Raw genomic sequence first — 51,069 nt, 5'->3', positions numbered from 1 at the left:
CCTATGTGCTAATCCAGAGTATAATCTATCTCCATTCTAAATTTCAGCCCAATCCGTCCAGTAGTTTTAGCGTGAAGGAGTAACAAACATACACACACACACACACACAAACACACATACAAACTTTCGCCTTTATAATATTAGTGTGAAGTGTGATTAACAAACACCCTGTAGATCGTTTCAACGAATAGTTCCTATGGCGTTATATGTTGGCTCTCCTGTCTGTCCAAGTCATTGGCACCATATTTGCATAGGAAGACGCAGATTTTGTTTATTTTCATTTGATTTTCATTTCATTCATTCAGGAAAATCAAATGAAAATAAACAAAACCTGCGTCTTCCTATGCAAATATGGTGCCAATGACTTAGACAGACAGGGGAGCCAACATAACGCCATAGGAACTATACCTTGAAACGATCTATACCTTAAAACACAATCCAGTGCCAGTAATCTTAAGGCGCATGAGACGGGTCTGCCCGCGAAATTCAAATTTAATTTGGTTTTTCGCTATTTGTAAACTAATACGACGGACGGACGGACAGACAGACAGACAACAAAGTGATCCTATAAGGGTTCTGTTTTTCCTTTTGAGGTACGGAACCCTAATTACGGTTTAGTAGTATTGTAAGGAGATTCTTGTACTCCAGTACGGCCGATGTTCCTCAAAAGGTGATGTCCGTGCGTTGACTCAGATTCGGTGCTCGGCTGAGTAAACTGAAAACAAGATAATAATAGGAACATCAATTATTGAGTACGGCTACTCTTACTAAATTATTATTGACTAGCGACCCGCCCCGGCTTCGCACGGGTGGACATTTATTTTTTCTATTTTCCGGGATAAAATATAGCCTATACGGATTCGGAAGAATCCCTCTAAGTAATAGTAAAAGAAATTTTGAAATCGGTCCAGTAGTTTTTGAGCCTATTCAATACAAACATACAAAAATACAAAAATACAAAGGTTTCCTCTTTATAATATTAGTATTGACTAGTTGACGCCCGCGACTTCGTCCGCGTGGATTCCGGTTTTTAAAATCCCGAACTCTTTAATTTTCCGGGATAAAAATTTGCCTGTGTCAATTACAGGGACGCAAGTACCTCGGTAGGTACCTTTCATACAAATCGGTTAAGCGGATGGGTTTTTGTGAATCCCGTGGGAACTCTTTGATTATCCGGGATAAAAGGTAGCTTACTCGTATATCCGTCCCCGGGATATAAGCTAACCCTGACCAAATTTCGTCAGAATCGGTTAAACTGTTGGGCCGTGAAAACGTAGACAGACAGACACACTTTCGCCTTTATAATATTAGTGTTGATATTGTACAGAAGCAGGCGTTACTTTGCGGAAGTCCATGATAACATAGAATCAAAAGCTAATTTGCTATAACCAGCTGAAAAAGGCAAATCTATATGATACAACATGCAGCATGCGACATGCACCACCCGCCCTCCCACTGCTAAGCATGCAGGAAAAGCCAGCCACCAAGCAAGCCCCAAGTACCACCATACAAATCCACCAGAATACACTCGATATACGTTTCACTCCGACACCGGAGCATTCTCAAATGTAGACCTTTCTATGGAATAGCAAAAAAAATTTTTGGAGACATCCACTTTTTTGAAGGTTGGTGGATGGTTTTTGCCGGTTTAACATCCGTTAGGTCAATTTTTTTGTTAACCCCCGACCCAAAAAGAGGGGTGTTATAAGTTTGACGTGTGTATCTGTGTATCTGTGTGTCTGTGTGTCTGTGTGTCTGTGTATCTGTGTTAAAAGTTATCAGCTATTTTCTAGTTTTCTTGTAGAAAAGAAGGTTAGATAACCCTTTGGTTTATAATATTCAAGTGTCAATTGACAAATGTCAAGCTGTCAAGATGGACGTTGCCTAAATATACATAATTATTTATTTGAAAATGATTTGTCGAGGGTGTTGAAAATTTTTAATTTACACTTGTATAAAATATAGCCTATGTCACCCGGACCTTTACGACGAATCAATTGACACCTTATTCATTAAAATCGGCCCAGTAGTTTAAGCGGTACGGTGGAAAACACAGAATCTGGATACATACATAAGAATGCTAAAATCATAACCCTTCCTTTTGGCTTTGCCGCAGTCGGGTAAAAAAAACAGTCACCTCATGATTGTGGTGGGTGGTTTCTATCTGATGGCCGTCCGGCATACGTGTTGACTCCGGCAACGCGCCATCGGGAGACATATTTTCCAACATGGCGTGAATGGCCAACCTGAAATAAGTTAACTTCTATTAAGAAAATCACACTAATATTATAAAGCCGAAAGTGTGTGTGTGTGTATGTTTGTTACTCCTTCACGCAAAAACTACGAGACGGATTTGGCTGAAATTTGGAATGAAGATAGGTAATATCCTGGATTAGCACATAGGCTACTTTTTATCCCGGAAAATCAAAGAGTTTCCACGGGATTTCGAAAAACCTAAATCCACGCGAGCGAAGCCGCAGGCATCGGCTAGTCACACTTATAATATTATAAAGGAGAAAGTTTGTATGTGTGTGTGTGTGTGTGTGTATGTTTGTTACTCCTTCACGCAAAAACTACCAGACGGATTTGGCTGAAATTTGGAATGGAGATAGATTATACCCTGGATTAGCACATAGGCTACTTTTTATCCCGGAAAATCAAAGAGTTTCCACGGGATTTCGAAAAACCTAAACCCACGTGAGCGAAGCCGCAGGCATCGGCTAGTATTACAATAAAACTTAAAGCTAGCCTTGTCTAATTACTTTTTTTTTAAAGAATATTAGCCATGCTAATCATGACTAATACACTCCCCTTTCCCCTCCAATTAAGCGTAAAGCTTGTGCCAGGAGTGGGTACGACAATAGTGCAACGGGTGGGGTTTGAACCGCCGACCTTCGGAATTCAGTCCGCTCCTCAACCGTTGAGCTATCGAGGCTTAATTAATATACAAATCATGCCCGCGTAAATGGTGCCAAGAATACTGGCTGCATTTCCGCGCTGGACAGCCAGGCTGATCCGTTGTGCAAAAAATGAGCCAGCCCTTCTGTCACCCGATGAGGCTATTAAACGCGGTGAAATGTCTCGTAGCATTATTTTAACAGATTTTTACAACTTGTGTAAAGGCAAAACTGATTGCGGATCATGATTCTAGGCCAACGGAAACTACGGTATAGGTTTTCTTTCTTTATTAGATAGACGGACAACAAAGTGATCCTATAAGACTTCCTTTTTTCCTATTGAGGTACGGAACCCTAAAAATGGCGGTTGCCTAAGATATCATACTATACATATAAGATACTACAGAAAAGGACTTCGTCTGTGTTGGTGTTAGCTGGCGGGCGTGCTCTGCCTTTTTAGAGTGTTTTTTTTTTTGTAAAACTGACTGGAAAGCGCTCTAAGGGGGTGCCGTGCGTGTGTCGGCGAGCGCCGGCACAGACGGGGTCCATACTTGTATAGTTTCCCAACTTGTTACAAATAACTGCAAACTTGACATTGGCTAATCTTTGTAAAGCCAGACGAGACAAAAAAAACTATCTACTATCTACAAAACCGCAATAGCTCAACGGTTAAAGGAGCGGACTGGAATCCTAAAGGTCGGCGGTTCAAACCCCACCCGTAGCAGTATTGTCGTATCCACTCCTAGCACGAGCTTTACGCTTAGTTGGAGGGGAAAGGAGAATGTTAGTCATGATTAAAAATGGCTAATATTCTTTAAAAAAAAATCTATAGTATAGCTACAACTACATACCCAATATATTCGAAGCCTAGTTGCTTCATCCGGTTCTTCTCGGCCAGAGTGAGTGGGTTTTTGAAGTAGTCGTAACTATCCAGCATGTTGACGGGGGATTGCTTATATCGTCCGCGTTTAGATATACGGGGGCGGTTTAATCCTTTCCTGAAATTTTGGCACAGTACTTCATTATCATCATCAGCCTGTGGACGTCCACTGTTGGACATAGGCCTTCCCACAACACCATGTAGAGCGCCACAACACCCTTATAGCACAGGTAGGTAGGTCTTATATAGCACAAATAAAGGAATAAATCCGAAAACCATGAATTTGTGGTTACATCATTAAAAAACCGGCCAAGTGCGAGTCAGACTCGCGCACTGAGGGTTCCGTACTCGAGTATTTTTTATATTTTGCACGATAACTCAAAAACTGTTATACGTAAAAATAAATAAAAATCTGTTTTAGAATGTACAAGTAAAGATCTTGAAACACATTCTAATTAGTTTTTAGGATTACTTGGTATAGATACCTTCAATATAAAATAACCGACAGTTTCTAAATCCCGTCAAAATCGGTTCAGCCGTTCCGAAGATTAGCCCGTTCAAACAGACAGACAGACAATAATTTTAAAAACGCGTGATTCAGTCATGGTATCGTTCAAATAACCATATGAGCTTAATATGAGGTAGTTGTTTCGAAATTACAGACAGACACTCCAATTTTATTTATTAGAGAAGAAGAAGACTAATCATATCACAGTAATATTATAAAGGAGAAAGTTTGTATGTGTGTGTGTGTGTGTGTGTGTGTTTGTTACTCCTTCACGCAAAAACTACTGGACGGATTGGGCTGAAATTTAGAATGGCAATAGATTATAGCCTGGATTAGCACATAGGCTACTTTTTATCCCGGAAAATCAAAGAGTTCCCGCGGGAATTTTAAACAACCTACATCCACGCGAACGAAGTCGCGGGTATCAGCTAGTAGATTAATATGGCGCAAGCTTACAGTGGTCTGCTTCTGTAGACGTGTGTTTGGTTGTTATGAGCGCCCATCTCGTGAACCACTCGGTCGTACAGTTTGAGAGTGTACACGTATGCGATGCGATCTAACACCGCTTCTAGCTGCTTGTGTAGTTCTGTCACCTGAAACGACAGTAGCGATTATTTGAATAACAATCGATTATTATTCGACAAGAATCGAATAACCTTTGAACAATCGAAAAACAATCAGTTCTTTTTTAGCCGTCTGACTTGTTAGAATATGTATCTTAATAGACAATGCCTACTTTATTACTCTGTGGAACAAGCACTATTGTCTACACTCTATTCTTTGATCTATGGTTCTCTTTTCCCAACATGGACGCCTTCTGTCGGAAGCACGGATTTTGTATCTTTTTATAACTAACTAGCTGATGACCGCAGCTTCGCCCGCGTGGATTGGTCAGATCCCCTGCAGCATCAGGATTGAGGAGTTGGACTCCAATTTTTTTATGAAACAATGTCGCAAAGTTCCTCTATCGATTAAAAAAGAAATGACGCAAATCGGTTCAGAAATCTCGGAGATTTCGGTGTACATAGGTAGAAAAACACAACTCCCTTTTTGAAAGTCGGTTAAAAAGTAGCCTATGTTACTCCCTGGTCAATTCTCTACTTGTCTGTGAAAATCCCGTCAAAATCGGTTCAGCCGTTCCGAAGATTAGCCTTTTCAAACAGACAGACAGACAGACAGACAAAAATTTTAAAAACGTGTAATTCAGTTATAGTATCGTTCAAATAACCATATGACCTTAATATGCGGTAGTTATTTCGAAATTACAGACAGACACTCCAATTTTATTTATTAAGTACATATAGATAAGAATCGAATAACATTTAAACAATCGAAAAACATTCAGTTCTTTTTTACCCGTCTGCGTCAAAGCCGAGATGAAGGGTTATGATTTTAGCAGTCTATGTATGTATGTATGTATGTATGTTTGTATGTATGTGTGTTTGTATCCAGATTCTGTGTGTTCCACCGTAGCGCCTAAACTACTGAGCCGATTTTTATGAATGAGGTGTCAATTGATTCGCTGTAAAGGTCCGGGTGACATAGGCTATATTTTATACAAAAAAAATTGACCTAGCGGATGCTACATCAAAAAAGTGCTATAAGACCTACCTATCTGCCAAGTTTCATGATTCTAGGTCAACCAGAAGTACCCTATAGGTTTTCTTGACAGACACGACGGACAGACAGAAGACAGACAATACAGTGATCCTATAAGGGTTCCATTTTTCCTTTTGAGGTACGGAACCCTAAAAATAAAACGAAAACAATGATTTTTAACCCCCAACCCAAAAAGAGGGGTGTTATAAGTTTGACGTGTGTATCTGTGTATCGGTGTATCTGTGTATCTATCTGTGGCATCGTAGCTCCTAAACTAATGAACCGATTTTAATTTAGTTTATTTTGTTTGAAAGGTGGCTGGATCGAGAGTGTTCTTAGCTATAATTAAAAAAAATCGGTTCAGCCGTTTGAAAGTTATTAGTTCTTTTCTAGTTACTGTAACCTTCACTTAAAAAGCTTGGATTTGACTCGCTCCAGCAATACACGGCGCTGCAAATGCTTGTATACAGTATGGCATATTATTGTAAATTGTACATTTGAAAAGAGCAACCGCCGAGTTTCTTGCTGGTTCTTCTCGGTAGGAACAGCATTCCGAACCAGTGGTAGATTATTTTGACGATTCAAAAGCACTTGTAAAAGTTTAATTGAATAAAAATAATTTGAATTTGAATTTGAATTTGAATTTGAACTTGTCGGGGGTGTTATAAATTTTTAATTTACACTTGTAGTTCCTTACCTCATCGTTCAATATATTCAAGTACTCAGGCGTCCGTCGGAATCTGTCCAGGACTGACTTCAGACTTTCTCCATACAACGTCAAACATTCTTGTTCTATGTCGTACTTTCTGCATTGTGCTATTGGTAGAGCTAAATAAAAGAACAAGAGGGGTCTCTCCGTCACTCGCTCCATACAAACGTAGTTCGTCTCTCATTGGAACACTAACCAATCATACTCAATGGAATTTTGGAGAAACGTTCCGGAAACTAATATCTATGCCTGTGGTTTTCCAGATTTCCGTTAAAATATTCGGTTTCAAAGTTACGCGGTCTTAAAAATTCACATACAAATCTTTGAGCCCCTGTAATTTTAAAACTACATATTTAAAAAAAAAATCTAATACACCACAGGCACAGATATTTGGTTTTAGAATATGTCTGCAAAGAATGCACTATGGTTGCTTAATATTCAAATGAAATTGGGACTACGATTGTATGGAGTAAGTGACGGAGAGAGCTCTTTTAAAGTAGAAACAGTACCACTTAGTCGTCGTTTTCCTCATTACTTAGGGTCGTGACTCCTTTTATTAACTACTAGAGCATGCCCGCGGCTTTGTCCGCGTGGATTTCGGTTTTTTTTTAAACCCCGTAGGAACTCTTTGATTTTCCGGGATAAAAAGTAGCCTATGTCCTTCCCAGGATGTATCCCAAGTCTGTACCAAATTTCATTAAAATCGGTTCAGCGGTTGGGCCGTGAAAACGTAGCAGACAGACAGACAGACACACTTTCTCATTTATAATATTAGTATGTATTAGTGTGATGATACTAGTGTGATTTTAAACACCGCGAGTGCCCTCCGAGGCATGGAGGACATGAACAAGGCAAAATTTCGATCTCCAAAGTCGGTCACCCATCCAGTTGCCGACTTGGCTCAAGGTTACCAATCTCAAAATTATCTGAAGTACTCACATAGTAAAATGTAAATATGATATAAGTTATATTTATTTTTGAACATATTATTCGTCGTGAAAACAAGAGTAACAAAGCAGAATCGAGTGGGTAGGTACCTACCTACCTAGTCAATATAGAGTCGTAAAATTATAGCATAAAAATGAAATTTAAATCAAATCATAAGAAATGTTAACACTATGTTAACAATATAATACTTACACACTTTCACACAGACACACACACTCACGCACACACACACACGCACACACATACACACTCACACACTTACACGCGAATACACAATACCTTGTATTGAATACGAAAATAATATAAAAAATTGAAATATTTTATTTAAATTAAGAAAAGTAGGCTATCCTTGCCAACGATCCCCCGTCGATTTCCTACGTATGATATTATTGTTCTTATCTCTATCTGCCCTGGTTCGTGCATTCTCGGTTCCTAGATCGGTACATTTTTGATAACCAAATTTCAAATTGCTGTGATTGGCTGAATTTACCATGTTCTTGCTGCGACAGTGAGTTTGAGCCACTAGCGGAACAATGTTAGCCGGTCAGAAATGATTGCAATTAGTCAACCTGTTTGACGTCCGTGTTCTGTTTTCGATTACAAAAAAGAAAAAATTGTTGTTGCAATCATCAATTTTAGCAAATAGTGAAAGAGAGTCGGCCAATCAGAGGTCACAACTACCGTCACACTTTCTGTCACACTATGGCAGTAGGCATGCCGAGTAATGAAAACAATTTTTCATTCTGTCTAGGTCGAAGTAGGGTTGCCACCTGGCTCTTTTTGATTTACAGGCTACCACCATCAAAAATACGGGGTTTAGATTTGAAGAAATTTGAAAATTTGAAGTATTTGAAGAAATAGGCGGTGGTTCTCTCTGAAATGCATGGAAAGCCTATTTAGATATTTCAGTTTATTTGTAAGTTTTGTATTTTTTCTCTGTATGTTGCCGTGTCTTGATTGGTGAACTGTGTTTGCAATGTGGTTTTAAATAAAAGATTTATTTATTTAAATAGCTTTTAAAAACTCTTAGTGTTGTAAAGCAAAATGTTATACATTTCATGCATACAATCTTCTCATTTCAACTTAAAATTACATTTAATTTGTAATTCCACCTTCACAGTATCAATACTATGGCCGTAGCCAGGAATCTATTGCGGGAGAGGTTTTATTAGAGCCGGAACTGAATCCTGTCATGAGGAAAAAAACATTCGCTCAACTTTATGGGCTAATTACCTGGTTAGTGGAATTTCGCCTTTCAATTTGACAGTGAGATAAAATACAACAATAAAAAAGCGCGAGCGCAGTGAGCGTAAGTGTTTTTGGTTCAATACAGAAAAAATTAAAGTGAAAGGGAAACGAGTTTAGCCATAGCAAGATTTTATTTTTAAAGCTTCCTATCCATACTAATATTACGAATACGACAGTATATCTATTTGCCTATCTATTTGTTACACTTTCACGGCCCATCTTCTTTACCAAAATTTTTGTACTTACTATTCAGAGGTAACTTGCATCCCAGACATTTTTTTTAGGCGGCTTTTTAGCCCGGAAAATCCCCCACGGAATTTTTAAAAATCTAAATTCATGCAAACGAAATTGCGGGGTTTACACCAAGTAATAGAAATTCAAAGCGCGAGTGAAGTGAGCGCGAAATGTTTGATATATTTCCAAAAAAAAATTGGTAAGCAAATGCAAGAAATAGTGTAAGTATTATTTTAGGCTTAGGTTTTTGACGGCTTCCCAGGCGCAGTCGCCATTTCAAAATTTCTGGTCTGGTGGGAGGCTTCGGTCATGGCTAGTTATATGGTTAGTATGGCCCTAACGGCCAAGAAATTAGACTGCATCATCACTTACCACTAGAAAAGATTAAAGTCACGGGCTAACTTGTATAAAAAAAGGCTTACATCCACAAACCAAGCCCCGCCGCCTTGGTTACGACCATGATCAATATCGAGTGGGTTTCGGCTACGCATTGCCGCAAAAGGAAAATATTCTTTCTACTGGACATAACGTCAGTGTTTGATTTCACCAGCCAGCTCCTGCTGAATTTGTAAAAAACCGGCCAAGTGCGAGTCAGACCCACGCACCGAGGGTTCCGTATTCGGGTATTTTTTCCGACATTTTACTCGAGAAATCAAAAACTGTTATGCATTAAAAAAATATGCATAAAAATAAATAAAAATCTGTTTTAGAATGAACAGGTAAAGCCCTTTCATATGATAACCCACTTGATATATGTAGTTATCTTACTTTGAAAATTGAAAATACTAATATTTGTTCATGAACACATGACAGACGGATAGAAGGACAAATGGACAGACGGACAGACGGAAAGACTGACAGACTGACAGACAACGAAGTGATCCTATAAGAGTTCTTTTTTGCTTTTGAGTTACGGAACCCTAAAAATATTTAGTTTTATTTGCCCCGTATTTTATTTTCATAATTACAGGTTTCTGTATCCTGAAATACGGGGTAACCAGTAAAATACGGGGCCTCTGGCAACCCTATTCGGAAAACACTGTCACATTCAAGTTAATGTCAAATATTTTGTTTTCAATTACAGAAAGCTGCATCAATCATTATTACAATATTTTCTTTGTTGTGATTGGCTGAATTTTTGAGTTTCAGCCAATAAACAGACTGTTTGCCAATTAAACGTCATAACAATATAAATGCCAGAAAGTTTAACCAAATAAAACAAACTTAATGAGAACCTAGTGAGAATGCAAACGGCACACAATTTATAATACATATTATGTTAGTCGTATATAATAGATATTATAGTAGTCGTTCACTTTGGTAATAGTCAGATTGTCATCAGTAAAATTGATATTGGTTGATGTATCGTAAATTATTGTTTCGGTGACAAATATTTTTATTATCTATTTATCTTTGAACAGAATGGAATAGAATGAAATGGAATGGAATACAATGATAAATTTTTATTCCTGTAAACTTTTAGGTAAACTTCAAAGTGTTTTTGGCTGGTCAGAAAAATTTACCACTGGTTCGGAATGCCGTTCCTACGTTTTCTAGGGTTTCGTACCTCAAAATGAAAAACGGAACTCTTATAGGATCACTTTGTTGTCTATCTGTCTGTCTGTCGTGTGTGTCAAGAAAACCTCTAGGGTACTTCCCGTTGACTCAAAACCATGAAATTTGGCAGGTAACTTAACTGCGTAATTTTGGGTAGTTTATTTAATCGATAAAGAAAGTTTGCGACATTGTTCAATAAAAAATTTGGATTCCAACTCCTCAACCCTGATGTTGCAGGGGACCTGACTACTAAAGCTAATGGGATTTAAAAAGTGTCGATTATTAATTGATATTGAAGGTATCTATACCAAGTAAACACTTTGTCGTTGACCTCAACCCTGATGCTGTAAGAAATTGCATTCCTAAATCCTGGTGATCCCTCGGGATTAGAAAAGGATCATCCGTTTAAATATTCTTACGTGATACAGAAACAAGTTGCATCCCGGGGACGGGCTATTACGGAGAGGCAACTTTTGTTCTGGGAAATGAAAGGATCGGGATTTTTAAAAACCTAAATCCACGCGAGCGAAGCTGCGGGCATTAGCTAGTTGTAAATATATTTAGAAGCTACTATAAGATAATAGATAAGGTACTTATTTCCTTATATTTTTATTGTATGGCAGCGCGCGGTTTTAAATTATAAATTGCACGTCCTGTCCTTTTCTGTAATACATTTTTTTCTCAATATCTACCGCTTTATCTCATAGCAAGAGTCCGTAAGACATAATACAGTGAAAATAGGCAAAATATACAATTTTTGCAGTTTCCACGTCAGTACCTGTCGAATTTTTCTAACAGTGTAAGCAGCAGAGCTGAGTTTACCATCAAGTGTTGATATGTGGGTGTTCCATAGAAGCTTTGCATCTAACATTATACCGAGAAACACGGGGTTCTCCTTTATTTTCAACATATGATTATTTATCAATGAATTTATGTCATTTAAGGTCCTGGTATTGGGCAGTGTGAATTCAACACACTTAGATTTCTTTGCATTTGGAAGTAAATTGTTAGCAATAAATCAGAGAGTGACCTGTGATATGGCATTACATATAGTATACATTGTCAAAAATTATAATATTAAAGCTGTGCGTATTGCGTGAGGAATAGGTTGCAAGAGAGTTGCAACTTGCAGGGTTTGATGCATGCGCTATTGCCAGCAAACATGAGACATATTTTTATCTACAGGCAACGTCTGAGTAGGTAACGCATACGTCTAACGCAAGTTGAAATGTACCAGTGTATTTAGTTAGACCTATCGACAAGTTTGGAGTTGGGTGCAGTCTAAATGTGGCCCGTGTGTTTAGACTGTCAGTTTCTGTCAGTTTCACGTGTCGTCCCCCGCACTTCACCACCCCGCTTGCACAAATCGAGACAGCACGAAATTTTCAAGATTTCTGGGTGTAATTTCTGGTTTTCGTAGTTCCCACATAATTATAACAATATAAAATATATAACGATAATTTTTTTACTACATAATATTCATTAAATTTTCTAGGTCTGTGGTTTTTCCAAATTTCATTAAATTGCTTCGTTGTCTAGAAAAACGAGCAGAAAGTTGGGCCTTTTTTTAAAGAAAAATACAAATCTTTGAGCCCTTGTAATTTTAAAACTACATATTTTTAGAAAAATCTAAAACACCACAGACACAGATATTAGTTTCTAGACTATGTCTGCAAAATTTCATGGACTTTGGTTGCTTAATATTCAAATGAAATGGGAACTACGATTGTATGGAGTAAGTGACGGAGACAGCCCTGTTATGTATGACATATTTACTATTAACTATGACTCAATTAGTAAAGAAGAGCACTGTCGCCTAAGATACAGGTTCTACCGAGTTTATGGACAGTGGATCAACAATATAATTTGTGCTAGTTTTTGTCAGTTTTGTTAGGTTATACTAAATTATTTTAAATTATATTTTAGTTGTTTTAGTTGTAATTTTGTCTAGAATAAGCTGTTGTGACTTTTGTAAAATTTTGGCTGCAATAAACAATTTATTTATTTTATTTATTTATGTTATTAACTGACTTGATCCGGATTCGCACGGGTGGGCTTACTTACCTATAGACTAGGTACCTACCTACCTATAGCACGCGACAGGTTGAGATGGCAATCGGGGCATGAGGCGGGGGACGCCCCGCACACCCGCACGTCACCCGCGCTCACCCGCACCTATTAAGAGGGGTCTCTCCGTCACTCGCTCTATAAAACGTAGTTCGTCTCTCATGCATTGGAATACTAACCAATCATACTCAATGGAATTTTGTAGAAACGTTCCGGGAACTAATATCTATGTCTGTGGTTTTCCAGATTTCCGTTAAAATATTCGGTTTCAAAGTTACGCAGTCTTAAAAATTCATATACAAATCTTTGAGCCCCTGTAATTTTAAAACTACATATTTTTAGAAAAATCTAAAAAAAACACAGACAGATATTAGTTTCTAGAATGCGTCTGCAAAATTTCATGGACTTTGGTTGCTTAATATTCAAATGAAATTGGGACTACGATTGTATGGAGTAAGTGTAAGTAAGTGAGTAAGAGAGAGCCCTGTTAATCTCTCGCTATAAATTAATATAAAATTTTAGTATATCTATCGCTATGTATTGCCCGGCAGTTCATGGTTAGTAAGTGGTTGGGTTTTAGTGATGTTTAACTTTATCCTGTTCTCTGGAGATATAACCCTAAACATGGATTTAACAAAACCGGCCAAGTGCGAGTCAGACTCGCGCACTGAGGGTTCCGTACTCGGGGTTCTTTCCAAAATTTTCACGATAAATCATAAACTATTATACATAAAAATAAATAAAATCTGTTTAAGAATGTACAAGTAAAGCCCTTTCATATGATACCCCACTTGGTATAGTTATCTTACTTTGAAAATTGAAACACATTTTAATTTTATTTAAATGATGTAACCACAAATTCGCGGTTTTCAGATTTATTCCTGTACTTGTGCTATAAGACCTACCTATCTGCCTTTCATGATTCTAGGTCAACGGGAAGTACCCTATAGGTTTCTTGACAGACACGACGGACGGACAGACGGACAACAAAGTGATCCTATAAGGGTTCCGTTTTTCCTTTTGAGGTAAGGAACCCTAAAAAACAACAAAATCATTTTATTATTATTTATATTCATCTTCGTAAACACCTCTTTTGACATACGGTATCGGCGTACGCGCATACACAGAATAATCGTTTCTATTTCTATCACCTTTAGGATTTTTAAATCTAATTTTGGGTTTAAAAGGTCCATCATTCAAATTTTTTCTTTTAAACTCTGTTGTGAATTTAGTGGTTTTAACAAAATCATAAGTTTTTTTCCACCTATTCTCCTTTTCCTTCGAATTCAACCTATTAATTTCAAATTTACCATTGTTATTATCAAAATTGTTATCATAATTTTTGTATTTGGAAATTGCTAACTTCTTTTCAGATGTAATTTTATGAATTTTATCATATTGATCAACTTTTTTGTACCAATTTCGGGTTTTTTCAATTTCCCGTTCATCTCTAATGCCCAAATCACTTTTTTCTCGTCTTAAATCGCTATTGGATATTCCACTTGCATGTAGTTTCTTATCATGGATTTCCATAGAGTCTACAGGCAGTTTCCTTTCAGTTATATGCTCTTCATAAGATTCTGTAAAAGATGCAGTTTTAATAAAACTATCACTCGAGAAATCACTCGAGTTAGTAAATCAAAATTGATTATCAAAATATATTTGACTAGCTGATACCCGCGACTTCGTTCGCGTGGATGTAGGTTTTTAAAATTCCCGTGGGAACTCTTTGATTTCCGGGATAAAAAGTAGCCTATGTGCTAATCCAGGGTATAATCTATCTCCATTCTCAGACCAATCCGTCCAGTAGTTTTTGCGTGAAGGAGTAACAAACATCAAACACACACACACATACAAACTTTCTCCTTTATAATATTAGTGTGATTGAATTTTCAAGGTGCAAGACACGGGTCTGCTCGCGAAATTCAAATTTAATTTGGTTTTTCGCAATTTGTAAACTAATACGACAAAGAAGGCTTATGGCATTCTAATTCTGACAATGGCAGTATCATCTTCACAGGATTACAAAAAAACCTTTACTTGAAAGTGTTGAGTTTAAGAAATAAGTCGATACTATAGCTAATTTCTTAAACTGGACCCTTTTATACTTAAAATAATATTAATAGGGATCAAAATAGAACCTCCACCTATTCTGAACATAACCTTTCTTCTTAAATCTTGCAACTTATTTTTGATGTTCGGTTTTCTCGGATTTCGTCTGCGAAAATAAAAGTTTAAATAACACAAGTGTAAATAAAAAATTTATAACACCACCGACAAGTGAAGGTTACAGTAACTAGAAAAGAGCTGATAACTTTCACACGGCTGAACCGATTTTCTTGGATTATAGTAGCTCTACATCAAGCCAATACAATACACTCTCGATCAAGCCACCTTTCAAACAAAAAAAACTAAATTAAATTCGGTTCATTAGTTTAGGAGCTACGATGCCACAGACAGATACACAGATACACACGTCAAACTTATAACACCCCTCTTTTTTGGTCGGGGGTTAAAAACATTAAAAAACCAATATAAGTCTATGAGCTCACTCTATTATAATAATGTACCAAGAGTAGGTCATTCATTTTAACTTTATCTTCTCGATGCGTTAAATACATACATTTTTTTACGTTCCAAATATTTTTTATATTCATCAATAGCTTTAGGGTTCTTTATAAAATACAACCTAGTTCCAGAGTGAACCGGGTTCTGTATCAAATCATATAGTTTTTGAGCGTCGTAGTTTGTTTTTATTAACCACAGTATTTCTTGAAGTTTTTGTTCTTTCTCCATATCGGTAAGTTCTTTAGCTACAATATAAAATAAATACCTATAATAGGTTTTTTTTTAAAATTCAGATACAAGTTAGCCCTTGACTGCAATCTCACCTGGTGGTAAGTGATGATACCGTCTAAGATATGGAAGCGAGCTAACCTGGAAGGGATATGGCAGTTTTCATACTCCTTTGGTTTCTAAAGGCATCGTACTGGAACGTTAAATCGCTTGGCGGCACGGCTTTGCCGGTAAGGTGGTAACTAGCCACGGCCGAAGCCTCCTACCAGACCTCTATCGGTTGTCAATGATGATGATGATCATAAAGTATTCTATGATATAAGTACAAAAATATTACCATTTCGAAGCATTTTCTTGTATTCTTCATTATTACTTTCCAAGTTATCATTTAAACTGTTTAAAGATTGTATTATATTAATTAATTCGTTTCTATTATTTGTATTTTTGTTTATAGCTTCATTTGAATGTAGAAAATTTGCTTCAGTATAAAATAGTGTACTTGCTGAAAACACTGAAAGAAATAAACCAAAAAAACTATTTAAGTTTAAAAACTAAAACCAGACTAGGTATTTTCAGGTAATGTGGGCTCTTCTCACACTTGGGCGCGTTTGGAACCCTCGTAGCTTTAGTTTTAAGTTACGTAATTAATTATCACCACTATAGAAAAACAATTTCGACCATCAAAAGGAGTTTGTACTCTTTTTGATGTTTGTACCTACTTTGAATAAATGATTTTGAATTTGACTTTGACTTTGATTAGTTGGCTAGTTTACAAACATCAAAAGGAGTTTCTCCTTTTGATGTTTGTACCTACTTTGAATAAATGATTTTGAATTTGACTTTGACTTTGATTAGTTGGCTAGTTTAAATGGGTAGGTCCATCAGTGTGGCTTCGGCCGTGGCTAGTTACCACCGTACCGGCAAAGCCATGCTACCAAGCTGTTTAGCGCTCCGGTACGATGTCGTGTAGAAACCAAAGGGGTATAACCAGACCGCTTCCATCTTAGACTGCATTATCACTTCCCACCAGGTGAGATTACAGTCAAGAGCTAACTTGTATCTGAATGAATAAAAAGTTAGCAACTAGGTATATATTTTGTCAAGAAGACCACTACAAAAGAATGGTTTATATTTTTAACCCCCGACCCAAAAAGAGGGGTGTTATAAGTTTGACGTGTGTATCTGTGATTTGTGTATCTGTGTATCTGTCTGTGGCATCGTAGCTCCTAAACTAATGAACCGATTTTAATTTAGTTTTTTTTGTTTGAAAGGTGGCTTGATCGAGAGTGTTCTTAGCTATAATTGAAGAAAATCGGTTCAGCCGTTTGAAAGTTATCAGCTCTTTTCTAGTTACTGTAACCTTCACAAGGTCGGGGGTGTTATAAATTTAATTTACACTTGTTGATTACTTAGTAATAAAGTTTCTTCTACATTTGTATATAACATTAAGTGATATAAAATTACTAACTTACGTAATGTGAATAAACAATATGGAAACATATTTTTAGGTATACGAGGTAATTTATTTTACTTTGCTACTTCACAAGTTTTCTATTGCTTATTGCATTTCGTAATAAAATAAAACTATGTTTTACTGAAAATGTGAAATACTTACTAAAAATTATATAAAAAACAAGAGGATGCCCGCGGCTTCGCCCGCGTGGATTTCGGTTTTTTTAAATCCCGTAGGAACCATTTGATTGTCCGGGATAAAAAGTAGCCTATGTCCTTTCCCGGGATGTATCCTGTCTGTACCAAATTTCATTAAAATCGGTTCAGTGGTTGGGACGTGAAAACGTAGCAGACAGACAGACACACTTTCGCATTTATAATATGGATAGTATGGATTAAGATTTCGGTTCCTTGTAGTATAGATTTAGGTACTAGCCATGACTACTTTAGTGCCACGAGCATATCATACTGCACGTTGCATACAGATTTGTCTGTTTTGCCCTCTTTTAGGGTTCCGTATCTCAAAAGGAAATACGGAAGCCTTATTTGTTGTCTGTCTGTCTGTCCGTCTGTCGTGTCTGTCAAGAAAACCTATAGGGTACTTCCCTTGACCTAGAATCATGAAATTTGTCAGGTAGGTAGGTCTTATAGCACAAGTAAAGGAAAAATCCGAAAACCCTGAATTGGTCGTTATATCACACACAAAAAAAATTAAAATGCGTTCACGAAAAATTTAATTCACTAAATCACATGTAGATGGCGTAGTCCGTTATTAACTTGCAGTGCTCTACATAAAAGTGTTAGGTACACTTTGTATGATGGAATATAATACAAATAGAATAGATTTTTATTCAAATAAACTTTTACAAATGCTTTTGAATCGTCAAAATAATTTACCACTGGTTCGGAATGCTGTTCCTACCGAGAAGAACCAGCAAGATCGTGTTCGTTGGCCATTTTTAGGGTTCCGTACCTCAAAAAAAAAACAGAACCCTTATAGGATCACTTTGTTGTCTGTCTGTCTGTCTGTCCGTCATGTCTGTCAAGAAACCTATAGGGTATTTCCCGTTGACGTAGAATCATGAAATTTGGTAGGTAGATAGGATTGTTGTTTGATTGTTGATTGTTCCACAGTTGATGATTGTTGTAGAAGTTTATATACCAAGGAAAGTAAAAAATAAAACGGAAATAATAAAATACTTTTAATATTAATGTTTATATTTTGAGCAATATTTTTCGTAAAATAATGTAAAATTTATATTTAGGTACTTAAATAATTACTTATATTTTAATTAAGTAGGTACTTAAGTAAAAATAATATTTACATGGCGATACCTAGCTATTTTATTTAATAAGGTTTGCATTATTAAAATCTTCGACCATTAAGAACAAGAAATGCTAAATCATATAAAATCTAATTGTGAATTGAATTACCTAATTTTAAACAGGTCTAGTTTTATAATAGCTAAATTTAGAAAAAAAATATTAAATAAGTTTCAATCTAACGCCGACTAAAACAGAATGTACACCAATGAAATAAAGACCTTATTGCTTGATGTTAAGATTTTAAACACAAGAACAACAGAGACTCGTGCTATCTCGCTCATGTTCCGCGCGAACAAAACATGGCGCGTAGGCAACAACCAATAGCGGACGGACGCGCGCTATGATTGGCCTAGATATTTTCGCACCATTCAAAAATAAGATTTCTGCGCAGGTACATTGGCGTAACTTATAAAAGTTGTAGTACTATACCCAAACGCAGACAAATCCAGCGATCCCTGTCGTCCAGCGATATTTTTTACCAGAAAACAATTATACACACTACACATAGATACATGCAACTTTTTTTTGATTATTTTCAAGTCCACCACACTCTACCATCATTTTGGTAGCCCGATGGTACCACTGCATCATAATCTCCACTATAATAACCACCATTTTGATTATAAACCGGTTTTTCTGTAGTATAACCATTATTGTAACCACTTGGTTGATTATAAACCGGTTTTTCTACCGTATAACCGTTATTGTAACCACCTTGTTGGCTGTATACAGGTTTTTCTGTTGTGTAACCAACATTGTAACCACCTTGTGGGTTGTACACCGGTTTTTCTGTTATGTAACCATTATTGTAACCACTTGGTTGATTATAAACAGGTTTCTCTGTAACGTAACCATTATTATAACTCCCTTGTTGATTATAAACCGGTTTTTCTGTAGTATAACCATTATTGGACTGACCTCTGTTATATTGACCATTATTTTGATTATTCGATTGATAGACATTGGTGTTTCCACTTTGAACATAATAATTGTTGTTCTGATCGTCTCTCTTTATATTTTGGTTATTTCTGTTGTTGTTGGACCCCTGATTGTTAGACTGAGGTTGGTTGTTATAATCTGGATTCCTGTTCGGTTCCCCTTGGCGACGATTCCAACTGTTGTCTTGGTTGTTGTTCCAATTTTGTTGATTGTTGGTTGGTTGTTGTTTATTATTGGATTGTTGTTGGTTATTCCACTGGTTGGTTGATTGTTGGTTATTATTCCACTGCTGGTTGTTATTCTGTAAGAAAGAAAAATAAAAACTTGTTTTAAAATATCAAAAAAAAAAAAAAAATTGTCGTTATTCTTCGAACAGTGATGAGTCTTATAAACGGTTAAATCCGCATTCGATTCCCAGTAGGTGCCATTTCGGAATATTAAATTTCTAAGTTGTTGAAACTTACATTTTGTTGTCCATTATTATTCGATTGTTGTTTATTCGTATTCCACTGTGGAGTTTTGTTTCCATTGTTGTTATTGGTCTGCTGATTGTTCGACTGTTGATTGTTGTTGGATTGTTGATTGTTGTTGGAGTTCTGGTTGTTGTTGTTGGACTGTTGATTGTTGTTGCCAGATTGTCCGCCGAAAACAACAGCGGCTATGAAGGCTCTGGGTACTTTGGCGTATAGTGCCGGAGTTTGGGCTGCGCCGCAGGATCTTCCAACAGATGTGACGGCGACCACTCGCCACGAGCAGCCATCTTGGATTTGTGCTGGGCCTCCTGAATCACCCTGAAAACAAAAACAATCAAATTAGCCATGGGTGGAGGTGCCTTTTTATTCAGATACAAGTTTCATTTCAAGTTAGCCCTTGACTGCAATCTCACCTGGTGGTAAGTGATGATGCACTCTAAGATGGAAGTGGGCTAACCTGGAAGGAGTATGGCAGTATTTATTAAACTATGGGTTGGCACCCTTCTGGTACTGAACCCTGAAAATAAGCTAGTTACCACCCTATCGGCAAAGCCGTGCCGCCAAGCGATTTAACGTTCCTATACGATGTAGAAACCAAAGGGGTATGGGTTTAATACCCCTTCCCCCATACCCCTTCCAGGTAGCCCGCTTCCACCTTAGACTGTATTATCACTTACCACCAGGTGAGATTGCAATCAAGGGCTAACTTAAGTATGCATAACTATGTAACTTGGGAAGGCAAACAGCCTGATTGATTGATTGAATGAAAGAAAACATTGTGAAGAAATCCGCATGCCTGAGGGTTCTCTATAATCTTCTCGGTGGTGTATAAAGTGTGCCGATCCACACTTGGCCAGTGTTGTGGACTATGACCTAAACACTTCTCCTTTAGAAATCAGAAGTAATCATGGAAGTATGGATTTACCTGACAAGTATCCTTGCCTCCTTTCTTCTCGCCTGCGCATATCTGGCTATCGCTAGAAGGTCCTTCTGGTAACCTTCTAGAAGTTCCCAGAACGTTGTAGCATTCCGCCATGTCCCATATAGGCAGGGACACACTACGAAGTTCTTGGGATTGGTCGCCACCTACAATTATACAACATGGGGTTATTCAAGAGGTGATTCCTGAAATTCCTGAAAGGCCGGAAACTCTGGTGCTGCAAATGTTCATTGGCGGCGGTAATCACTTAACATCAGGTGACCCGCCTGCTCATTTGCTGCTATTTTAAAAAATATATTTGGAAAGACAAAAAAAAGTATTTTTGTTAAGTTTTCAGTTATAAACCAAAATTTTCTTTCAGAGACATGAGAGAGGATAAGAATTTTGTCTGGTGGTAGGCTTTGGTCGTGGCTTGTTACCACCCTACCGGCAATGCCGCCAATGTCAAACCCATACGGGGTTTTGAGCAGGTGGGTCACCTGATGTTAAGTGATTACCGCCGCCCATGAACATTTGCAGAACCACAGGTACGGTCGATAGGTTGCCTATTGGTTTAATAAAAAATCCCATAACTCTTCCAAGCTAACCCGCTTCCATCTTAGGCTGCATCATCACTTACCATCAGGTGAGATTCCATTTAAGGGCTAACTTGTAATCTGTATAGAAAAGAATAGGATTTGCACCTTTAATTTTATGTTCACAGGCTGTTTAAATTAAGGAAGCAAGCGTTGCATATTATGTGTAAATTAAAAATTTATAACACCCCTGACAAGTGAGGGTTACAGTAGCTAGAAAAGAGCTGATAACTTTCAAACGGCTGAACCGATTTTCTTGGATTATAGCTAAGGACACTCTCGATCCAGCCACCTTTCAAACAAAGAAAACTAAATTAAAATCGGTTTATTGGTTTAAGAGCTACGATGCCATAGACAGATACACGCGTCAAACTTATAACACCCCTCTTTTTGGGTGGGAGTTAAAAGTTCACATGATTTTTCACATGCTATCCTTGAAGTGTCTAGATGAAATGCTTACCAAATTCAGTTCTTCCCCACCCGGTCGCTATGATCGACTGGCCAGGTGCAGGTGGTATTCCTAAGCAGGCGGGTTTTATTACGCTGGAAAACCTGCAAAACAACGAAATTCCTAGTGATTTTAAAGGGTTAAGAGTCAAAGTCAGTCAAGAACAGGTCTTTGCAGGAATTTCAATTTTATTTAAAGCTACGAGGGTTCCAAACGCGCCCAAAAAAACTTTCGTTTCTCGTTACTTAAGAGGGGTCTCTCCGTCACTCGGTCCATACAAACGTGGTTCGTCTCTCATTGGAATACTAACCAATCATACTCAATGGAATTTTGTAGAAACGTTCCGGGAACTAATATCTATGTCTGTGGTTTTCCAGATTTCCGTTAAAATATTCGGTTTCAAAGTTCCGCGGTCTTAAAAATTCAAAAACAAGAAAAATCTAAAACACCACAACCAAACAACCATGGTTCATGTTTAAGACATATTCTAGAAACTAATATCTGTGTCTGTGGTGTTTTAGATTTTTCTAAAAATATATGTAGTTTTAAAACTACAGGGGCTCAAAGATTTGTATGTGAATTTTTAAGACTAACTTTGAAACCGAATATTTTAACAGAAATCTGGAAAACCACAGGCATAAATATTTGTTCCCGGAACGTTTCTACAAAATTCCATTAATTATGATTGGTTAGTATTGCAATGAGAGACGGACTACGTTTGTATGGAGCGAGTGACGGAGAGACCCCTCTGGAAAAGTTACGTACGTAACAGTGTTGGCCATCTTGACGAGCGCAATGTCGTAGTAGGACTTGGGCAGCTTGTACTTGGGGTGTCGGATGACGGCGGCCACCCTCACCACCACCGCGCCGGGGTCGTCCAGGTATGAGGAGCCCAGCTGCACCACTTGTGGGGGGCCTCTGGAATACAACGGAATACAGTACTATATAATACTAGCCGATGCCCGCGACTTCGTCCGCGTGGATTTAGGTTTTTCGAAATCCCGTGGGAACTCTTTGGTTTTCCGGGATAAAAAGTAGCCTATGTGCTAATCCAGGATATTATTTATCTCCATTCTGAATTTCAGCCAAATCCGTCCAGTAGATTTTGCGTGAAGGAGTAACAAACATACACACACACACACACACACACACACATACAAACTTTCGCCTTTATAATATTAGTGTGATAATAATAAATAATATAGCCTTTATTTACTGAAACATTTTTGCAATCATTACATTTTATGTTAATAAGTACTAGATTTTCCATCTTAAGTATATAAAATGTAGTACATAAACAAGACTTATCCTATTAATAATACTAATTTACATTTATATTTTTTTTTATACATCACTAGTTTTTTTTTTTTTTTAATTACTAATTTTCTTATTATATATTTACATTTTTAAACGAGTACACATTATTACTACTTCATATTACTACTTGTTTTCATATTTTAATAGGTAAGTTTCTTTTTCTCCTTTCACATTTCGTTTCAGTACGCCCATTTTGGACGAAGGTCTCCTCCAGTCAATAAAGTACTATAGCGCTTGGCAAAAAACTTGGACCTGATGCTGTGTAGTGGCAGAAAGTTGGCGAATCCGGAAAGAGAAAGTCGAAGTATCAACCAATCGCGTGCACTCGGGCCGACTGATCAACCAATCACATGCACCCGCCCATTCATCAGCCAATCACCTGGCTTCTCTCGGGGTGAGAGGCAGTTTTTTTCTTTCTCTCATCTGGCTTTACACTGGCCAATGTCAAGTTTGTAGTTATTTACAAGTTAGGGAAACTATATGTATAAGTAAGGACTTCGTCTGAGCCGGCGCCCGCCGACATACACGCGCCGCCCCTTTAGAACGCTTCCCAGTCAGTTCCATCACCAATAAACACCAGCAGAACACAAAAACCGCCCACTTCTCACAAAAAAAAAAAACACTCCAAAAAAGCACCGCACGCGCGCCAGCAAACGCCACCACAGACGAAGTCCCAGAGGCAGTTTGGAGGATTTTCGTTGCTTTCGTCATCTGTGAAAACTATTTTAGATTTCAGCCGCCAACCAGTTATCGCTTCGATAAGGGTTCCCTATTCTCTCGAGCCTAGAAATGAGATATGTGCACTTACATGACAACACTATTGTCCCTGTCCTGGTAGGCGCAGTGCGCCGCGGTCAGCACGAACTGGTTGCTGATCAGCGAGCCGCCACACTTCCACGAGTAGCCGCCGGTCTGCAGCACAAATATTGTACTCTTTATACCCGACTACGGCAAAGCCAAAAGGAAGGGTTATGATTTTAGCAGTCTATACTAGCTGATGCCCGCGACTTCGTTCCCGTGGATATAGGTTTGTAAAAATCCCGTGGGAACTCATTGGTTTTCCGGGATGAAAAGTAACCTATGTGTTAATCCAGGGTATAATCTATCTCCATTCCAAATTTCAGCCAAATCCGTTTAGTAGTTTTTGCGTGAAAGAAAAGGTTAGTTCAAAAAATGGGATTTTTGCATTTTTCAGCTGATGAATGATGATGCTTCGCAGTACGTGAATTTTATTCCAGCCCAGTAGAAGTAGGGTAGTTAGAGGGATTAGGTAGTGGACAGGAAGGTAGGAAGGGGGGTTAAGTAGGGGGGTAGGTAGGGGGTAAGTAGGAGAGGTAGGTGGGCGGGGATGATGATGCCTTGGGTTACCTGAATTTTATTCCAGCCCAGTAAGGCCATGTGCCTGAACTCCTGTATGGAGGCGACGCGACCCCCCACCATCAGCGCGACCTCGTGCAGGCAGGTCGACACGTTTAGGGTTAAGGTACCGGGTAGGTAGATGGGGGAGGGGGTTAGGTTAGTTAGGGGGGTGAGGTAGAGGGCAGGTAGGTAGCAGGGGGAGGTTTAGGTAGAGAGGAGGGGGTAGTTAGGGGTTTAGGTAGCGGACACGAAGGTAGGGGTGTAGGTAGGGGTGTCTGGGGGGTAGATGAGAATGCCTCGGGGTACCTGAATTTTATTCCAGCCCAGTAACGCCATGTGCCTGAACTCCTGTATGGAGGCGACGCGACCCCCCACCACCAGCGCGACCTCGTGCGGGCTGCAGGTCGACACGTTGACCCGTACGGGTTCCGGGGATGGCACTAATGGTATGGCCTGGATTTGCTTTATGTCCAGGGCCTTGTATTTGTCGCACACTGAAAAAAGAAATAGGTACATAGAATTAAAAAAACCAGCCACGTGCGAGTCAGACTCGCGCACCGAGGGTTCCGTATTCGGGTATTTTTCCAACATTTTGCACGATAAATCAAAAACTATTATGCATAAAAATAAATAAAAATCTGTTTTAGAATGTACAGGTAAAGCCCTTTTATATGATACCCCACTTGGTATAGTTATCTTACTTTGAAAATTGAAACACATTTTAACTTTTTAAGTGATGTAACCAAAAATTCGCGGTTTTCAGATTTATTCCTGTATACTTGTACTATAAAACCTACCTACCTGCCAAACATGATTCTGTTGTTGATGATGATGTTGATCTAGGTCAACGGGAAGTACCCTATAGGTTTCTTGACAGACACGACGGACAGACAGACAACGAAGACTATAAATAAGGATTCCGTTTTTCCTTTTGAGGTACGGAAAATCATCAAAATCGGAGCTGTTTCTGAGGACCTCCGACGAAAAGGCTTCGTTTACTCCACTTCTGAGTAGTTGTTCCAAGATTTTTGGTCCAAAATGACCCTCAGAAATGAAGTTTACTTATACGAAGTCAGTGTGTGTAGGTTAGTTTACAAAGTAAAGGAATTTTTCCAATACAATGTATACAAATAGTACCTACCTTAAAAAAATATACGAACAATTTATAATATCATTTTGCGGTCAGAATCCGTATAAAGATTGAATTAAATCAAAGAAAGCAACATTGAATCTTATCGCTTAACAGATAAAGTTGATAATCCAACGGTAATTGCGTTTGAAACTTAAGGTCTGTGTACAATTTGTATGTTAATTTTGTTACATTAGAAAACAACACGGGTTATTTATAGGTTTTATTTACACGTATCAATGAATCATAATACCTAAGCTTTAATCATATTATTAAACCTAACAAAAGATTATAACAGTAGATTGTTCAACAAGGAATTTTAAACGAGCCATTTCATACGACACATGTTAACAGGGCTCTCCCCGTCACTCGTTTCATACAATCGTAGTTCCAATTTCATTTGAATATTAAGCAACCAAAGTCCATGAAATTTTGCAGACATATTCCAGAAACTAATAATATCTATGTCTGTGGTTTTCCAGATTTCTGTTAAAATATTCGGTTTCAAAGATACGCGGTCTTAAAAATTTACATACAAATCTTTGAGCCCCTGTAATTTTAAAACTACATATTTTTAGAAAAATCTAAAACACCACAGACACAGATATTAGTTTCTAGAATAGGTCTGCAAAATTTCATGGACTTTGGTTGCTTAATATTCAAATGAAATTGGAACTACGATTGTATGAAACGAGTGACGGAGAGAGCCCTGTTAAAGCTAACAAAAGATTATAACAGTAGATTGTTCAACAAGGAATTTTAAACGAGCCATTTCATACGAGATGTTAAAGAATCGATAGGCTTATAGAATCGAGTAGAAACGCGAGCGCGATTTGTAAATTGTAGGTGAGCGCACTCTCATACTTCACATCTTTTGGTCAAAAATCACCCACTGCGCAGGTACAAGATCAGCTTTAGTTTTAAGTCTACGTAATTAATTATCACCACAATATCATCTTACAAATCTAACAATTCTGACCATCAAAAGGTGTACAATAGTACCTACTTTGAATAAATGATAGAGTTTGAGTTTACTGTGGTATCTAATTTTTAACCCCCGACCCAAAAAGAGGGGTGTTGTAAGTTTGACGTGTGTATCTGTGTATCTGTCTGTGGCATCGTAGCTCCTAAACTAATGAACTGATTTTAATTTAGTTTTTTTTTGTTTGAAAGATGAAATTTTTTATGGCACAATGTCGCAAAGATTCTCTATTGATTAAAAAAAAATACGTAAATCGGTTCTGAAATCTCGGAGATATCGGTGTAGGTACATAGGTAGAAAAACACAACTCCTCCATTTTTGAAAGTCGGTTAAAAAAGTACTTAGCCTATGTTACTCCTTGACTAATCCTCTACTTGTCAGTGAAAGTCCCGTCAAAATAGGTCCAGCCGTTCCGAAGATTAGCCCGTTCAAACAGACAGACAAAAATTTTAAAAACGTGTGATTCAGTTATGGTATCTTTCAAATAACCGTATGAGCTTCATATTATGAGGTAGTTATTTCGAAATTACAGACAGACACTCCAATTTAATTTAATTTAATTACAAAAAAGGGCAATACGCGCAATCTATAATTTAAAACCGCGCGATTCCCTACGAGAGAAATTTAAGGAAATAGGTATTCTTACAGTAGCTTCTCAATATATTTACACTAATATAATTTTTGTACGACAAAACATTCTTAGTTACAAAAAAATCGGTGATTTCCACGACCGGCAAACTAGAAACCGTAATAGGCTCGCATATCCTACGCTCCGCCTCAGGAAAGTGGGAAAGTCGTTTGTGGGAATGAGTGTAATATTTTATAATAAAATTCCACAATCAATTTTAGACTTGCCTTTACACAAGTTTAAAAAATCTATTAAAAGTATGCTCCTGAAAAAAGCTTATTATACAATCGAAGATTATGTAAATGACAAAAAAGCTTGGATTTGACTCGCTCCAGCAATACACGGCGCTGCAATTGCTTGTGTACAGTATGGCATATTATTGTAAATTGTACATTTGAAAAGAGCAACCGCCGAGTTTCTTGCTGGTTCTTCTCGGTAGGAACAGCATTCCGAACCAGTGGTAGATTATTTTGACGATTCAAAAGCACTTGTAAAAGTTTAACTGAATAAAAATAATTTGAATTTGAATTTGAATAGTATAGATTTAATAAAAACAGAATACTCACTTTTCTCAGCCATTTCAATATATCTCTTCTTTTCAACTGTACTCATGTAGTCTTCACTTGGTCCAATAATCAGTTCTGGACTTACATCATCATTTAAGCCTTGGGGTCCAAAACTAGGTCTTTGTGTGGCAGGTCTGTTAGTTATAGGAGGTCCATTAACCACAGCGGGTTTGACCCCTGGTCTAACCGTATAGGGTCTTGAAGTCGGTGTAGTTTTTCTGTTACTTTCATAGAGATAAGGATATTTTGTAGTGTGAATCGGTTTTGTAGTTTCATAATTGATAACTGTGTTTCTTCTGCCATCGTCGTCGAATATTAATCTATCATTATTGTACTGACTACTTTGCTGTGATTTTGGTATACTATGTACATTAACATTTCTTGAGTTATTAATAGTTTTTGATTTGTTATTTCTATTATTACTATTATTATTTGCTTCTTTACTAACTACTTTACTATTTATATTTACATTATCTCTAGTATTGGGATCATAGTGTCGTCTACTAGGATTGCTTTTTGTAGTTGTTCTAGTAGTTGTACTAAAAAAGTCGTATGCGAGTGGTGCATTTTTAGTCTTCTGCTTGTCTCTTTCTAAATCTTCTGTGTAGAAAGAGAAAGGCGTGTTCCTTTTTGTAGTCGTCTCGGGTCTTTTCGTTGTTCTTTTATTGAAGTCATCTGAATAGAATGAGAAAGGAGTATTCCTTTTTGTAGTGGTTTCTGGTCGTCTAGTGGTTTTAGTGGTTCGTAGGCGTTTAGTGGTTATGTCTAGTTGGAAGAGTGGTCGCAAAGTCTGTTGGCCTCTTGGTTGTAATGCCGAGAAGAAATCTGAAACAAGTGTAAATTAAAAATTTACAACACCCCCGACAAGTGAAGGTTACAGTAACTAGAAAAGAGCTGATAACTTTCAAACGGCTGAACCGATTTTCTTGGATTATAGCTAAGAACACTCTCGATCAAGCCACTTAACAAACAAAAAACTAAATTAAAATCGGTTCATTAGTTTAGGAGCTACGATGCCACAGACAGATACACAGATACACACGTCAAACCATTGAGTACTTATACCTACATATGTACTCAATGCGTCAAACTTATAACACCCCTCTTTTTGGGTCGGGGGTTAAAAAATTAAAGAGCAAGGTGTAAATTAATAAATAAGCCGTGATAGTCAAGAGAGTCGAACTTTGACCCTCGTATATTTTGGAGTTATGTGCGTTTTAATCAATTAAATATCCCTCTACAACCTTTTTCTACAACCGCACCGCACGCCACCGCAAGCATGTTCGTACCCTAACCACCTGGTTGCCTGGTGCACTTCGACCGCCCGTTGTGCCAGATCCTTTTTTCCACGCACATGCAAACTGTGGAAGCAACTCCCATCGCCGGTGTTACCACTAAATTACAACATGGGGTTATTCAAGGGGCGGACCAACATCCCGAAACATCGGTGTTTCCTCTGGTGCTGGTGTTCATGGGCAGCGGTAATCACTTAACATCAGGTGACCAGCCTGCTCGTATGCTCGCTATTATAAAAAAACAACACTCGATTTAACGATGAAGTAAAACATCATGAGGAAAGTTGCATGCCTGAGAGTTCTCCATAATGTTCTCAAAGGTGTGTAAAGTTTAAAGCCTCAAAGCTCAACCGGTGAAGGAGTGGACTGAAAACCGAAAGGTCGCCGGTTCAAACCCCGCCCGTTGCACTATTGTCGTACCTACTCCTAGCACAAGCCTGACGCTTAGTTGGAGAGGAAAGGGGAATATTAGTCTTTTAATATGGCTAATATTCTTAAAAAAAAAAAAAGTGTGTAAAGTCTGCCAATCCGCACTTGGCCAGCGTGGTCTAAATTAAACTCTCCTTATTCTGAAAGGAGACCCATGCTCAGTAGTGAGCCGGCAAAGGGTCGATGATGATCCTTATCTTTTTCTCACCAAAAAACTGTGTCCTCACGTGCGTAGTGACGCACAGTATAAGTAACGTAGCGTGCACGGCTCGAACCATCTTGACATTTTTTACACCTGGAACAATGAAAAAAAAATCCATACTAATATTATAAATGCGAAAGTGTGTCTGTCTGTCTGTCTGCTACGTTTTCACGGTCCAACAGTTTAACCGATTATGACGAAATTTGGTACAGAGTTAGCTTATATCCCGGGGATGGACATAGGCTATTTTTTATCCCGGAAAATCGAAGAGTCCCATGGGATTCCCAAAAACCCATCTGCTTAACCGATTTGTATGAAAGGTACCGAGGTAGTTTCTCTGTAATTGACATAGGCAACTTTTTATCCGTGAAAATCAAACAGTTCCCACGGGATCTTTAAAAACCTAAATCCACGCAGACGAAGTCGCGGGCATCCTCTAGTATTGACATATTTTGAAGCTAGTGCCAATTAGTCGCACGAACCGTCTACTCTTCATATTGTTTGTGACTCCACATTGGCACCTCATTAGCACCGACTTAGAAGATGAAGAGGAGTCTCTCCGTCACTCGCTCCATACAAACGTAGTTCCAATTTCATTTGAATATTAAGCAACCAAAGTCCATGAAATTTTGCAGACATATTCTAGAAACTAATATCTATACCTGTGGTTTTCCAGATTCCTGTTAAAATATTCGGTTTCAAAGTTACGCGGTCTTAAAAATTCACATACAAATCTTTGAGCTCCTGTAATTTTAAAACTACATATTTTTAGAAAAATCTAAAACACTACAGGCACAGATATTAGTTTCTAGAATATGTCTGCAAACTTTCATGGACTTTGGTGGCTTAATATTCAAATGAAATTGGAACTACGATTGTATGGAGTAAGTGACGGAGAGAGCCCTGTTAAAGCTTTAGATTAGTGGTACAAATGATCAATGGTTGAAATTATATTGAGTTCACGAAGCAATGAATGTATTAATCTCAATACAGTTAGATGTAAGTGGTTACCTATTGTCTATTGTCCAAGGTAGATAAACTTAAAGGTAAGTAGGCTTACTGTAACTATCGTAGGGTTGCCACCTTTTTTTTGCAGTAAATAAAGTACATTTAACTACTTTTTGAAAGTAAAAGGAATACGAGGTTCACAAATAAAGTAGATATTATTCGATTCAATTCCCAATTTATTAGCTTTTAGGTGTGCCAACTGGGCACGGATTGTTTCGCCAGTGTCACGTTTATGGAGAAGAGTTAAAGGTTTATGGAGTAGATATTATAGATGACAAGCTGACGCCCGCGACTTCGTCCGCGTGGATTTAGGTTTTTCGAAATCCCGTGGGAACTCTTTGGTTTTCCGGGATGAAAAGTAGCCTATGTGCTAATCCAGGATATTATCTATCTCCATTCCAAATTTCAGCCAAATCCGTCCAGTAGTTTTTGCGTGAAGGAGTAACAAACATACACACACACACACACACACACACATACAAACTTTCGCCTTTATAATATTATATAGTGTGATCTGTCGTCCGTCTGATCTGACGTCTGCTTGGATTTAGGTTTTTAAAAATCCCGTGGAAGTGGATTTTTCGGGGTAAAAGTACTTAGTCTTTGTCCGCCCCTGGAATACAATCATACAACTTTCAAGCTATTTCTGCACCAAATTTCGTCAAAACCGGATAAATGGATAGGCTGTGAAAAGCTATCAGGTAGATAGGAATTAAAACCGTCAAAGTCAAAATAGGTTTAGTCATTAATTTAATTTTTTCATACTTAAAATCATTTAAAAAATTAATTCAAAGTTAATTTTTTCACCCAAGTATTCTATACCCGCTAATATTATGAAGAGATAAAGTTTGTAGGAAGTAACCTCTGAAACTACTGAACCGATTATGAAAATTCTATCACTAGTAGAAACTAGAAAGCTACATTAATCTTGAGTGGCATAGGGTATAATTTATTTAAAAAAAAATTAGAGATCCCTAAGAAAATTCTAATAATTTGTCTCTGCGAGACCAGCGCGGGTCGCTGACAACCCTAAACTGTGTTCAGATTGTGGTCAGATATACAGTTAAATTTTAAACCAGTCTACGAATAAGTTTAACAAAAACAATGACAACGCGTTAGAATTTAAATAATGTGGTACCTACTTATAGGTCTACGTAGACTGGAGTTCGCCGAAAGCTACATAAACAACGGTTGCTAAATCAGCTGGTTATTTCGAAACCGTCGTTTAAACAACCGTTTTAATATTTACTGTTCATCACGAAAAAGTGTAGCATGGTTACTAAATCGGCGGAACACCATCTGTTCTCAGCTACGCTGCTGCTACGAACGAACGCTAAAACGCAATGCGTTAGCGAAGACACATTGTCATTATTATTCAACACAACAAACTGTGACGCCTATATTTAGGAGCATAAAATAAAATACTTTCAACTGGAAAAGTACAAAGACGCTATGGGTAAGATGAACTACACTATTGTTCTAAATTTTGCCAGGTAGTAACCGTCCCAAATTTACAACTTCGGGGCCCCGACGTCACAGTCGTGATCATGTGTCCTGCACGTGTTGGACTGTTGATTTTTTGCTGTCGTGTTGCCGTAATTATTTGTGCGTGCATTTAAAGATGATTTTAAGAGATTCTAGTGTTTAAAATAATTTCAATATTAAAATGGAGGGCCAAAAATGTGTACAAGTGATTTTTCAAGTGACGACAAGCGCATCAGTTCAGAGTTCGTTTTAAAATATCAAAATATAGTGGAAAGTAAGATAAGTAATTATTTCCAACCATTACATTAATCACTTGTTGCACGCTACTGAAATGAACGACGCAAAGACAAATCGAAATAATCTAAATTGATCTGTACACAAAGGCACAACAGATGTAAAAATGTGGAAACCCCGGTTAAACGACCCTTCCGAGCTCGGTTAGGTAAAACGGCCGTTTTAGGGCTGCAAACCTCGGTTAGGTGCTGGTGAACAGTAAAAATCACTTAATCAGCCGGTTTTCTAATAATCAGCCGTTTTAAAAGTCGGTGAACTCCACCCGTAGTATTCTATTCTATCTGTCAAAATGTGTTTATCTGCTTGCTTTTCACGGCCCAATGACTAAAACATCCCTGCCCGGCTAGCATGGGCAGTAGATAAAAATTATATCCCCGATTATATCCACTGATTTCTATGACATCAGTGGATATAATCGGGGGATATAAATTTTATCTTCTGCCCATGCTAGCCGGGCTGGAATGTTATTTTTTGTCCCGGGAAATTAAAGAGTTCCCACGAAATTCTTCGAAACCCTATATCCACGCGGGCGAAGCCGAGGGCAACATTCTATTGGATAGATAGTATTAAAATCAACGTAATAAAAAATCCTACAGGATGGCGAGTCGCCCACGTTATATTGTTGATAAGTCACAGCTGCAGTTGATACCTAAGTAGTTATGTTTATTTACTAACAAGTGTAAATTAAAAATTTATAACACCCCCGACAAGTGAAGGTTACAGTAACTAGAAAAGAGCTGATAACTTTCAAACGGCTGAACCGATTTTCTTGGATTATAGCTAAGAACACTCTCGATCAAGCCAGCTTTCAAACAAAAAAAAAACTAAATTAAAATCGGTTCATTAGTTTAGGCGCTACGGTGCCACAGACAGATACACAGATACACAGACACAAAGATACACAGATACACACGTCAAACTTATAACACCCCTCTTTTTGGGTCGGGGGTTACTAAAACAAGTGCATAACATGGTTTGGTCACCATGAATTCAGTTGCGTTCGGTCTTCAATTCCATTCCATCAGCCTGTATGCGTCCACCGCTGGACATAGGCCTTTCTAAGAGCGCGCCACCAAACACGGTCCTCCGCCTTCCTCATCCACCCGCTCCCCGCCACCTTCTTCAGGTCATCGGTCCAGCGGGCTGGAGGTCGTCCCACACTGCGCTTACCGGTACGCGGTCTCCACTCCAGAACACGTCTGCCCCATCGGCCGTCGGTTCTGCGACAGACATGACCTGCCCATTGCCACTTCAGCTTGCTAATCCTTTGAGCTATGTCGGTCGCTTTTGTTCTTCCGCGAATTCCCTCGTTCCGGATTTTATCCCTGAGATTAATCCGGTCGGTACCCATGACTGTATCCGTGTGAAACCGGGGCGGATAGCTAGTCACACTTCACACTAATATTATAAAGGCGAAAGTTTGTGTGTATGTAAGTATGTGTGTATGTAAGTATGTGTGTGTGTGTGTTTGTCACTCTTTCACGCACAAACTACTGGACGGATTTGGCTGAAATTGGAATGGAGATCACACTTTACACTAACATTATAAAGGCGAAAGTTTGTGTGAATGTATGTATGTGTGTGTGTGTGTTTGTTACTCTTTCACGCATAAACTACTGGACGGATTTGGCTGCAATTTGGAATGGAGATAGATTATACCTTGGATTATACATAGGCTACTTTTTACCCCGGAAAATCAAAGAGTTCCCACAGGATTTTTAAAAACCTAAATCCACGCGAACGAAGTCGCGGGTATCATCTAGTCATACTAATACTTATACTTATCACACTAATATTAAAAAGGCGAAAGTTTCTGTGCATGTGTGTATGTTTGTTACTCTTTCACGCATAAACTACTGGATGGATTTGGCTGCAGTTTGGAATGGAGATAGATTATACCTTGGATTAGCACATTAGGCTACTTTTTACCCCGGAAAATCAAAGGGTTCCCACGGGATTTTGAAAAACCTAAATCCACGCGAACGAAGCTGCGGGCATCAGCTAGTGATGTCATAATTTAGTATCGGAATTTGTATAATATTCTTGTTATTGTACACCGATACACGCGACCTTGTCAATTTAAGTGGATAATTGTATAGGTTAATGCATCTTCTGAGAAAATACACTATTTTTCCCATTTACCAAGTAAACCTATACCTACCTAGGTAGGTAAGTATCATATTCCCTAATCAAGTATTCACTTGTAGGCACTTAGTGTTTAAATATCCAAATATGCCATCGACAAGAGAAAGTTGAAAACTAAAACCCGACTGCAATCGTTTTAACAGGGTTCTCTCCGTCACTCGTTTCATACAATCGTAGTTCCAATTTCATTTGAATATTAAGCAAACAAAGTCCATGAAATTTTGCAGACATATTCTAGAAACTAATATCTGTGTCAGTGGTGTTTTAGATTTTTCTAAAAATATGTAGTTTTAAAATTACAGGGGCTCAAAGATTTGTATGAAAATTTTTAAGACCGCGTAACTTTGAAACCGAATATTTTAACAGAAATCTGGAAAATCACAGACATAGATATTAGTTTCTAGAATATGTCTGCAAAATTTCATGGACTTTGGTTGCTTAATATTCAAATGAAATTGGAACTACGATTGTATGAAACGAGTGACGGAGAGAGCCCTCTTAAACGCTGAAATATTAGAGTAAAATTGTTTTTCTGTCGCTTGGTATATTTTAAGGATATACCAGATAGGTACACAAATACACATATACACAGACAGATACACACGTCAAACTTATAACACCCCTCTTTTTGTGTCGGGGGTTAATAAACAGGAAAAGTATGTTCCACATTTGAGACCGTATCATCAATTAATACCTGTCATTGATACATTCAATCTTTATTTCGGACACATTAGTTTTGCCTATACTTAATATTATAAGAAGGTCAATATGATATTGGAAACCCGAATAACCAGACATACCACTTATAGTTATATGAGTGTCATACACCTCTGCCCGCTTATAAAAATACCTTATGTAAAATATCCAAATAAATCGCAGAAACAACAAAATGAAACAGTTTTAAGTATACTAAAATCTTAAAGAAAACAAGTGTAAATTAAACATTTATAACACACCGGACAAGTGAAGGTTACAGTAACTAGAAAAAAGCTGATAACTTTCAAACGGCTGAACCGATTTTCTTGGATTATAGCTAAGAACACTCTCGATCAAGTCACCGTTCAAACAAAATAAACTAAATTAAAATCGGTTCATTAGTTTAGGAGCTACGATGCAACAGACAGATACAGAGATACACACGTCAAACTTATAACACTCCTCTTTTTGGGTCGGGGGTTAGTAAAACAGGGGTATGGGTTTAATGAAAACTGCCATACCCCTTCCAGGTTAGCCCGCTTCTATCTTAGACTGCATCATCACTTACCACTAGGCGAGATTGCAGTCAAGGACTAACTTGTCACACTAATATTATAAAGGCGAAAGATTGTATGTGTGTGTGTGTGTGTGTGTGTGTGTGTGTGTGTGTGTGTGTGTATGTTTGTTACTCCTTCACGCAAAAACTACTGGACGGATTTGGCTGAAATTCGGAATGGAGATAGATAATATCCTGGATTAGCACATAGGTTACTTTTTATCCCGGAAAATCAAAGAGTTCCCACGGGAATTTTAAAAAACCTACATCCACGCGAACGAAGTCGCGGGTATCAGCTAGTATGTGAATAAAAAACCGGCCAAGTGCGAGTCAAACTCGCGCACCGAGGGTTCCGTACTCGGATATTTTTTCCGACATTTTGCACGATAAATCAAAAACTATTATGTATAGGTACAAATAAATAAAAATCTGTTTTAAAATGTACAGGTAAAGCCCTTTCATATGATACCACACTTGGTATAGTTACTTATTTTGAAAATTGAAACACATATTAATTTTTTTTTGTGATGTACCTAACCACAAAATCTCTGTTTTCGGATTTATTCCTTTACTTGTGCTATAAGACCCGCCCTACCTAGTACCTACCCGTGATTCTAGGTCAACGGGAAGTGCCCTATAGGTTTTCTTGACAGACAGACAGACAGACAGAATGTATGGCACTATATCCGCGTGGATTTAAGATTTAGTTTTTTTAAAACCGGCCAAGCGCGAGTCAGGCTCGCGCACCGAGGGTTCCGTACTCGGGTATTTTCCCGAAATTTTGCTCGATAAATCAAAAACTATTCTATAAAAATAAATAAAAATCTATTTAAGAATGTACAGGTAAAGCCCTTTCAAATGATACCCCACTTGGTATAGTTATCTTACTTTGAAAATTTAAATACATTTTAATTTTTTTTAAATAATGTAACGGGAAGTACTTTATAGGTTTTCTTGACAGACTTGACGACAGTCGGACAGACGGACAGACTGACAGACATACAACAAAGTGATCCTATAAGGGTTCCGTTTTTCCTTCTGTGGTACGGAACTCTAAAAAGTACTTTATACAACACCCGCTGAATTTGGTTTGGCTTGTTCTTAAACTAGGGTGCATTTTAGGATGAAGCCTTAGTTTTAAGTTTACATAACCTCAAAAATCTGTAAAAAAAGATACTCTTCTTTCCCGTAGTAAGTTAAGAGTTCACCAGTTTAACAAAAGGTAAGGCAAAATATACGGAAGAAACCCCAAGGTTCCGATAACCGGAAGTTCAATAAGTCACTTACTCATACCTGTGGGCTTCCTAAATGTCAACCGCTTTCAATGTATTGTGTAGTAAATCCTTACTAATATTATAAATGCGAAAGTGTGTCTGTCTGTCTGTCTACTACCTTTTCACGGCCCAACAGTTTAACCGATTATGACGAAATTTGGTACAGAGTTAGCTTATCTCGGGGTCGGACATAGGCTACTTTTTATCCCGGAAAACCAAACAGTTCCCACGGGATCTTCAAAAACCTACATCCAAGCGGACGAAGTCTGCCCGCGAAATTCAAATTTTATTTGGTTTTTCGCAATTTGTAAACTAATACGACAAAGTAGGCTTATGGCATTCTAATTGCGACAGTGGCAGTATCATTTCCACGTGTTTATATAAAAATCTTTACTTGATAAGATCCAGTTTAAAAAATTAGCTAGACTAATTTGTGAGTTACAGTACTTAGAGCTAATATCTTAAACTGGACCCTTTCAAGTAAAGATTTTTATATAAATAGGTGGGGATGATCCGACGAATATAGCGATACATAGAAATCTGTCGCTTCCCTTAAAATGATACTGTTATTGTCGCAAATAGAATGCCATAAGCCTACTTTGTCGTATTAGTTTACAAATTGCGAAAACCCAAATAAAATTTGAATTTCGCGGGCAGACCCGTCGCATCCACCTTAAGGCCATAGTCCACCATGCTCGTAGACTTCACACACCGCCATAACATTTAAGGGCTGTCAGGCATGCACGTTTCCTCACGATGTTTTCCCTCACTGGAAAAATTAGAAGTGCGTGCCCGGAATCAAACCCCGGACTGCCTAAACTGAAGTATAGTACCATCCACCTAAGATGATAGTCCAAGAATGATAACTTTATCATAATTATTATTTAATTGAAAACCTTTTAATTGTTCAACTCTTCATTATTACCACTCCATTATCATGAATATGATTTTAAACCCTATCATTAGAACAGTAGAGTTTAAATTGGCATTAATAGCTGAAAAATACAGTTATATAAATGTGATGATTATAGTGGTAGTAAGTTTTTAATTGTGGGAATAATTTATCTATTGTATTTCTTAAGCTATTTTATATATGTGTGTATTAGTTTTAATCGTAGTATAGAAGCAGGCGTTATTTTGCGGAAGTCCATGATATACAAGGAACCAAAAGCTTAATTTGCTATAATCCGCCAAACCAAAGAAATCTGTATGATGCAACATGCAGCATGCGACATGCACCACCCGCCCTCCCACTGATAAACATGCAGGAAAAGCCAGCCACCAAGCAAGCCGCAATAGAAGTACATGTACTGTTAAAAAATTCAAGTTTCTATCTATTACGGTTTATGAGATACATACAGCCCGCTGACAGACAGATAGACGGACGGACGGACACCGGAGGCTTAGTCATGCATTTACATAGGGTTTTTAAGACCACATATTATGCCAACTATGGCGTGCAAAATTATTTTTTACATAACAGGGCTCTCTCCGTCACCTACTCCATACAATCGTAGTCCCAATTTCATTTGAATATTAAGCAACCAAAGTCCATGAAATTTTGCAGACATATTCTAGAAACTAATATGTATCTGTGCCTGTGGTGTTTTAGATTTTTCTAAAAATATGTAAGTAGTTTTAAAATTACAGGGGCTCAAAGATTTGTATGTGAATTTTTAAGACAGCGTAACTTTGAAACCGAATATTATAACGGAAATCTGGAAAACCACAGGCATAGATATTAGTTTCCGGAACGTTTCTACAAAATTCCATCGATTAAGATTGGTTAGTATTCCAACGAGAGATGAACTACGCTTGTATGGAGCGAGTGACGGAGAGGCCCCTCTTAACCTAAGAGGCAATTAAACATAAGTAGATGGAAAAAAAAAATTATTACAACTATAAGTAGGTACTTAGAACATAACGGCAAAAAAAAAGAAGTCATACATATAAAAAAACGTACAAAATGATATATATGAACCCAACATGATCTCACCTTCACAACATTGAAATATCGGATTATTGTAATTTAATTCAATAATTTAACCCCCGACCCAAAAAGAGGGGTGTGTGTATCTGTGTATCTGTCTGTGGTATCGTAGCTCCTAAACTAATGAACCGATTTTAATTTAGTTTTTTTTGTTTGAAAGGTGGCTTGATCGAGAGTGTTCTTAGCTATAATCCAAGAAAATCGGTTCAGCCGTTTGAAAGTTATCAGCTCTTTTCTAGTTACTGTAACCTTCACTTGTCGGGGGTGTTATAAATTTTTAATTTACACTTGTTAATTAATCGATTGAAGTATCAATGTCTATTAAGATATTTTCTAGGCCTAGAAACTTTGTTGGAAAGTGAGTTAGCGGGTTACTTAGGTACCTACTGGCCAATCAAGTTCTGTATACATACAGAACTTTTTTTGCTATTTTTTATTGGACTAAGAGACAGCGCGTGCCAGACCTTCGTTGTTTTATAAAAGCTGAAAGTTTCTCTGCGTATTGTCCCCAGCACAGGGAGAAACGATCGGCGACTATGAAGTTTGGATCATTGTGGCTTTGAGAGATAAAAGATAATAAGGTGTAAAAAAATCTTACATCAAGGTATAAAGTCTAATTTTTTTAAATATTTTTTAGGGTTCCGTACCTCAAAAGGAAAAATGGAACCTTCATAGGATCACTTTAATGTCTGTCTGTCTGTCTGTCCGTCTGTCCGACTGTCGTCAAGTCTGTCAAGAAAACCTATAGGGTACTTCCCGTTACATTATTTAAAAAAAAATTAAAATGTATTTTTTCAAAGTAAGATAACTATACCAAGTTGGATCACACTAATACTATAAAGGCGAAAGTTTGTATGTGTGTGTGTGTATGTTTGTTACTCCTTCACGCAAAAACCACTGGACGGATTTGGCTGAAATTTGGAATGGAGATAGATAATATCCTGGATTAGCACATAGGCTACTTTTTATCCCGGAAAATCAAAGAGTTCCCACGGGATTGCGAAAAACCTAAATCCACGCGGGCGAAGTCGCGGGCATCGGCTAGTATCATATGAAAGGGCTTTACCTGTACATTCCAAAACAGATTTTTATTTATTTTTATGGAATAGTTTTTGATTTATCGAGCAAAATTTCGGAAAAATACCCGAGTACGGAACCCTCGGTGCGCGAGTCTGACTCGCGCTTGGCTGGTTTTTAAAAACCTAAATCTTAAATCCACGCGGATATAGTGCCGTACATTATCTAGTCCTCTAAAAAAATAAAGATATCAATCCAATACTTAAATACCACTTAAACAGGTAGGTATAAACAACATATAATATCACTGCTTACCGGAAATCAGATAATAAATCTCTGCACTACACTAAACGTCACTAAACTACACTAAACTTCCAACACTAACCACACTAAAACACACACTAATAACACTAAACAGTATATAGGAAAGTTTTAGATAAAACACGTGTGTTTTTTTGTAATTATATTATTATAAATATTTAATGTTTTTTTATTGTTTCAAGTCAACGAGTAGTGTGATTGTGGTCTATAATGATACTAAATGCGAACTTGAAAGAGTAGTCGAGCAAGTAGGCAGGGTTGTCAGTCAGTAATGTAATTACAGTCAGGTACAGTCAAAGGCCATAAGTCGTTTAGCACCAATGATCACGGTGTTGTATATGCGTTAGGTGTGTGTGGCGTGTTTATAGAAAAACCGGAACCGCAAGTGAAGGTTACAGTAATAACTAGAAAAGAGCTGATAACTTTCAAACGGCTGAACCGATTTTCTTGGATTATAGCTAAGAACACTCTCGATCAAGCCAGGTGGCTTCAAACAAAAAAAAAACTAAATTAAAATCGGTTCATTGGTTTAGGAGCTACGATGACACAGACAGATACACAGATACACACGTCAAACTTATAATACCCCTCTTTTTGGGTCGGGGGTTAAAAGGTTTTTTGAAAATTCAACACCTGAGGGGTAAAATAGGGGTTTTAATTTGTGCTATCCACAACGATGAAAAGACACACGTCAAACTTATAATACCCCTCTTTTTGGGTCGGGAGTTAAAAATTAAAGAAATGAAGTAAGTTATATGTAAAAAATTTAGTCAAAGCTTTATAACGTACAGTACGGTACTACTTTCCTACTAAAATAAGGAATATGCTAAAGTTAAGAGAAACCTTTTTAATCAAAGTTTTTTAATGTACTTAACAAGAACGAAAATTACTTATCGCTAGTATCTATTAAAGTAGGTATCTACCTAATAGTAAGTAGTTAAGTTTCAGTTAATTACCTTTATTTTTATTCTTTTGCAGTTTGTGGCAGCCCTAGGCATCAAACTGGCTGCCATTATAGAAGCGGTATGCGCAGGCGACGGTGGAGTTCTGTGTTCCAACGCACAAGCGCCGAGCGGGCGACACAGCGATTACAATATAAGCGTTTTTGACTTCACCTTCCCTTTTTTCTACGCACATGCAAACTGTGGAACTTTCTTCTGCGGTGTTCTCACTTGATTACAACATGGGATTTATACAAGGGGCGGACCAACAAATCCCTAAAAGGCCGGCAACGCATCGGCGGTACCTCTGGTGCTGCAAATGTTCATGGGCGGCGGTAATCACTTAACATCAGTTGCCCCGTCTTTAAAAAAAACTATCAACATTAAGTGTCATCAACCCACTGCCAGTCCACTACTGACCACGGGTCTCCTGTCAGAATGGGTTGGTCATAGTTCACCACGCTGGCCTCGAAGCTACCGAGATGAAATCTAAATATATAAAAGGAAAAGCTGACTGGTGATCTATCAACGCATTTTTTTTATTCCATTACAGTTAGTCCTTGACTGCGATCTCACTTGATGGTAAGTGATGATACAGTCCAAGATGTTAGCCGGCTAATGTGCAATAGACGGAACGCATAACTCCAATTACTAGAATCAGGCTGTAATTTGGCATATGACGTAGACATCCGCTAAAGGATTTTTGTTATTTCAACCCCTAATGGGGTAAAATAGGGGTTTGAAATTTATGCTGTCGGATGAAGTCGCGGGCATAACCTAGTAACACAAGTGGAAATTAAAGATTTATAACACCCTCGACAAATGAGGGTTACAGTAACTAGAAAAGAGCTGACAACTTTCAAACGGCTGAACCGATTTTCTTGGATTATAGCTAAGAACACCCTCGATCAAGCCACCTTTCAAACAAAAAAACTAAATTAAAATCGGTTCATTAGTTTAGGAGCTACGATGCCACAGACAGATACACAGATACACACGTCAAACTTATAACACCCCTCTTTTTGGGTCGGGGGTTAAAATTAAAACCCGCTCGTAGCTTATAACTTGTACCCCACTCAATGAAAGCTGTATCATCGTTGGGCTAAAGGTTTTTCCTTACAAAGAACTTGAACGCTTTCAAATTAAAGTTTACTCATTCACCCTAATCAATGTAAAAATATCCCTAATTAGGGTCAAGAACCATAATAACACCGCAGGGCATGTCTACAGCATATTGACACTTCATAGATGTATAGAGGCACTGCTTACACGAAGATTTTTAAAGGAGATTATTATTAGAGATGCACACTTAACACTAATATTATAAAGGCGAAAGTTTGTGTGTATGTGTGTGTTTGTTTGTTACTCCTTCACGCAAAAACTACTGGACGGATTTGGCTTAAATTCGGAGTGGAGATAGAGAATATCCTGGATTAGCAATAGGCTACTTTTTATCCCGGAAAACCAAAGTGTTCCCACGGGATTTCGAAAGACCTAAATCCACGCGGACGAAGTCGCGGGCGTCTGCTAGTGACTAATAAATATTATCATACAGTACAATATAAAAATATCCCTAATTAGGGCCAAAAATCATAATAACACCGCGTGGAAATTACCTGTCTACAGCATATTGACACTTCATAGATACATAGAGGCACTGCTTACCAGAAGATTTTTAAAGGAGATTTTTAGGAATCTGCCTAGGCATGACTAATAAAATATTATGATAGAGTACAATGTAAAAATATCCCTAACTAGAGGATGCCTGCAGCTTCGTCCGCGTGGATTTAAGTTTTTTAAGATCCCGTGGGAATTGTTTGATTTTCCGGGATAAAAAGTTGCCTATGTCAATTGCAGGCACGCAAGCTACCTCGGTACCTTTCATACAATTCGGTTAAGCGGCTTGGTTTTTGGGAATCCCGTGAGACTCTTTGATTTTCCCGGATAAAAAGTAGCCTATGTACGTCCCCGGGATATAAGCTAGCCCTGTACCAAATTTCGCCAGAATCGGTTTGACTGTTGGGCCGTGAAAAGGTAGCAGACAGACAGACAGACATCCCATGGGCAATTACCTGTCTACAGCATATTGGCACTTCATAGATGCACTGCTTACCCAAAGATTTTTAGGGATGCACCAAGGCATCACACTAATATTATAAAGGCGAAAGTTTGTATGTGTGTGTGTGTGTGTGTGTGTGTATGTTTGTTACTCCTTCACGCTAAAACTACTGGACGGATTGGGCTGAAATCTAGAATGGAGATAGATTATACTTATACTCTGGATTAGCACATAGGCTACTTTTTATCCCGGAAAATCAAAGAGTTCAAACGGGATTTTAAAAAACCTAAATCCACGTGGGCGAAGTCGCGGGCATCAGCTAGTGACTAATAAATATGATCATAGGGTACAATGAGTGGGATTCGGACATAGACTTTGCGGTTTTCAATCGGTCCCCGAATACGTTGAGAATTGAGATGTGCGTCGAGTCATTGACCGCAAATCAAAACTCATGTTTGAATCCAATACCAAGTATTATGGTTCAATTCTATGTAAGACTAGAGAAGTATCCGTTATTCATGTTTCATACTAATAATATTATATTGGTCATATAATCATCAACCATGGTTAATAGCCTCATCTAGTGACAGAAGGGCTGGCTCATTTTTAGGGTTCCGTAACTTAACAGGCAAAAAAGGTCCCTTAGAGGATCACTTCGTTGTCTGTCTATTTTTCCGTTGGCCTAGAAAATATTTGGCAGATAGGTAGGTCTTATACCACCATAGCACAAATATAAAGGAATAAATCCGAAAACCGTGAATTTGTGGTTACATAACAGAAAAAAAAATTAAAATGTTTTTCAATTTTCAAAGTAAGATAACTATACCAAGTGGGATATCGTATGAAAGGGCTTTACTTGCCCATTCTAAAACAGATTTTTATTTATTTTTAAGCATGATAATTTTTGATTTATCGTGCAAATATGACTAATGCATAATTAGAAAGAGTTCTTGCCACCTTGCCTTGACTAAGGAATTTAGCCACTTGGGTTTTAGGGTTCCGTACCTCAAAAGGAAAAACGGAACCCTTATAGGATCACTTTGTTGTCTGTCTGTCCGTCCGTCCGTCCGTCGCGTCTGTCAAGAAACCTATAGGGTACTTCCCGTAGACCTAGAATCGTGAAATTTGGCAGATAGGTAGGTCTTATAGCACAAGTACAGGAATAAATCTGAAAGCCGCAAATTTGTGGTTACATCATTAAAAAAAAATTAAAATGTTTCAATTTTCAAAGTAAGATAACTATACCAAGTGGGGTATCATATGAAAGAGCTTTCCCTGTACATTCTAAAACAGATTTTTATGTATTAAGGAGTTTTTGATTTATCGTGCAAAATGTTGGAAAAAATACCCAAGCACAGAACCCTCGGTGCGCGAGCCTGACTCGCACTTGGCCGGTTTTTTATTTTATTATGAATTTTAAATAAGTTAGGCAATTATAAAATTCCAAACTAGTCTGGCTTGCATCGACTAAATACGCGAGTACCTATAGCTGGTACATACTATACTATCCATACTAATATTATAAATGCGGAAGTGTGTCTGTCTTTCTGTCGGTCTGTCTGTCTGTCTGTCTGCTACCTTTTCACGGCCCAACAGTTTAAGCGATTCTGACGTTTGGTACAGGGTTAACTTATATCCCGGGGATGGACATAGGCTACTTTTTATCCCGGAAAAACAGTACATTCGTACCAGAGTATGCGCGAGCACGGATGCACAATTGATTTTAGATATTATTTCAATGAGGACAATGTCGATAATACTTTGACTGTGAAAAATGCTCTGCCCTGCGCTCCGCCATATGTGCACCAGCCCTAATACCACAGAGTAGGCTTATGGCATTCTAATTCCGACAATGGCATTATCATCTTCACAGGATTACATAAAAATCTTTACTTGAAAGTGTTCAGTTTAAAATATTAGTCAAAATAATGAGTTGGACATGAGTTACTCACAAATTAGTCGATACTCTGACTAATTTCTTAAACTGGACCCTTTCAAGTAGACTTTTATATAAACCTGTGGAGATGATACTGCCATTGGCGCAACTAGAATGCCATAAGCCTACTTTGTCGTATTAGTTTACAAATTGCGAAAAACCAAATTAAATTTTGAATTTCACGGGCAGACCCGTGTCATGCACCTTAACAGGGCTCTCTCCGTCACTCGCTTCATACAATCGTAGTTCCAATTTCATTTGAATATTAGGCAAACAAAGTCCATGAAATTTTGCAGACATATTCTAGAAACTAATATCTGTGTCTGTGGTGTTTTAGATTTTTTTTTAAATATGTAGTTTTAAAATTAAAGGGGCTCAAAGATTCGTATGTAAATGTTTAAGACCGCGTAACTTTGAAACTGAACGTAACTTTTTAACAGAAATCTGGAAAACCACAGACATAGATATTAGTTTCTAGAATGTCTGCAAAATTTCATGGACTTTGGTTGCTTATCTATACTACTAATTAATAAATAAAATTGGAGTGTCTGTCTGTAATTTCGAAATAACTACCTCATATTAAGCTCATATGGTTATTTGAATGATACCAGCACTGAATCACACGTTTTTAAAATTTTTGTCTGTCTGTCTGTCTGTTTGAAAAGGCTAATCTTTGGAACGGCTGAACCGATTTTGACGGGATTTTTACAGACAAGTAGAGGATTGACCAGGGTGTAACATAGGCTACTTTTTTAACCGACTTTAAAAAAGGGAGTTGTGTTTTTCCACCTATGTACACCGATATCTCCGAGATTTCTGAACCGATTTGCGTCGTTTCTTTTTTAATCGATAGAGGAACTTTGCGACATTGTTTTATAAAAAATTTGGATTCCAACTCCTCAATCCTGATGCTGCAGGGGATTTGACCAATCCACGCGGGCGAAGCTGCGGGCATCAGCTAGTATTCAAATGAAATTGGAACTACGTTTGTATGAAGCGAGTGACGGAGAGACCCCTCTTAAAAAAGCACTTGTAAAAGTCTATTTGAATAAAAATCTATTCTATTCTATTCTATTAAATAGGTGACAGTAGGTAGGTTAAGTTCAGGCGTAAAAAATAAAACACAATGTTTAAATAAAACTCTATATTAATATAATATAATAATAATGTTGCATGTGTATGTCTGTGTCATAATAATTATAAGGTGTATATTCATTCTTGCACGCTCCCATAGATCGCGCGGCTTTCTAACCGCCGCGTTACAAACGCTTGCGAAACGCCCGGTTTTAAGGTGCCTTTACACGTCACGAAAAACGCTATAAAATGGTTGTAATCCACAAAATTTAGTTAACAATGAGATAGATAAACCCTTTATTGCACACAAAACATAAAATAATCAAGACTAAACGAGGAAATTAAAAAACTGAAAACAATTGTATGCAAAGGTGGCCTTATTGCTCAGAGCAACCTCCAACAGGCAACCTTTGTTGAAAGGAGAAACTAGGTGTGTTTAATAGAACTAACACGCAATACACACAATCTTATGTAGTAATATATACATTGATATAGCACATAATAGAATGATATAATATACATGTGTAACGCGAAACGGAACGTCGTCGCGTCACTTCACCGCTCTCGTTCTGACAGGTCTATGGTCATCAACTATCTATGGCTAAGTTAACACTCAACGCGTACATTGTTTTCTAATTTTTGTGTATCGGTCTCTCTGTGTGTCTGTGCGCTCTTTACAAAGGTGTTTGAAAGGTGCACGTGGAACCCTAGTACCTTTAAGTTTACAACTTACACATGTAAAAAAGTAGATTCACGTTATTTCATATATCTGAATTGAACGATTTACAGATGAAGAATTGATAATAAGAATACATAAAATGGCGTAAATTGCAATGTTTTTCTCTAAACCAAATTTAGAGATCTGCACATTTTTATCTTTAGTATTGCTAAAAGAGGTCAGGAAATGAATTTTAAAATTCAAATTCCCTAAATTAAAAATCACGAAGTTTGACAGTCTTAAATTAAATTCAAACCTGCCAAACTGAGTCTGTCCTTTTCATATTACATTAGTAAGAAAAGGATGCGAATACTCTAAAATATAGCCGTGGTCAGAAACAACACCAATAGCGGGTTTAGTCTAAAAAGTTTACAACAGATTTCTCAGCGTTTTTTAACGTAAAGTGTAAAGGCACCTTAAAACAAGCGTTTAATTAAACGCCGCATCCAAATCACACTTAACATAATATTGTCTCGCGTCGAAAATAAGGTATAAAGCTAACTAGCGGTCGGATACCGAATCGCTGCTTAATATTTGAGAACGCCTTAAAAACTAATTTGCAGTTATAACTGATATAGTTCGTTTTAGCAGAGATCTCTAATTTTTTTAACCCCCGACCCAAAAAGAGGGGTGTTATAAGTTTGACGTGCGTGTGTCTGTGTATCTATCTGTGGCATCGTAGCTCCTAAACTAATGAACCGATTTTAATTTAGTTTTTTTTTGTTTGAAAGGTGGCTTGATCGAGAGTATCCTTAGCTATAATCCAAGAAAATCGGTTCGGCCGTTTGAAAGTCATCAGCTCTTTTCTAGTTACTGTAACCGTCACTTGTCGGGGGTGTTATAAATTTTTAATTTAGGGTACACTTGTTGAAAATGAAATATAGCCTATATCACTCAGGAATAATGTAGCTTTCTGTTGGTGAAAGAATTTTCAAAATCGGTTTAGTAGTTCCAGAGATTACGCCCTACAAACAAACTTACAAACTTTACCTCTTTTTTTTCACTATAGGCAAGCGCTTGACCACAATCACACCTGATGGAAAGTGACGATGTGGTCTAAGATGGGACGCGTTTACCTAGAAGGTGCCTATTCACTCTTGTTTTAAAGATACCCGGATTGTAATTGGTAGGAAACATAATAATCTTCATAATATTAGTGTAGCTGGGCGCCCAAAAGTTTCAAGATGCGTCTTCGGTATTCGAAGGTACATTATGGAGACAATTAGTCAAAAAATGTACTCAAATGGGTGGTCGTTATGACTTTTTGGAATTCAGTCAGTCACTCTTTATACAGTAAACTATAGATATTTCACTGAGGGTGAGATCTATAGACCACACTTTGACTTTGCTCAGACTTAAGACACTGTTGAAACGAGACAGCGCTATACCGCTGGCATAAATCTGTCTCGTTTTAACTGAAAGTTAAGTCTAAGCAAAGTCAAAGTGCGGTCTATAGATTTCGACCTGAGACGGGTCGTAAGGGTGCGAGAGGAATGAACTTTTAAGGAACTCAAGGTCTCTATACCCTATCCGTGGGCAGAAGTTAGTATAGGTAACGCTTTCTCTGTTTCGTAATTTCATACAAACAGTGCGTGCTAACAGTTCAACGACCAATCACAAACATTTTTTCAAAAAACATTCGAAAGTCAATTAGAAAACAACGTTTCGTTTGTGATTGGTTGATGACTCAAAACGGTTATCACCCCCTGAAAGTATGGGAAATGTGGTTTCAGTTGGATTAGTTTTGAAAACATTTTTGTGATTGGTTGGTAACTCAAAATGGTTAACGCCCATTGAGATTTCCAACAAATTCCTGAAAGACCGGCAACGCGTCGGCGGTACCTCTGGTGCTGCAAATCGACGGCTTAGAGTGAAAACCTCGTAAGTGTAAAAGAAGTAACTTTTCAGGAGGAAGAAAAAACTGCGTGCTGTAAAATTAGAAGCGAGTATTTACGAGTTTCTCATTTAATGTCATAGATGGCGTTACGAGTATCGAATGAACAAATTAGTCAGATCAGGATGTGCGTTGCGAGGTTTTCTTCCTAGAAACGCAATAAAATAAATTTGAGCGAAAATGCATTCTCGAGGTTTTCACTCTAAGACGACGAAATGTTTATGGGCGGTGGTAATCACTTAACATCAGGTGACCCGCCTACTCACTATTTTTATTAAAAAAAAAAGCCTATCATTTGTATGAGATTACGTAACAGAAAGATCGCTATACTTATTTATTTACGAGGATAGGGTATAGGAAGTTCCTCATTTAACATCGCGGTCACCCTCCCGCACCCCGTACCTTACCCTACGAGCCATCTCAGTCAAGCAGTATACCTACCTACAAGTTTTTTTTTACAAAAAAATTTGAAAAGTTTTTAACAAAACTAGGATAAAACATCATCCAAACCTGCGCGACCAAAGCGACTGCGAAGCGGGAACGTCAGCCGCGCGGAGGTCGTTTCATACGACATTTTTGAAAGAAAGAAAAAACGTTTAAGTAAAAGTTATGCCTTGCATGTACTATAATGCTCGACTACAGTACTTCGACATATTTTACGCCAATGTACCTGCGCAGAAATATTATTTAGATGAGATTGCAGAGGGCCTAATTTGTATCTGAATAAAATAAAAATCGGTTAAGTCCGAGTCGGAGTCGCACACGAAGGGTTCCGTACCATTGCACAGAAAATAACATTTTTTATGTGATCTAAGCAAAACTTCATGGTTTTCGGATTTTCTTTTACCTGTGCTACAAGACTTACCACCCCAAATTTCATTTTAGGTCAACAGAAAGAACCCTATACTGAGGTTTCTTGACATACAACAAAGTGATCCTATAAGGGGTTACTTTTTCTTTTTGAGGTACGGAATCCTAAAAAAAAAATCACGTAGCGACGTCCCGCCTTCTAGGTGCGCAGGTGTGGCCGTAGCTTCACAATTTTTGTTATTCATGTCAAACTCTGTTTTAGGTTTTTACTAAACTAATTACAAGCTTAATTTTTACAGACTATCGGTAGAACACTGATACGACTCGTTTCTTAAGAGCTTTCTTCACTCTATCCGCCGAAAGAAGTTAGTAGATATAGCGCTCTCTCTATTATGTAATCCCATACAAATGATAGAGACGAAAATCTCAATGGGCGTAAACCATTTCGAGACACCAACCAATCATAAGCATTTTTGTTTCCAAAAAAACATTCGAAATTCAATTCGAAAACGTTTTCAAAAACATTCGAAATTCAATTCGAAAATGTTCTTAAAAACCATTCGATATTCAATTAGAACATATAGTTTCATTTGTGATTGGTTGGTATTTCAAAATGGTTAACGCCCACAGAGATTTTTGTCTCTATCAACTGTAAGGTTATTTAAAAAAAAATGATTTGAGTTGTCAAAAATAATATAAAATTATTAATTTATCTAATGAAGGTAGTTTGATATAATCGATATTTGGCTCATTCGATGTCATACAATCTGTTGCTAGGAGGCCAACAAGATTGAACTTGCATAAATACGGGTGTTTCGAAGGTTGTAGTTTAGTCTCCTTCTGAGATTCGGAGCGATATCGCATATTTTCGGTATTTGGATTGTGAACGGAATAATTAGATGTTGTGATAGCAATCACGCTCTAATTAAATGATTTATTTTGGCATTCGTTTTTTTAGATTAAAAATCTCGGATAACCTCTACACATAAAACTTGTGTTTTTTGTGTTGGTTATGGGAGGACATTCCAATAATTCGATAAAAATATTTAAATAATACCTGCTTTTCTGAGTGACGCCAATACATTTGTATGGGATTACGTAACAGAGAGAGCGCTATCCAAACTTCTTACCGAGTATAGAGTATAAAATATTACGTGCCTGTTTGAAATAAACATATTTAAATAGTAAGGCTGTCTTAACTTTTAAGATGTCTTTCAGTATTCGAAACTAAATGAACTAACGTTAGTTTAAGTTGAACTAAACTAACATTAGTTAAAAATTTAGTTATTCTGAATTCATACAGTGGCAATTCGTCTAGTATTCTTTGATTTTCTTCAATGTCTTTACA

General features: G+C 37.6%; 3 protein-coding genes across 4 annotated transcripts; all 3 read right to left on the bottom strand.

Moving 5' to 3' along the window:
* Positions 1–555: 555 nt before the first annotated feature.
* Positions 556–7,621, bottom strand: LOC123879366. Its single transcript, XM_045927033.1, has 6 exons — positions 7,533–7,621; positions 6,582–6,712; positions 4,742–4,878; positions 3,749–3,895; positions 2,138–2,246; positions 556–715 (listed from the first exon to the last, which is right to left on the bottom strand). Exons 1-6 carry the CDS (start codon positions 7,576–7,578, stop codon positions 608–610), a joined length of 678 nt encoding a protein of 225 aa, XP_045782989.1. The 5' UTR covers positions 7,579–7,621; the 3' UTR covers positions 556–607.
* Positions 7,622–13,698: 6,077 nt separating this feature from the next.
* Positions 13,699–17,066, bottom strand: LOC123879362. 2 transcript variants are annotated; one of them, XM_045927030.1, is made up of 5 exons: positions 16,912–17,066; positions 15,781–15,954; positions 15,271–15,460; positions 14,789–14,865; positions 13,699–14,227 (listed from the first exon to the last, which is right to left on the bottom strand). In XM_045927030.1, coding segments are annotated over exons 1-5 (960 nt in total). In that variant the 5' UTR covers positions 16,913–17,066; the 3' UTR covers positions 13,699–13,709. The 2 variants fall into 2 exon arrangements, with proteins under 2 accessions (XP_045782986.1, XP_045782985.1); XM_045927029.1 differs by having other exon boundaries at positions 16,916–17,066.
* Positions 17,067–18,514: 1,448 nt separating this feature from the next.
* LOC123879345 (serine protease Hayan-like) lies at positions 18,515–40,525 on the bottom strand. The gene is made up of 10 exons (XM_045927000.1): positions 40,284–40,525; positions 29,510–29,596; positions 27,578–28,402; positions 24,579–24,766; positions 23,722–23,825; positions 22,362–22,514; positions 21,609–21,700; positions 20,559–20,719; positions 19,625–19,951; positions 18,515–19,461 (listed from the first exon to the last, which is right to left on the bottom strand). Exons 2-10 carry the CDS (start codon positions 29,577–29,579, stop codon positions 18,757–18,759), a joined length of 2,625 nt encoding a protein of 874 aa, XP_045782956.1. The 5' UTR covers positions 29,580–29,596; positions 40,284–40,525; the 3' UTR covers positions 18,515–18,756.
* Positions 40,526–51,069: the final 10,544 nt, after the last annotated feature.

This window comes from Maniola jurtina, chromosome 28 (assembly GCF_905333055.1).
Source record: "Maniola jurtina chromosome 28, ilManJurt1.1, whole genome shotgun sequence".
Lineage (NCBI taxonomy): Eukaryota > Metazoa > Arthropoda > Insecta > Lepidoptera > Nymphalidae > Maniola > Maniola jurtina.
Note: the sequence above shows the minus strand (reverse complement) of the source record. Positions and strands in the feature narration are given on the sequence as shown.

Coding starts and splice junctions, on each gene's coding strand:
- LOC123879366 (XM_045927033.1), bottom strand. CDS start 7,578: ATGTTCAAAAATAAATATAACTTATATCATATTTACATTTTACTAT. Junction 6,713..7,532: donor TCATATTTACATTTTACTAT/GTGAGTACTTCA, acceptor TCTTTTATTTAG/CTCTACCAATAGCACAATGC. Junction 716..2,137: donor CCACCCACCACAATCATGAG/GTGACTGTTTTT, acceptor TCTTGTTTTCAG/TTTACTCAGCCGAGCACCGA.
- LOC123879362 (XM_045927029.1), bottom strand. CDS start 16,943: ATGTTTCCATATTGTTTATTCACATTAC. Junction 15,955..16,915: donor ATATTGTTTATTCACATTAC/GTAAGTTAGTAA, acceptor TATTTCTTTCAG/TGTTTTCAGCAAGTACACTA. Junction 14,866..15,270: donor TATTTGGAACGTAAAAAAAT/GTATGTATTTAA, acceptor TTATTTTCGCAG/ACGAAATCCGAGAAAACCGA.
- LOC123879345 (XM_045927000.1), bottom strand. CDS start 29,579: ATGGTTCGAGCCGTGCACGCTACGTTACTTATACTGTGCGTCACTACG. Junction 24,767..27,577: donor TATTGAAATGGCTGAGAAAA/GTGAGTATTCTG, acceptor TTCTTTTTTCAG/TGTGCGACAAATACAAGGCC. Junction 22,515..23,721: donor AGGGACAATAGTGTTGTCAT/GTAAGTGCACAT, acceptor GTTGTATTCCAG/AGGCCCCCCACAAGTGGTGC.